We start from the raw sequence: 72,089 nt of genomic DNA, 5'->3' as shown, positions 1-72,089 counted from the left end.
TTGGACTTTATTATAAGCATTTAAACATTTTTTTTGTGGTGAATATAATTAATTTTTAAGTGGAAACTGAGTAAAATAACATTCTTTACCTAGGTTGTGACTCAAATATTATAAGAACATCTCTTTATAATTTGGGGGTATATCAGTTTTTTGTTTAACACATGCTCAAGTTTGTACATGCTGACTGAAGAAAAGTAGTGTGCATTCTCTGATACATGTCATCTTAATTACCACTAAGCTATCATTTGTGTTAAATTATTATTTTATATCTATTTGATCTGTTGATTTTTGAGGAGTGCATGCTAAAGACTCCCAAGATGATCCCTGATATCACCAAATGGCTGGGCTGGCGATATGAACTGGGTTTCAGGGAGCTGGCTGTATCAATAATTAGGAAACCATGAAACATACAAACATAAGTTTCTAAGGCAGGATGGCTCAGCCCGGTGACCCAAAGATCAGCTCCAGAGCTGGAAGGAGCAAGACAGCAAACACACCCCAAACCTTTTATTTATTGGGAAAATATATTCGAGAAGGTTCCACCCAAATAAGCAAGGGATTAAGTTTAAGGGGGTTGCTCATCCCCATTAGATAAAGCTCAGGTGGGGCTTGAAGCAGGCTCCGTTGCTGAATGAGGGTAAAGGATGCTTGCCTTGCACAGCTTTTGCAGGTGTGCCAGGCCCATACCCCTACTGCTCAAGGTGGAGGGGAGCAAGCTCAGCTCAGGGGTGATAGGTGGCTCCCCACACATTGATATGTGGATTTCTTGTTTAGTCATAACAGTGTGAATTTTGTACTTTTTGGAAGCCATGATTATGATTCTAATAATATTTTGGATGAATTATATCCTTTTGAAAGTATGAAATGTACCTTTTTGTTTCACAAAATGCCGTATGCTCTAGAGATTACCTGGTGACCAAATTCTGGCCTAATATCTGGTGACTTGCCCAAGGCCTCAGAACTACACCTGATTTTACTTTCAACTCCATTCCTTGAACTCCAACTCCTGAGTTCTCTCCATTAGACAACCCTCTTCATACACAGGAGGAAGCTGAGTGACTTTGCCAGAAAGCAGTTTTTGTTTCCTCTAAGCAGACATGGCAATTTTCACTTATTCATTCTGATGTGTTGATATTTAAGATATCTTAGAAATATCAATTAACTCTGACAACACACAGTGGTTTCCTGACAAGATGGAATGGAAACCAAGGAAAACAAAGCAGGAGAATAAATATAGACTAAGAAGATAACAGAAGTGAGTATTATCTGTACACCTTTCTTTCAGAATCCTTTGCAAGCAAAGCCAGCACAATACTGAAGAAGCTAAAAGGGAAAAAAATGTCTATAATGAGACTTATGATACTGTATCCTCTCTTTAATATTCACACACGATCTCTTTTAATTAGTAATTTGCATAGGATAAGATTTAGATAATACGTTAGGCAAGAAAAAAATGAATTATTTAATGCTGTGCTTTTATTTCAAATCTGTCTCTTTCCCCCAGTCTTCCTCAGAGCGTACAGCAGAATTACCTGGAAAGCCTGTCAAAATCAAGATCACTGGATCCCATTCCCAGAGTTTCAGATCACTGGATTTAGGAGGGGATTTCTAAGAAGTTGCTAGCAAATCCTGATGTTGCTGACCCAGAAGCAACACATTGAAAGCCATCTTTCTAAACTAACAGCTTTATTTGGGTAAAAGACCAGCGTCAGCTTCCTTTCCTGGTGTCCCTTGTGGAGGGTGCCTCGTGTTAGGTCCTAGCCAATGGGCCCAGTTCATGCAACATCTGGGTTGCCACCTTAAAGGCAAAGGGAGACACCCTCCCTTTCCCTTTCTACCTTCCTGCAGGTTGGAATGCAGCCATGGGGGTCAGCCATTTGATCACTGAAGAATGGAAAATACTCTGGACATAACAGAGTCCTGAAACATTGTCAAGAATTGGACCAGTCCTGATCACATCCCAAACTACTTCATGGAAGAAGCAAACTGTCTTTTATAAACCACTGCCTTTTGTGGCCTCTTATGACTACTTAAGACTCATCCTAACAAACTCGTGAACATTTTGCAGTTCCAGTTTACTTTCAACAAATCAGCTGGAGTGACTCCTTTAAACTGTAAATTAGATCTCTTCACTTCTCCACTCAAAACCCTAATGGATTCTCATTCCAAAGCACAAGCCAAAGTCATTGTCCTTGAATAGGCCATTGCATAATCATCAGTTTCTCCTTGCCTCTTATTCCTCTTACCCTTGCTTTCTCTACCCAAGCTCCATGGCACACCCTGTCAGTCCTGCTTCTGCACAGGACTCCCTCCCTCCCTCCCTCCCTCCCTCCTTCCCTCAAGTAGATCTCACATCCTCAGTGAGGCCTTCCCCAACTGCTCTCATTCAAACGTAACAATACTCTTTCTCTCCCCTGGTCCGCCCATGTCCTGCTCCATTTCTCTCTGTAGCACCCATCACCATCTGACACTGTGCATATTTTATTTATATGATTTAACATCCGTCTGTCTTTTGCTAGAACTTAGCTCCAGAAAGATGAAAATTTTTGCCTGTTTTGGTCATTGCTATGAACCCAAACCTGGAACATATAGTAAGTACCCAAGAAATAGCTACTAATTAATGAGTTAATGCATTCTTGAATTTGTGTTTGAATGAAAGAACACAACAAAGTCACGGGAGGCAGCACTGCATGATGAGAAGCAGAAAAGTGTGCTGGCTACTAACACGGACTTGGGAACAGACCTGTGTTTGGATCCAGCTCTGTCATTACTAGTGATCGGCATCATATATCAATTAACTTGTATAATATATGGGAAGGCAAGTCTACAGAGAATAAATATGTTTAAGATGAAAGAGAACAAACTAGGAATTATTCTTCACCACAGCTTAAATAAAATGTTTGCACCTTGCCTTCCTCTTAACACCTCTCCTTGAATCTTTTACTTGTGATCCACTGATCCCAAGGGCTTTCATCATTCCTGAATTATCACAAAGTTGTTTCTCAACATGTTTCAAGGACAGTCTCTATCAGGATCATCTGGTGTGCCTAGGAAAATGCCGATTCCTGTTCTCACAGATTTACTAACTGGGACTCCAAAGGGGCAGGACCTAAAAATCTACATGCAATAAATTCCCTTTGTTATTATGATGCAAATCAATGTTTGAGAATGACTAGCTACTAAGTTTGCATTAGTCATTCTTTGAACAATAATGGATGAACAGGCTCACCATGGTACTGTGAGAGACACTCAGGTCTCATCCAACTTCCTCACTGAGATGTGAACATACAGGCTTGCATTTGCCTAAGTCAGTACACCACTCTGGAGAAACAGATGCTAAGGATTACAAGCTTCTTCATATTTGTATAAATTAGAATATTTAGATAATCACAAAATTAAGATGAAACCATTTAAGGATAAATAGCTAGAATCCAATAAACAAATAACCTCCAACTATAAAGCCATAATTGTGTTTTCCCCCACTTCAGCTGTCTTTAAGACTCTTCCCTCTATTCTAGCTGGTTACTGTCCCCCTCTGATAGGGAGAGTTCGATGGGAGTCTCCATCACTACCAAGTGGTACTGTGTCTGTTCTGCTGTTAGAGACCTGGGATCCTCTCTGCTTCCATTCTTCCCTTGGTTATCCTCCATCCCCTTGGTCAGTTCATATGACCTTTCCCTCTGAATATCCACTTTCTAACTGGATATTACAGATGCCTGTAATCCCAAGATCTCAGGAAGCTGTGGCAGAAGGATTGTGAGTTCAAAGCCAGCCTCAGCAAAAGCAAGGCATTAAGCAACTCGGTGGGACCCTGTCTCTAAATAAAATACAAAATAGGGCTGGGGATATAGCTCAGTGGTAATGTGCCCCTGAGCTCAATCCCCAGTACCAAAAAATAAAAAAGACCCATTTTCACTTTCAAATGCCTTCTACAAATTTGGAAAAATAAGATGGTCGGAGGCAAGAACACCAGAAACAATGGCAAAGGGAACAGAAATGTAGGAGTGCCCAGCAAAACCCCATTCCACTGCTTTAAAGTGAAAAAATGTTGGATCATGTTTTAGGATCAACATTTGTTGAAGAGCCAGTATGTATTTCTGAGAGTAGACAAGTATTTCCTCCTCATTCTCCTTGATATTCTGTCTGCTTTTGGAAATTTCCTAGCCAGCACCAAGCAAGGGGATGAAAGATCTGAGAACAATTTCATATAATTTCAAAACTTAAAAAGGTTTTTCTTTTTAAAAACCATGGCTTTCTTTTTTGTTGGCTCTTTAGAGATACCTCTATGCAATGGTTCTGATGTTGTATTCTAACCTGAGGCTAGAAGGAATTTGTTTTCAATGCTGCTTTCTTCCAAAGGCACTTAATCAAGAGTTTGAACTGTGCAGAGATCATGGAAAACCAGAACAATAAAAGTAAAAGATGCATTGCTTTAGGAGGCAAGGCTAGGAAATTGCATTCATAATAGGGGCAAATGATCCCAGGATATGAAAACAAGCTGAAGATCTATACCAGGTTGATGCAGAAAGTGGTGCAGAAATGATTAAACATGAATCAAAGACAAATAGATGCTATAAGCTGCACTGAGTCACATGCTGGCCTGACTCATTAATTTATTTCTCACACAGAGGAACAGATATTTAAGCCACTTATCTTTTCTCCCAGTTCTCTTCCAACCTTTGCATGAACTAATTTTGCTTGTGTCATTACTGAGGTTCACTCTGTCCACTTTCCTGGCCCTATAGAATCCACTACCTTGGCCATTCATGACCTCAGAGATAGGGTCATGCTGAAAGCCACCACTCCTATTCCTTTCATACCTGCCCTATCTGTCCTATACAGCAGAGCATGGAAGACAAATGTGTGATATTTGCAATAATGTGTGAAGGAATTTAAAATTGATATCTGGGAGGGGAATTCCTTCATTCCTTTCAGTGACATGGTTATTTATTTAGTCTTTTCTTTAATTCCATGGGTGAGTCATGTATTGTTTTTAAATTAAGAATGACCCTCAGATATAGTCTTAGCCTCTGAAAAGCCTATTCTATGAAAACAGGAAGTCTAGGAGTGCTACTGGGTGAAAGCATATGAATAGGGTATTCCATGGGATGAAGCCCCAAACCTTAACTTGGAGAGTCTCCTCTTTTCTTATTATTCCTACAAGGCTAGGTTTACCGTTCGCTGAGCACTTACTGCTTAGGAAACCCACAGCGGAGGGGTGTATCTCCATTTTGTAGGAGACTGATGAAAAGCTTTCAGGCAGGCCGCAAAGAGATTTGGAGAAAGAATGTTTTACTGAAGCATGTTGCTAGAGGATTTCATGAGTCTGTGAAAGAGCTTTTTCATCTTTCACCCAACTGTGTTTCTTTAACAACACTATAAAACAAACAGGGCAAAAGAGGCACCTGAGAGAGAGAAATATCTGCCAGAGGCCATAAGACTGAAGTGGTTTGTGTCACTTTACTAAGTTACCCAGAGAGAGAGATGAGAAGATTGGGCTATTTTTTTTTAATTTACTTTATATTGTTATTCTTTTAGTTTTAAACTTATGAAGCCTAAACTCAGTAAACTCAGTTCTCAGGTCTTCCAAAGTCCAAACCGGACTACTCTAACTAGAGGTGAAGATCATAATTTCCTAAAGGTACTTTTAAGATGGAGGAGTGTGTGAGTGTATAGTGTCCCTCACTATAACAAAATACCTGAGACAGACAAAATAAAAGGAGGATAGGTTTATTTTGGCTCACAGTTTCAGGTTTTAGTTCAAGGCCTTTTGACCTCTTTGTCTTTGAGTTTGGGTTGGCACAACACATCATGGCAAGAGCAGATGGTAGACAAAGCCTATTCATCTCACAGCAGCAGGGAAGCAAAGAGAGGGTCCCAATATTCCCCTTCAAGCGTTTGCTCCTAATGACCTAACTTCCTTTCATCAAATCCCACCTCTGAAAGGATTCATTACCTTCCAGTAATGCCAGGGACTTGGTATTAAGACTTCAATACATGGGTCTTTCGGGATATCCAAAATTCAAATTATGGCAAAGAGCTTTGGCCCTACTTCACACCTTCTGAACCTAAACTCCTAAAGGGAAACCAGGATATGGGTACATTTATAGAGCACTTCAAATACTCTGTGGGCACCACGGTTAAGAACTATTAAACTATACTATATTATCAATAAATACGAAAAAAATAGTCTAAGTGATTACACAAGGTTATTTTTCTGTCATTGTCTAAGACTAAGATCTTTATTATAACAGCAGTGTGCTAGTCATCTTTTTTCTGTTACTGTCACAAAATAACTGAGAAAAACAACTTAAAGAAAGAAAGATTTATTCTGGCTCTTGATTTCAGAGGTTTGACTCCATTATTTCTGGACTTGTAATGAGGTAGTATTTCATAGTAGAAGTGTGTGACAGAGCAAACCTACTCATAGCAGCCAGAAAGGAGAACAGAGGGGAGGCTCCAGGATCAAAATATATCCTTCAAAGACATGCCCCCAGTGACATGCTGCCTCTAACTGGGCCCTACCTCCTAATAGCCCTGTCTGTTATGAATTCATCAATAGTTTGACCCAGTGATAAAGTTAGAATGCTTATGATCACTTCCCCAAACTCCAAAACCTGAATATTGCATCACAGGGGACCAAGCCCTCAACACTGGAGCCTTTGCGGGGTACAGTCCATATTGAAACCATCTAAAGTGAGTCCCTTCCCTAGGGTATGGCATATTTAAGCTTTAAGTATATGGAATAACACATATGGATACATTCTATTTTAGGACTAGACCTCAGAAAGCCTGAATCCTGGTCCTATTAGAGGTAAATACTTGCAGAAATTTGAACTTAGGTTCATCTACTTTTGGAGGAAACAAGACTGAGTTAGTGTGGTACCTAAGCCTGGCGGACTGGTGGGCTTATACTAGAACACGGTAGTTTTCAATAGACTTTTTGTTGTTTCAATCCACCACAATTGAACCACAGTAATATTTCCACCTACCTGATGTCCTTGTGTAATATTGCTAATGCTTGTTTGATATCCTTGTCACCACTTGAGCTTTCAGTCTTTTTCAAACTTCAGCCTTCTGGTACACATATGGAGATTTACCATTATAACTTTTATTGTGATTTTTCTGACGCTTAAAATATTTAGCACTTTTTCATATGTTTATTAGCTGCTTACATATCTTCTTTTGTGGAATTTCTATTCAGGCATTTTTTGCCCATTGTTTTATTAGGTTATATTTCATTATAGGAGTTCTTCATATTTTTCATTCATTGGTGCTGTCTTTTGATGAACACATTTTTTAATTTTAATCTAATCTGCTATATAAATATTTTCCTGTAGGTTGATGTCTTTTGTATCATGTTAAAATTTCCTCACATAATAGTAGTTCCTAACTCCTACTTGTCACAGGAATTAAATTAATTTTGATGCTAAGTAAAGTGCATGGTTCTTAATAAGTACTCCATTTGGCATTTGTTAGGCCATTACCTTTGCTAGTGCATAATCTCACGAGTTCTGTCACCTCCTAGATTCCGTCATGGTGTCTCACTTAATCCCATCTGACTAGATGATTACATGGCTGCCTTCAACATGGAAACTTGTCACCTTAGTTCCAGTGGCTTTTCCTGACTCATTTGGAGCAAACCAATCAGAGAAACAAATATAGTTCCCAAAGTATCAACGTGTCTATTAAGGACAGTGACCACATCGAATTAGTTTTCCCTCCCTTTATACTGGCTGTCAATGACATTACCCATTAAGCTTAAAGTCTTGATTTCAATTTTCGGGTAATTAAAAGACACAATCCCAGCTGCCCTTTAGATTATCATACTCCTAGCTTATTAGTGCTGTCCACATTTTATGAAGAACAGAAAGGGTGAATAATTTTCTATGTCACTGATTTTCTCTGAGGGCATTGTATCCATTTCAGCTCTAACTTAAATTAAGATCATGGGTTTTAAGTATGTGCTCAGTGGTAGACTCCATACATAAAAGACCTGGGTTGGATTGCCAGCCCTGAAAAAAAAAAAAAAAGCCAATCAAATATTCTTTTATGTAACTCATATTCAACATGCATTCAAATGATATCTTTCAGGAGGAAACTGCATCTGATTTTCCTCTCACTTAGTATTTCATCATGAGTTCACAATATTGATTGAATGAATATTAAATATATTATATATAACACAAATTACATATGTGATAGAATATGAAATATATATTTTTAACAGCTTCTAACTGGTTAAGTAAGCAAATACCTTACTTTCATAATTCAAATCCTGTATAGATCCTGGCCCACTGTTGGGGGAAGAGGTGTTTAGGACCTTGAATTATACGTAGCAAGCTTCGAGTACTTTTGGTTCTACCGTAATTCCAGCATTCATTTATCCATCTGATCAACCAAAAAAAAAAAAATGCCAGTCACATAATATGGGTAAGGCATTGAATTAAATTACATGAGCACATAAGAAAATAAAGATGCAAGATGCATTCAGCACTTAGAGGCATAGTGATCCAGTTGAATGATATCTGCAAACCTGTAGTCATCAAACTTGGGTTTTATAGAAATTACCTGGAAAATGTTTAAAGTACCCAGGCTCCACTTGAAAAACTTTCAATTTGATAGATCTGGGTTTCAGATTGTAATTCTGCCTTTTAAACAAGCTTTCTGTTATTTTCGAGATAAAGTAACAGGGTCTACAGTTTAACACTTCCCTCTAGCATAGAAGCAAACCTTGGAGGCAGGATTGAAACTGCTCCAAACAAGGACACTCAAATCAAGTTAAGCTCCAGAGTGTGAAAGAAGATACCTGGTTCATCTTTAGATGACAATTGGTCTTTTAATCTCACTCTTATCTTGAAAAATTGGGCTAAAGAACAACCGAAGATTTGGAACTCTGATAATTCTTTAAGATTATTGTGTGAACAGTCACAATAGCAAAACATTTAAATGATAGATAAAATATAATCCATTTAGTAAATGTTAATGTATAACTAAGCTTGCCAGATTGTTCGTGAAATTTCATAATTTCCAGAAAAAGAGATAAAAGTTAATAAATGAGTGGTCTGATATTGCTTCATCTTTGGAAGGTAGAAGGAATCATATAGATACTTTCTTCTGTATAGGAAAATGACTAGAGTCTTCTTCCTATCCAGGTATTAGTGGCAGAATGAGGGCAGGTCTCATGAAAAACTGATATACAGGCCTGTGGGTCTTATGCATTGGAATCTCATGTTGTATTATTTTTGTAATTCTGGCATCCTCAATTTAAAAAATTAACAAACATTCTGGAGTGACTGGCAAAAGAAAGCAAAACTACTCAGGGAGAACATTTGCATAATTCAAAGCATAAGGTTTTCTGAAGTAAAAAAACAAGTCCCAATGAATATGAGAGCACAATCAAAATTCAAAAAATACATGAGCAACAATCATTTATGAATTTTAAAAAATCAGAAAATGAAATAAGTATGAAAATAAGTTCCCTGGAACATGAAAATAATAGAATAGAAATCATAAAAAGAGCTTTTGAAAAGTACATTTAAAATGGTTAAAAAATTAAGAGAATGAAAACACCTAGGACTTTGAAATGAAAGAATTTAGCTGAAATGTAAGACACAATGACAATTTATGCAGCATATTGACAATAGCTACAGAGAAATTAATAAACCAAAAGATGATTCTAAGGAAATTATTCTCCTTGAATGTCAGAGAAGTTAAGACTGGAAAGATGAATAAGAATTTAGGAGAAGTCCCAAAAAAACAAAGGCCAAATTTATTTTTTCTGATATGCAGATGCTAATTTCACAAGCGGGTGCGGGTCAGAAAGAATAGAAGTACTATGGATTAGATGAAGGAGAATGAAGAGAAGGGAGGGGGAATGGGAATAGGAAAGATAGTAGAATGAATCAGACACTACTATTCTATGTGCATATATAATTATATGACCAGTGTACTTGTACATTATGTACAACCAGAAGAATGAGAAATTATACTCCATAAATGTATAATGTCAAAATACATTCTACTATCATGAATAACCAATTAGAACAAATAAAGTTCTTCTTAAAAAAATGAAGTTAGGAGAGAGGACAATAGGAAAAAAAGCCAGTATTTATGTAACATTTGCTCTATAAGAAGATAATAAAAATACTCAAAGATAAATATAGTTTCCAAATTTGCTGAAATTCACAAATCTTAAAGTTAATGAAGAATAAAATGCCCAAGCCAAAGAAAAAATGGGGGGTAGGGAGTGTTCAGGGAATTGAACCCAGGAGCACTTAATCACTGAGCCACATCCCCAGTCCTTTTAAATTTTTTATTTTGAGACAGGGCCTTGCTAAATTGCTTAGGGCCTCGCTAAGTTACTGAAACTGGTCTCAAACTTGCAATCCTGCTTTAGCCTTCCGAGTTGCTGGGATTGTAGGTGTGCACCACTGAGCCCAGCTGAAGAAATTTTTTAAAAATCTGAATCAAGTGATTCCCTAGGGAAACTTTAGAACACGAAAAGGAAGTTTAAAGACAATCATAGATAAGAGACAAATCACTCACACAGAAGCAATTATAAATGGAGCAGATTTTCAATAGCAGTAAAAGAAGTCAGAAGACAGTAATAATATCCCCCCAGTATTAAGAGAGAACAAATACTCAATTCATCTAAACCATTATTCAAAATAGGACAGAAGCACGAACAATTTCCAAACAAATACACTGACAGGATTACTACTAAAGAATGTATGTCAAAACAAAAAACAAAAACAAAAAACAAAAACAAAAAAAAAAAAAAGAAAGAAAGAAAGAAAGTTAAACAGAGAATAAGGAAGGAGAATACAACAGAATGCTGAAAGCTAATGACAGCAAAATAGTTTAAATATGAACCAATGTAATGAAAATCATCTCAATAAAGGAAAATAAACCCTATTAATAGTTTAATAGGTTATAAATAAAATAGGATCAAATACTGACAATAATTCAGAATATAGGGGGCTGGTGATCAGAGTTAAAATAAATCCTTATATTATCTGGGACAAGAATGAAGTTTTTGATTAATTTTGGCCATTGTGAAGTCAAATACATTAAATTAAACACAGGAAAAAAAAGTTGATTTTTTAACATCCAAAATAATAAAGGGCCAAAATAATAATAATAATAGAGGGCAAACAACGAAAAAGCAAAACCTTATTCTATTTAATATGAGAAAGAATATTTTTTTTAAAAAATGGTGAATAAAAAAGGCAAAGAATATAGTAAAATAAATCTAAATATATGAATAAGCCCTACCCAGGTAAATAGATTAAAAATAGAAATTAGAAGAAAAAGTCTTTTAGATTTTTAAAAATAAAGCTGGTCTTACTGTGAGAAATGCAACTAGAACAAATAACCCAGACATCTTGAAAATAAATGAATAGAAAATGATATAACCAAAAGGGCAAGATGGCCATTACAAAATCTGAAAAACAATTTTCCAATTGTTTTTTATTTTCTAAGAAATCAAAATAACCTTGGGTCTGCAAACTCTTAACACAGCATCAAATTTTCCATAAGGAAAAACAAATAAATTTCAAAAAGAAATTGACAAACCTCTGACCATAATGAAGAGTTTTTTTTTTTTTTTTCTTTTTTTGTAGGGGAGGGTACTGGGGATCGAACTCAGGGGTACTCCACCACTGAGCCACATCCCCAGCTCTATTTTGTATTTTATTTAGAGACAGAGTCTCACTGAGTTGTTTAGTGCCTTATTGTTGCTGAGGCTGGCTTTGAACTTGTGATCCTCCTGCCTCAGCCCCCTGAGCTATTGGGATTATAGGTGTGTGCCACAATAAAGAATTTTGACCTATATCTTTCAGTAATTGACAATAAAAACTTAGTGGTAACATTTGAAACATTAGTCCGTGGTTAAGACAACTAGCTGTTCACCAATAATTTGTGTTTTTTTTTTTTCTTAGTGTGAAGTTGTCCTGTGACATGGTTGTCCAGGCCAGGACTTCATTTTCTAGCCACTTTTCATATAAAATATGACCCCATGACTTGTGGTTAGTGTTCGTTTGTTTTGATCCCAAAAGAATGGGACATAAATACAAAAATTAGTATTTTTGCTCATCAGGTTGAAAAGATTTTAAGCCTTATAACACAAAGTATTGGCAAGGATATGAAAATAAAATTGCAGTATATGGAGCTTCACCAAGACAGTTCCAGAGCAAGTAAGAGCTGAAGAGGCACTGGAATTCTGTGCCTCACTAAAGAAAACTAACTAAACATGAGCAAATTAGATCCTCAGAAGCCAAGAAGCAAAGTATCCTCATATGTAGCATTTGTGAAAAAATTTCAGGAGAAGCACATGAAGAACCCAAATATTTCTGTTAATTTCTGAGTTTTCTAAGAAATGCTCAGATGTAGAAGATCATGTCTACTAAAGAGAAAAAAAAAATCTGATGATATAGCCAAGGTAGGCAAGGACTGGTATTAAAGAGAAATGAAAACCTATATCCCTTCCAAAGGGGAAACAAAAACTCAAGATCCCTATGGATGCAAGAGGTTTTCCTGGGCCTTTATCTTGCTCTGTTCTGAAAATAGCCTCGAATTGAAGGAGAGCATGCTAGAAGATGGATACACTGGTGACACTGTAAAGAATCTGGGAGAAGTATGGTGTAACCCTGCTACAGATGAGAAGCAGCCTAAGGAAGGGAAGTCTGCTGAGCTGACAGAACAAGAAGAAAAGAGTATCACCACATTATAAGCAAAAGTAATCTTGATATGGCAATTAATAAATAAACAAAGTTGTCAAGAACAAAAAAAAAAGAAAAATGCAGAGAAAAAAGAGAAGAAATATGAAGAAGAGGAAAAGTAGGATGATGGTGATAGATAAGTAGGTTCCAGCAGTTTTTTTCTTGTGTATAAACATTTAACTCCCTTGTACACACCTCATTCCTATTAAAAGAAAATAATATTGAAATGTAAGGCTGTGAAAGATTTAAACTGTACTGTGCCTTTTTTTTTTTTTTTTTTTTTTTGTATAGTTAATGAAACATAAAACGTGTTTTTAAACAGTCCAGTCTTGGAAGTCGCCAACCTGGCATGGTAGAGTATGAGGGTTGAACACTGGCATGGATGTAAAGCAGATTCATATTGATGCCCAGTACAAATTAGTTACATATAAGTTTCATAGTTTTTTCATCTTCAGTTGTCTCTGATGTAGCTTATACAAAATAATTGTCTTATTAAATGAACACAGCTCTGTAATTGCAAAAAACAAAAAGAGAAAGCAAGACAAAAAACAAATTTAACCATTTTATTCATACTCTGAGTGCTTATAAGTACATGCAATTTTTAATTAAAAAAAATAGAAGGTATTATATTGTTTGTGTGAGTATTTGTTGCTGCAACTACTTTGAACTACAATTTGGTCATACATGGAAAAGTGTAAGTGTAGTTAATATTTAATGAACCCAAAAGTCTATGTGTAGGTATCTAGATAATTAGGATTAATGAATTTCAAGAATTGTACAAGAATATGCATTTCAGTGTTGTTATAGCAAGTGGAGAAATTTAACTGTTCCTCAGAAGGAAAGAGATCAATACACTATACTTTATTCATACAACAAATACCATGAACCAGTTATACTATTTTAACCAGATCTGCATGTATCATGATGAAGAAATCCCCAAAATGAAATGAGTGAGAAATAAAATTTCAAGAAGCATATTTCCTATGGGATACTACTTACGAAACTGTTTAAAAACATAAAGAGTATGATGCATTAAATTAACACATGCCCAAGTGGAAAGTGTACAAAGTCATACATAGCAATACTGTACATCAACTTCACTATAGTAGCTACCTCTAAAACACAGAAGAAAGAACAGAGAGAAGGGGTTAGGAAGTTTGTCTGGTTTCTTTATTTGGTTACAGAAATGAAGCAAATGTGGTAAAATATTAATATCTCTCAAGTCTGAATATTGGAAACCTAGTATCTATTACATTATTTTTGTGCTTTACCATACATTTGAAACAATAAAATAAAATATTATTTGAAATAATATTTCAAAATAAAATACTCCTGGCCTATAGATCTAAAGAGTTAAACAATAATCCCATATTTTTATGTAAGATGAGTCTTGATAACACTGTTCCTAGTGTTCCTAATCATAATACTCTAGGGTTGTTCATCAGAAAAACCATTTGCATGTTAAAAATCAATATGCAGTTATGGTATAATCATTTAATATGAATCTACTAAGTATTTTAAGTTCTGACTTGTTATTCTATTGCTTCAGCAAAACAACATACTCACATCCTTTATAATTCTTTAAATATAAAGAAATTTTTCTTTTAAAAATGTAAAAAGAGGCTACAGATGTAGCTCAGTGGTAGATCACTTGCTTAGCATGTACAAGACTCTGGGTTCCATCTCTAGCACCACAAAAACAAAACTCTACAAAACAAAAAGTTTAAAGGGCTTGGTAAAAGAGAAAAAGATGAAAAGCTTACCTAGAGTTGAAATTCCCATTTCTGAAGCAGGAGAATAACGTACTTATTACCACCATATAATGTTCTCCTTCATCAGTGAAACTGACAATATCCCCATGTGTTGTATAAATGAAAAACAGACTGGCAGAGACAATGAGATGCATGCTTAATGTTGTAGATTTTTTTTTAATCTATAATCAAGTTTATGATCTACTTGATAGAATATATAAAGCCATATATCTTTTTCTCTTTCTTTTTATTTTCTCTTTTCTGATCTTATTTCTCTTCTTTGTTTCTTGTTCTTTTTCTTCTCCACCCATTTTTTTTTTTGCCTGCTAGATATCATGTTTTACAATTGATATCCCATGTTATTTTCAGAGAAATAAAGGAGATGTACTTATTTTCATTTGTTAGATTGTAGAATGGAGGCTTTAATAAGTGAGAAATGAGCAAGTCCTGAAGACAAAACCAGGTTTAGAAAACAGACTTCTTGAAGACTAAAATGCATGTTTGGGGCTTTAATGTCTCCTAAAAAGTTGAACCATCTGAGGAACCATCTGAACTTGGTATCTTTGCCATGTTCTGTTTTTAAAAGGAGAAGCCTAGCTTGACTGAACCCTTTTAGTAGAAATCTTGTTAAAAGAACAATTATGAATGAGGAAATTAAAAACCCAGAGGATTCTGACACCATTTAGCAGAACTTTTTGAATATCAGGGCTCTATCTTTGAAGAATTATCAATCCAAAATAGTTCTAGTGAAAGAAGTAATTTGTTCTCTCAAGGTGCCATCCCCTTCAGAGATCCAAGGTGAAGAATTTTCTCCAGGCATGGCTGAATGTAGGGTATATAATGTGTCCTCCAGCTTTACCTTCTTTCAACTCTACCACTTCATGGTTTCCAGTAAAGCCTGCTTCATCCCTTGGAGTTTTAGGGGTGCTGCAGCAACTTCTGATTCATGATTTTTTTTTTCATTTCAAGATCAGAAGAAAGATTAAAAAAAAAAAAAACAACAACAACCCTCTTTGGGGTGGGGGCAGACTCTATGAAACGAGTACTGCTTAGATCAGACAACAATCCCTAAAATGATCCACATTCCCTGGAAAGCATTTTGATGATCTAAACTTTTGCCAAATTATCTGCCACCAGAGCCAAGACCGTAGGCCTAGATCGTCCAGCAAAGTTGAAGTGGATCCTGGAGAGACAGGCAACACTATTCAACAAACCTAATAAGTTACAGAATCCCAGTGTTATCTCCATTCTTCGTCTCTCATTTTGCAGTCTTCATCTCACATAACTAACCACCAAGGGTTGCAAGTAGTACCTCTTTAATAATCCCTTTTTTCCTCATACATATTACAATTTCTTTAGTTGTCTTAGAACATTCATTTAGTAGTTCATTTGTTCAATACATATTCATTATAATGTACCCATCACTGGACAAAACAGCAAGGATATATAAATAACTTAAACATGAATTGTGCCATTAATAAGCTCATCTTTCATGCAGGTTAAGGCATAGATTATTAAGATATCTGTGATAGAAATAAATACAGGATACAATGGGAACAGAAATTAAGGGAATAAAAAAGATCATTAAAGGAGGTGATACCTGAGCTGAGCTTGGCAGTGGGCATTATTATAAGCAGAAGGGACAACCCGGGAGAATGTACTGAGGTAACAGCATAGTCAGTGTCTCAATTTCAATAATAAACTGTAGTTAGACAGGATGTCACCACTGGGAAAAGTCACCACTGGGCGATGGGTACATGAGACCTTTTCTTCTGTAATTTCTTGTAAGCCTACAATTATTCCCTCCACCCCCCCAAAAAAATGTTTTTAAAACTAGCACATTATATAAAGTATTCTCAACTTGCTGGATGCTGCTGGAACATCTGCCGAGAGGCAGTATTTGGAAGAAGAGAGACCAGGAATGGTGAGCAGGCGCCATCTTAAAAAGTAGACTCACCGGTTTGGACCTTACCCCATGTTATTAGAAAACTTTGAAGGAGTTGAAGCTAGGAACTGGTTTGCTTCCTGCTCCGTGCCTCATGTTTTTCTTATACAACAGATTGGACACAAGTCCTGACTCTGCAGCAATTTTCCTAAGTCTCTAATGCTTTGCTTGTTTCACCACAATCTTTTACCCTTTGGAATTTGATAGTAAAATGTACAGTTTATCCTGAGTGACCTCAGAAAATTCTTCAAAGCCTAGTTTTCTTCTTCCTCACATCAGTCTTGAAGTAAACTTTATCAACCCTCTCCTATTGGTTAGACTTGATACTGAGATTAGAAGCCAATCGCAATGGCAGAGGAGAAGCAGCACTACCAAGGTATCTGAGGCACAAGAACCCAGCAACAAATAGCTATGAAAAACCAGTGTTTAGTTTGTTACACCAATTAATTATTAGTTCATCCATTTATTTAAACTATTATATATCAACCACATAGTAGATACTGGAAACAGAGAAATTAGTAGGATATAATTCCTGTCCTAACTACCCTCATTTGAGGGGTCAGGATATAAAATAGTCACAGTAGATAATAAGATTCCTGTGCATAGTTTACAAAAGCAAAGTGTTGGCACAAAGAGAGATAATCAATTCTGCTGGAGAAGGTTGGGTCACCAAGGAGTCAAGGAATCTAATCTAACTTATGAGGCATGGAAACTGGGTGATGAGTAGCAGTGACCTGAAGTATGTGAACTGTATTTGTCTTTATGTCCCAAATTGTCATCAATTTTGCATGTTACAAAAGCAATCTGGTACCTCTTCCAGATTGTAATGTGAAAAGACTTCAGCAATGCTTTCCTGTAACCTTGCCCATTTGAGAGGTTAGAGGTTCTGAGACGTAATGGAAAAAAGAAAATTCAGGAGGGGAAACATTTCCTAAGAAATGAAAGAATCTAAATGTGCAACAACTATTTTAGATGAAGAATAAAGAGAAGAAGGGAAAGGAGGATATTCGATTCTTCATTTACTCATTCAATGAATATTTATTGAGTCCTTACTTCTGGCAAAGCATTCCACTAGTAGCTTGATATTTTGAGAATTACAAAAATCAATCATTGGCATGAGTCTCTAAAATTACCATCTTGTCAGCAGGCTCTGATGCAGCCTCTTGCAAATGACTTCTCATTCAAAAATAATGAAAACACATGAAAAGAGGAATAATGATTTTAAAGAAGGTACAAAAACAGTTTTAACAGTCTTTGTTGTCTTGTTTGGTGGAGAGAGCAGGCTCCTCTCACTCCAAAAACCTGGGCTGTCATTACTCTATTGATCAGGTACGATATCCAATAATACAAAATTTGAATTTTTTTGAAATACAGAACAAATTTTGAATTATTGAATATTTAGGATGATTTCACCTTTTGTATTCAAATAGTGGAATTTTATGCAAGTATTAATAATGGAATATAAGGTACATGTGTCCTTTGACCGGCATCTTCCCAACTCCCCCACTTGTTAGCCATCATTATACTCTCTATTTCTATGAGTTTGGATAAGTGACATAAAACCAAGAAGAATTTAGGTCGAAAGTGGGATGTTATCAGAGTGACCTGGAAATCTCTGACTGATGAGTGAATCAGTAGGAAGAAGTCAGTTCAGCCAAGTCCTTTGTCCCATCAAGCTGTTGCTCAGGTCCCGACTCATAGCTTTTCCTTTTCTCTCACTGTACTATGTCAGACTATCTCAATTTCCAACTCCTGTCATGTATATAAAGGAATGAAAAGTTAAAAATTTTTCATTCCTAAATTTCCCTTGGAAGAGATTCCTGATACTGTTAGGAAGTAGCTAGCAATGACTATTAAAATGAAGGCAAAGTCACAAGTATTCTTTAAATTACTTTAGGGTCTTCTTTATTTTCAAAGTTAACAAAAAAGCTTAGTGTGGTAGTTAATTTGAAGAAAAGAAACAGAAACAAAAGGAGCTAATTGGGAAATATGTCAAGAGAAAAGGATTAATGGGACTAACTGTTGACAGGGTTTATTGATGTTGACATGAAGCTAGGAATTATGATTAAAGGTGTCTCCAGTTATCTGGGAAGGAAGATACCTTTAGTTGTATAGGAGCGCTAAGGTAACTTCTGATCATCAATTGATCCCAGTATCCACATTAACATGGGACTGACTTGTAGATGAAGCCCCCCTAAATAAAATGGCCACCATGACAGTTCTGGAGAGAACCAACTAGGCTCAAAAACTCCACCACCTAACATGAAGGAGGAGTTGTATACCTGATTGGCAAAGAGTATAGAAGGTGGTCCCGAGTTCTCCCGGTAAATGTCAAACAGTAATAAAATTGGGGACAGCATTATCTCCTTGTCATTCTCTTCTTGGAGATGGCCCACTCTCTCCCTTGAGAATGCTTTTTGCTTAAGCCTCACTTTCCTTTTACTTTATTTTCATCTCTAACTTCTAATAAAGTCCTCTTGCATGACTTTTGGTGTCTGACTTTAAATCTTCTTTGGTCGGAACACAAGAGGCTTGGAGTTTCAGCTCTGTGCTTTCCTTTTGACAATACGAATTAAGAGTCTACAATCAGATGCACTCAACAGGACTTTGATTGCAAAGTTATGCATGCAGGGAGACAGGTGAAGGACATTGGTGTGGATCATGCTCCTCCTGTAAGCTCTGAAGTGGGCAACAGGAACTTTCTGACCCAGAACTTTGGAATCCTGTTGGAGGCAGCAGCTTATGTAATAAATCACTCGATTGTGTGGTGTTGTTTGGGGAATTCCAGGAAGCTTAGCTTAGAGTCTGATTCTTCAGGCCATCCAATGAGTGTGAGCTATTAATGCCCCTTAATAATTCCATTTTAGTTTAAACATGCTAAAGTAGGTTCTATTGTCTGCAACTAAGAACCAGGGCAATATGCTCACCAAAGAAGGTCCCAGCATAGACGAAACAGGTGAAAAAAAGATATGTTCATTCAACTAATACCTATTGAGACCTTACCATGTTCTTAATGCTGTGTAATATCCTTTGTAATTTTTTACCCATTACTAATAATGGTAGAAATGTTAACCAATCTTAGAATGTGTACAAAGTTCAAATGAAAAAGAACACATCAAACATATATAAATGTGAAGTTCCAATACACTTATACAATAGTTAACGTCACTTATGATACTTAAAGACATACAAAAATGAAACCTTTCCTAAAAAGACTTGATTATCAAGTAGCTTCCATCATTGGAGTTGTTCAGAGATAGAATAATAATATAACACATTTCAACTGAGATGTGAAAAGAGATCCCAACATTGCAATGAAGCTTGATTAAATGATATTCTAAGAATCTAAATCTCCAACTAGGTAATCCATATTTCAGCCCCTGCATTATACCCTTAAAGCAAAATGACAACAATTTGCACATGGATTCTCTCCGAGATTCTGAATCTCCTTTATGTATACAGTTGAAGTTAGTTGGTGGTTCATTTTGGTAGACAGATATAGCTTGATGGGTTTCCATCCCTCCTTGTTCCTAATTTTCCTGCCCTGATATGGCCGTCTGTTTCCTTATATGGCAAGCATCTTCTCCCTGGTACCGCCTCCACCTCTCCCACACCAGGGGAGTGGGAGAGCAGTCTGCAGCCAATTTGATGTACCACAAGTGGTCCTCATTTGGACACTCTGTTCTAAATTTCCATCTCCTCCTCCAGGTGGCTGCACCCATCCTCAATGGTAATTACAATACCAGAATCTAGTTGAGAAAAACTTGACAGCTTTGCAAAAATGCATCTCAAATCAGACTCCTAATATTCTATGTCATTAGTCACAGTTCATTTCATTATGTTGTGATGATAGGAATTGTTTTGTGTGTCTTCCATTGGAAGAAAAATGAGTTCAGCAAAGATAGCTCCACGTTCAAGTTCCTATTAGATTTATAAAGTCAGTTTGTCCAATTCTAGATAGTTTCAGTTTGAACATTTTGATATCCAGGGATCACAAAAGGAGAACAACAGTAAGCCTGATGAAAAAAGTGTTCCTGGTGATCTATGTGTGTCTCTGACTAATGAAGCAATCACATGATATCCAAGGTCATTTGTAAAGGTCTTTTATTTCTGAAATTGCTGCCCACACGAAAGACTCAAAATATGGGTTGGTCCCTTTAGCTAGTAATGTGTCCCTGGAAAAAAAAAATGACTTAACAGTAGCATGAAAACAAACACTAATCTGTGTGGCCAAGACCTAGAAGAATCTAGCTTAGTCCTAATGAAAACCAGGCATGGGGCCAACTCCTTTTATATTTGGTTTTCATGAGAATCTGTCTGTGGGGGAGCTCTGAGTGTTTTTAGTACAATAACAAGCTTGTGTTCTCTGAGCCAATTAGTATGTAATTAGGTGTTGGCTAATGAGGAGGAGGATAAAAGGTGGAGCTGGCGGAGAGCAAGCGAGTGTGGGTGCCACTCTTGTGTATGCAGGTGGCGAAATGGCACATGTTGAGCACTAAATTGAATTTCTAAAACCCAATAATTTGTTACACACTATTAGTAAGTTCAGTGCTAGACCTTTAGCAGCTTTTCACATCTCTATTGAAATATGCTTCCATTTCTCTCTGCAAAATAAGGTGTTCAGCACATGTATGTTAACATTTTTCGCTGACCATTCTCTGCAAGTTAAAATTGGAGTTGGTTGTGATGCTTGTTAAGAAGCAAGTTACTTACCCACAGGAAGACAAAAGAAAATCATTTGTTTATTCTTCTTCTCAACATATATTTCATCAGTGCACTAAACAAAGACCCCTGCCCCTAGTAGAGTTCATATTCTAGTAGGGAGAGAGAGGTCATAAACAGCAAACACAAATAAAGAAGCTATATGCTATTTTAGAAAGTAAGGAAAAAAATTAAAGTGAGATAGAGGGTCAATAGCACTCCTTCCCTACCAAGTGTTGAGGGAAGTGTGCAAGTTTTGAAAAGGTGGATAAGGGAGACTTCACTAAGAAGGTAAGATCTGATGAAAGATTTAAAGGAGTTATGGAGGGGAAAAGTTGGGGAATGAGGTAGGAATTGAAACAAATCAGCAACATGTGCCCAAGAGGACTAAAGATTTAGTGAAACACCATTTGAAAAAGAAAATCTCATTCTTTTTTTTTGCACAATTACTGTTTTAAAGTCTACGTTGGTAGAGGTACTCTGGGTATTCTTGTGGCAGACAGAGGCTCCTGTTCTATGCTCTCAGATGAGCTAAAAAAAAGAAAAAGAAAAAGAAATAAAAAGTGGGCAGAGAGCAGGGGCAAGAATGGAGAAATATGGACCTTGTCAATAGGAAGAAATTTGTAGTCCAAATTGTGGGGATGGGATGAATAATCTCCTTTTAAACAGAAAATATGTGTCAACTTGGTGAGAACTTCAAAGGATGCTAAACACTGTGGTGTGGGTTTTTCAGTGAGTGGACCCTTTGCTGTTTCTCCTGTTAAGTCATTCTGTCATCTTTAAGTCTCTATAGCAAGGCGAATAATTTTCTTGGCTCTTCTGACTTTTTCTACCCTTTAGAGAGATACTATAAGTACAAGTACACAAAAGAGTATACAATCCTTAAAAATTGTTAAAGGCTACACTGTTGTTAACCTTGGGTATAAAAAATAATTCTAAATGATGATGGATGTGCTCATTCTTTCCCAGGCAAGCAAGATGGTAATTTGATTTTCTACTTAACCCGATGAGTTTTGTAATTGTAAAGAGCTCTAAAATTGAGGAAAGCCTCAAATGATGAGAAAGTTCTAATATTGTGGTCTGTTCTCACCAGGCTAATTCAGTGAGGCATTGGTAGGTCCCCATTTCCTACCAAGGGACCTCTTACACTTGCCTGTGCCAAATGATGCCAAGGCAGGAAGCAGAATGAATCAAATCCTTTTATTCATAGGTTTGCATATTATCACCTTTCTACCATATTCATACATCATCATGGAAACCACATTACCAGGAGATGTTTGTTTTTGCTGTGCTATGCCCCTGGCGAACTGATAATCTGAAACTAATATTCTTTTATTATTTATACAACATTTGGCAGAAGTGGGGTAGGCAACAGTAAAGAGTGTTTATTTTCCAGCTTTGTTTTTAATTTCTACTCAAGGGTGCTTCTTTACTGGAAAGGAAACCAATTTATACCTCTCTTGTTATGTAAGGAAATGAATGTGAAAACATGGCTTATTATTGACATCATAGATCCTAATTATTCTGGTCATGTTTGGTCCTTCTAATACCTAGCTCTCTGGAAGCAGCCTCACTGAGCTGCTTATTAAAACCTGTGAAACTCCTTTCCCATCTAATGTTGCTCTTTCACAAAGTTTTCACTAATTCATTGAAAATTCTTTCAATCATTACAGTTAACTGCAGGTACACATTTGATTTTTGAGCAGAGGGACCTAGTATTAACATTGTCCTTTCTATATGAGGGTGACCTTAGTGATTGACCAGCCTTGGGGCAAACATTTTGATTTTTTTCCTCCAGTAATGGATATAGATTTATTCTGGCATACTTATGTCCTTGCTGGGTGAAGCTGAGGCCATGAATCAGAATAAGGTGGTTTGGCCTCCATGGTGCATTGACCACATGACCACACAGTTGTTAGCACCATAGGCTAATCTGCTGCATTAATGGTTACAGATGTTGTGTTTCATATCCAGGTCAAAGCTGACCTTTATAAAGCAGGACAGACACTGTGCTAAGCACCTGATATAAACCATTTTCTGAACTCTGTAACTCAGTGAGATAGTTTTTATCTCTGTTTAGAGAGAGGATTAAGAGGATTAGATCATTTATCCAAGGTGGTGATGAGAATAAATATAAAACCCAATACTCAAATTCAGAATTATTATAGAATCTTCACTTTTAACCTCTGCAATAAACTGTCTTCTTTGTTAATCCATATACAAATTTTTGCTCATTCTCTATAATCTAGCCTTATAATATTCAGAAAGAAGCTAAGGCTTCTATATTAGGTCTAAAATTCAGGACATCCAAGGTCAAGTCTAGGGAGTCTACCCTCAAAACTGAGAGTAAGAAATTTCCTTCTAAAATCTAGCCATAGAGAATCTGTGCCTATTTGTGGTAAAGTGTCCTGATATTTAAAATATTTTCTATAAGAAAAGATTCATTAGGACATTATTTTACTGGATGGTCATGAGGACAGCATCACATCTACTGCTGCTACAGTGAGCTAACCAATTAGGTCAACCCCACAAGGGCAAGAATGAGACTCCTTTGTTGCCAAGTATTTTTTCTTTCTATGCTAATAAAACAAAAAGATTGAGACTGTAAATACCTAAAACTCCGACTTATTTTATTTAGCTGGGCCACAATTGATGGGAAGGAGCTAAACTCAGAGTAACCTTCATCCCTGATAATGCCGGTCATTTAAGCGGTGCCTTGAGTTTGGCACTTGGGCTATGGAATGTGAATGTGACTAAATTACAGTTGATTACTCTAGATGAGTCATTTGCAAGTTGGTGTATTGTTTCTACTTGGAGGGGCTACTCTGACTTATATAATGATTCGGTTTTCACAGTGAGGAGATGGGAACCAAATAACTTGTACTAAGGAAAACAAGGGTTGGGGAGTGCTCTCTGATCCCAGTAATTTTTTCTATTCTTTGATAGAAAAGAATGGGATGGGATAAGCTATTTTTAGTGAAGTGCTATAGGCTTTTATAATAACAATTTCACTGGGTCATGTTAGAAAATCACCTAAGAGAGGTGCCTAAGATGTCAAACTGGCAATGTATCAATCAGGCTCACGGCCATAAACAACAAGATTCCCACCTGGGATTTGGAAGAGAATTTTATAGTCCTTATGAACAGGTGTGAGTGGGACAAAAGGTAGCAACAGGTATGTCAAGGCATCGAGTGACTCCAAGCCCATTACCACTCCTAGGCATGAGGGGATGAAAAGGGAACAGACATCACAGAGCCAAAAAGGGTAGGAGCCCAGGAAGGAGGATAGCATGACAAGAGCAGCCATTGGAAGAATTCAAAAGTTGAAGAAGGGAAAGAAACACATTAGCTTCTATTTCCTCCCATTCCTAAGGTTTCTTTCCTGTAGCTTCCTCTGGCAGGTCCAGCTAGAAGCCAGAGGGCTTTATATCGTATGGGCCACATTTAGAATATTTGACTTGATTTGGCCTTTTTTATTTTAAGAGATACAGAGGCAAACTAGATCAGGTGGTTGAAAAGGGTCAAATCAATGGAACAAAAGCAAAGCAGAGAAGGGCAGGCAGATGGAGGTGAAGAGGATTAAGAGGATTAGATCATTTATCCAAGGATTAGGTCATTTATCCAAGGTGGCACAGAGTGTGAAACAGCGGTACATCCCTCAGTGCTGGTGAGCTGGGGTGTCGGCTTTGGTCCAGTTCAACATTTTTAACCACCTAGGTAAAGAAAGAGTGCCAGAATATTCCATCTGTGAATGGCAGAGAGTTGAAGCCTGTGATGGATCGACCAGTCCAGAGGCAACATTATCTTGATAGGCAGAAACCAACAAAATGGAATTGATCAGGAAAATTGGTTAAGTTCCCTAGTTAGGATAATTAAAATTGTCTAGAGAATGAGGAGAGGTGAGGAAAGTGATTGATGGCTGTCCGTGTCCTAAAAGCCATCAGTATCAATGAGGGTGGGTCCTGATGCTTCCACGCTGAATGTAGCCCGCGGCTGCACTTCCAGCTGCCTGTCTCAAAGATTTCTCACACCCCTTGTGCAAAGCCTCTTCCTGTTACCTGCCCATCTCCCTCTAACACTGTGGTCGCTCTTTGTTTAATGGTATACTGTCCACAAAGTATCCTGAGCTAGGAGATTTGTAATCATCTTTGAATTCTCCTTTACTTCCTGTTTAATGAATCATGAAATGATGATTTTTTCGCAAAACATGACTTAAAACACCCTGTTGCCCTTCCAAACTCCAGTATCCCTGCCTTTTTCAGGTCCCATTCTTTCCAGTCTCATACTTCTATAACAGCTTTTTCATTTTCTTGACTTCAGTCCATTCTCCCTACGTGTGCAGGAGTTACCTTCTGTTTTAGTTAGCTTTTTGTTGTTGTTGTTGTTGTTATTTGTTGTTGCCCTGACTGAAACAACAACTACAGAGGAGGAAAAGTTTATTTGGGGCTCAAAGTTTCAAAGGTCTCAGTCCATAGACAGCATGGCTCCATCCTTTGGGGCTTCAGTTGAGGCTGAACAACAGAAAGGTGTAGTGGCGGGAAGTAGCTCATGTGATGATCAGGAAGCAGAGAGAGTTCTCCACTTACCAGATACAAATATATATATACCCCAAAGCCATACCTCCAATTCCCACTTCCTCCAGCCATACCCTATACCACTTCAGTTACCACTCAGTTAATGCCTATCAGGGGATTAATTCACCAATTGGGTTAAGATCCTCACAACCCAATCATTTCTCCTCTGAACCTTCTTGCATTGTCTCACACTTGAGCTCTTGGGGGGAATACCTCACATCCAAACCATAAGCACTAATCCAGGAAAAGATCAAAATTCAATGTGAAGCTTCTACTGACTACATATCACTTCCACACCATTGTAGAGTTAAAAAATCACACATCAAATCATCAAAGTCACTCTGTAGAGTGAAACCATTATCTTTCACACCCTAGATAATATACTTTAATGCATTCTAATTTCACAAAGATTTAGTTGCTTTTTTTTTTTACACAGTAGATATTCTATCAAATGCCAGGGGAGTAAAAATGAATGAGAAGTGGTGGTGGAAGGATACACATAAACAGGAAGGGGTTATTGTAGAGTTAGAGCAAAGAGTTTTGGGTGCATTCTAGGAGAAAATCAGAAGAAGCTTGGGAGGTGTCTTGAAGGCTGAAGAGAAAAGTAGCTGGTTAAGGACAAAAGCACAGGGATTAACAAGTTAAAAAATTAAAGCATGGGGATTTAGGTTGTTTGCAGAATAACAGTTCTTTGTGGCTGCAGAGAAGTTCTACATGGAGATGAGTAGAGACAATGAGCCACAGCTGCATGACATCATGTATTGGGAAGGCAAACAACTGATATGCTATAGTGTACTGTGTTGCTCACCAGGATGTTTGGTAGGTTAGGTGTATTAAATGCATTTAGACTTAAGATATTTTCAATTTATCATGGATTTATCAAAAATCCCATTGTTAGATCAACATCTATACTATATATACATCTATATCGTATGGACCACATTTAGAATATTTGGCTTGATTTGGCCTTTTTATTTTAAGAGATACAGAGGCAAACTAAGTTATAATCAGAAGAAGATAAAAGACATAGAGAGACTATTTATATGGCTTTTCCATTGTTCTTTCTCTGAAATAGAAATAAGATAATTTAATCCATAGTCAATTCATACTCCAAATCATAGTCCTGTTTTATGAAGTTGAAATAGTAGAGTAAATGCATACACAGTGCTTACCTGCCTGATGCATAGTAAGTATCCAATTCACAAAGGATTTGAAAGTTGTTATTGGGATTTTTAGCAGTAGGATGTTATAACATGCTAAAATATTTTACCTTTTACTTAAAATGTTATCTGTACCAATTACAAGGTAGAAGTCCGGAATATGATAAATGTACTTATGTATTTTAACTCTTGCCTAAGAAAAGTACTTTTCACTCAGATGAGAAGCGGAACAATCCTAATGTTATTCATTTCCTCTATGTGGGGGTTGAATTTCTCCTAAACTATTCCAGATTTTATAATTTACCTCTTTGTGAATTAAAGTGCACTTAACTTAAAGCTATGGAAGCACACTCAGCATAGCTAATACAGAAGTGGGGGTGCACCAGGGCTTTGGCTAGAACCTGAGATCAGGAAGGACAGGCAGTTTTGACCTGAATCAGTAACTCTGATCTCCAGGACACCATGGTCATGTGTTCTTGTATTGTTGATAGTATCAGTTGGTTTTTCAAATTCTAGATGGCTTTGGTGACTTCTGAGGCAAATGATGGAAAATGATATCCATTTCCATCTAGATGGATTACTTCCCAGCCCAGTGTCTCAGGTAAGAGACTGAGCTCTCCAAATTCCAATGGCACATTTATGGGAATAAAAACTGATTGTTCTTGTCTGAATCAATTCTTTCCATGATTAATCTATTGTGGTCATTGACAGAGAACATAATGACATTCTGCAGGTACCCCCATCCCTATCTTGAAGATCATAATTCTCAGAGACAGGTTTCTGGAGTGGCCAGCAATCACAAATCTTCCTCCTCTACAATTGCCCATGATCTCTTTGTCAAGAAAGTAAAAGAAGTTTAAACCCATTCTCTAATTTTTTTTATATAAAGCCTTTTCCTTAGACCTAAAGTAAATACTTTCTGTTATTGTTTTATAACCTAAGTTCTTTATCTGTTCACACTGTACATAAAAATTTGCGTGGTCATGTTAACGTCACATAATCACCTTTCAAATAAGATCACCAATTTCAATGTAGCAAGAGATTCTGAGAAACTATTTATATTTCAAATTCCAGCTGCTTAAAGGTAATTGATAATAAAACTGCACCAATTTGACTATCCTAAGTACCTCTCTGGAGATCTCTGGAGATCTCTGGACTAGGGCAGTCATGTGAGAAGGTAGTAGAACAATGAGAAAATCACCTCTCCATATAGAAGAGAACATAAATCATATCAAGACAGAGACTTGCTCAGCTGCCAAGAAAAGGAAAAGATAAACAGAATTGGATTTTAAACAGGAAGGACAGTGATCCTCTTTCTGGTGATAATTGGAGCTGATGCTGTGAGGAAATAGAGATGCTGATAGCGAGAGATAGAAGAATAAAATGAAGAGCTTGACCCAAAGTGCAATAGGGGGCATAGTCAGAGATTGGGTAGGATTGCTACATAAGAGAAACTGGTTTCATGTAACTATAGACACTGTCCTAATATTCTGCCAATAACCACATGAATAGCATGTATCATGAGAAGAGAAAAATCAGGATTTTCAACTTGGACAAAAGACCTAAGCAGATCTCTCACCAAAGAAAATATCAGATACAAATAAGTATGTAAAAAAGACTATTATATATATATATATATATATATATATATATATATATATATATATATATATCTGAAATTTAAAAGAATGGAATACACTACATACCTATTAGAATAGTCAAAATCCAAAAAATTGATAACATTGAATGTTATGAAGAATGTGGAACAACTGAAACACTGGTTTATTACTGATAAGAATGTACAGCCACTTTGGTTATTTGGAAATTTCTTATAAAGCTAAACATAGTCTTACTGTACTATCCAACAATTATGCTCTTAGATATTTACCCAAATATTTTGAAATCCTGCACACAAATATTTTATAACTATTTTATTCACAACTGACAAAAAATGGAAACATAAAGTTGTTTTTCGATAGATAAATGGACAAACTGTTGTCCATACACAAGTAGACTCTTATTCGATGATAAAAGGAAATGAGCTATCAAGCTATGGAAAGATATAGAACTTTAAAATGCATATTGGTAAGAAAGAAGCCAAGTTTAAAAGACCATATACTATATAATTCCATTTATGTGACATTTTGCAAGACCATAGGAACAATAAGAAGATTAGTGGTTGCCATGGGTTTGGGCATACGGAGAGTTAGGATGAATGGATGAAGGACAGGAAATTTTTAGAGCAATGAAATGACAGTACTCTGTATAAAAATTATAAAGGTGGTTGCCTGTCACTATGCATTTGTAAAATTCCCTAGAGATGCAAAACACAAAGTGTAAACTATCATGCAAACTGTAGTTTATAGTTAAAGATAATGTGTCAAAAGTAATTCATTTTAACAAAAGTTAAACTAACACAAGATGTTAATAATAGGAGACACTACACAAGAGTAGGGGTGGGGTGGGAGATAGTGATGAACATGTGAAACTGTTTCTTAATTATTCCATAAATCTACAACTATGCTTAGAATAAAATTATTAATTGAATTTTAAAAGGAGAGGTGTGGGTGCATAATTTATACCCATATTGCAACAGATTGTTTCAAAAATGGGATGCAAAAATATGGGAATAGAGATTATCCCTGGAAAAGTGAGGACTGGAAACCCAGGATGAGAAGGACAGGAATGTATTTTTTACTATAAAGTCTTTTTTACTATTTGAACTTTTAAATAAAATATAGGCATCACTTTTTAAGGTAGCCTATTGGTTTCCCTTTCCATTGACCACAGATGTTTGCGGGACTGGGGGTTTGAAATGCAGCAAATTGGTCAGAGGTGAATACTTCACAGCTGTACAACATGGGAAGGAGTGGTGACCCATCCAGCCACTTGTCAGCTTTTGACCCTCACTCTTACTTCTTAGAGACTAATGGGTACAGTGCCATCCAGTCATAGAATCAGACTGTGAGAGTCTTGGTGGCAGGGTGATGTTGTCCCTTTCTTTTCCAGAACTCTTACAGGGTAGCTCTGTGGTCAGCACACTCTCAGCATGCTGCCTTGCAGTGAACCACACTGGTGCTTGAGAGAAACTTGTTGACTGCTTTTGGAAATGACTGCAACTCTGTTATCAATTCCAAACCTGCTGAGCTTTTAAGATGCAGAACAAAAGAGTGAATGAATCAGAAATGACAAGCGCCTGTAAAGCTTCCAGGCTCAAGAGAAGTCTAAGAAGCTGAGTTGATTGAACCTGAAGAAAAAGGATGACTCAATGCTTATTTTAGAATTGCAGAGTTAATAGGTGTTCTGTATTTGGATCCATTTGGTAAGGGTGAAAGGGGCAGAACAAGATGAAAAATGGACACCATTGGTTTTATAAAACGCTTGTTCCATATAAGAACATAATGTTTCTTGATAGACCATGCTCCTTAGGTCTCAGTACCACGAATATTGTCTTTTCTATACATCTTATTCACCAAAATTCTGAATGTTAGGGCTCAGGCTTTGACTAGTAACATGTTGATCCCAAAGAATTCTCTTCTGCTTATATTCTTCTAAAGCCTGTGTGTTTCCGGTTTCCATGACTTTTAGGTTTGTATGTTTACTGTCATTAACATCCTGGCAAGACTATTTTCTCAGCTAAAAGTGTTGTCTCCTCCCTTCATGAAAAGCAGTAGAAAACTTCAGGCCCCCAAATAAACTTTTGTTTCTCTTCTAATTAAATGGAATGATCTATAAACATCTTAAAAACACGTAAGTAGAGGTTAGGGATGTAGCTCAGTAGTAGAGTATATGCTTAGCATGTGTGAGGCCCTAGGTTCAACCCCAGTGCTCCCCGCCAAAATCCCCAGAAATAATATTTATGAATTGCTATAAATCAGGTATTATTTACAGTTCCTTCCTCTTTCTACTCCTCCTCTCCTTCTTCTTCTATTATAGCATGGCATTTTAAGGCATCTCATAGATTTATGTCTGTATGAGTAATAAGTATATTGCAAATAATATTATTTAATATTAATATAATGAAGTGCTTTCCTTCACATATAGATGTATCTGATTTCTTAGAAGTATTTCATGAAGTCATGAGATCTTCTCTGCAGTCACAAATAACATTATAGATCACAAGTTTTCTTACAGCTCTCTTGAAAGTGTGAAAGCGCCCCTTCTTGCCACTTCTTTTGTACTTTAAATATTCTCCCTTTCTTACCAACATTCATTCAAAGGATTATGCCCCAGATTTTCTCCTGGTTACTCTTTTTCTCAATGTGAATTTTATTTCGTTTATTTTGTTCATGGATATTTGCCATCTCGACTAAGTGGTGTGGACCCACAAACATATGACACAGCTACAGACATGGTCACCTACACACATGTTTACAGTCCCTTGAAAGGGACTAGCAGGTACTGACCCCACTGCCTTGCAGACATTTATAGACAACAAAACTCACAGGTGCACTGTTTCCTTTGTCCCTTCCTCCTTTCACATAAGCCTCCCTATTCCCATTTTCATTTGCTGGTAACCTAGTTTAAATGACCCATTTTTTTTTTATTGTAAATGAGAACTTTGTTGTCTAGCAGTTAGTAGTCCACTTGGAACAAACTTATCTTTATGAATGTTTTTCAATATGTTGGTGTTTTGCACAGGACCTAATTCTCCCTTCTGAGGTTTGCACACTGTAACCTATAAAGATACACAGAGAGCTCCCATTGCCACTTTCTTCAGAAGTCCCTGCAGAGTGAAGCATGAGACCCGCTGTTTTAGCCAGATTTTTCACTAATGCTAACAAAAGACTTGAAAAGAACAACTAGAGGAGGAAAAGTTTATTTGGGGGACTTACATTTTCAGAGATTTTAATCCATAAGATTCTGACTCCGTTCCTTGGGGCCTGAGATGAGGCAGAACATCATGGCATCAGTGTATGGCAAAGGAAAGCAGCCAAGGACATGGCACCAGGAAGCAAAGAAAGAGAACTCGCCTCACTATGACAAAAGATAAACCCCAAAGGCACACCCCAGGGACCCACCTCCTTCAACCACACCTGCCTACAGTTACCAACCAGTTAATCCCTTTCAGAAGAATAATACATTGATTAAGTTCAGGTTCTCATAACCCAATCATTTCCCCTCTAAGTCTTCTTGCATTGTCTCACACATGAGCTTTATGGGAATACCTTATATCTAAAGCATAACATCCACTAATCAAGAAAATTTCATTTGCTGAGATTGAAACCTAACTTTTTTTATCTGGTTCTACCTGTGTTATCTCACTCCAAATGGCCACAATCAGAGGCCAATAGTTGTACTCCTCAGTAGCTGAATACTCTTACATAGTTTTGCATTAGCCTTGTAGTATACATTTTATGAAAATTTAGTTCCTATAATGAACTCACTCCTGGTTTATCTGCTTGGCAAATCCTAAGACAGGAAGAAACTTTAATAGAGATGAGATTTCATCTTGTGTTCAAAATTCCTAAAAGGCTATTCCTTCTACACAGCTTTCTTAAGTTTTGCTACTCATATCCACAATGAAAGAAAAAGTGAATTAACCTGTAACTATATGACTTATACTTTTGACAAAAGAATTTCTTAGTTATGTCATAGTTCATGGAAATCTGAAAAACATCCCAGAATATAAAAACTATTCTCTGCAGCCTTAGAAACAGCCCATGTCAATGGGTTTTTAAATGCAATCCTTACAAAAAGTTCAATTTCAGCTAGTGTTATTAATAGAGGATCTTGTTGCCAAAATACATTTTAAATATAAATAGGAAATTGTTACTACTCACTCAGCAGTGGTATTCATATACAAACCCTGTAAAGAAAATGCATTATGCATGGAAAACTAAAACTTTTTTGGAAATTTTCTCAACATTTTCTTTCCCATACATTAAGTATTTAAATGGGATAAAAAGGAAATGAGATTGCCAGGTGTGGTGGCACATACCTGTAATTCCAGCGGCTTGGGAGGCTGAGGCTGGCAGATCACTACTTCAAAGCCAGCCTCAGCAATAGCAAGGTGCTAGGCAACTAACTCAGTGAGACTCTGTCTCTAAATAAAATCATATATATACACACACACACATACACACACACACACATACATATATATATGAATCTCAGAAATGATCTCTAGATAAAGATTAGGTTTTTATGATAAATTTTATAATATTTATCAAAATTTTAAATGCATAAGTATTTTGAGTGAAGAAATTAACTTCTAAAATAAAATATAACTATGTTCACAATGAGGAAAGGATAATAGAACATATTAAAAATTTTCATTGTAATATTTCTGCAATCAACTCTATCCCTTGTCCTAGACAATATAATGATACATGTTTGTTAATATTATATTTGATAAAAGGTTAAATAAGGCACAGTTCAGAGTGAAGAATACCCCATGGAATTAAGAGACTCCAAAGGGTTGGTCAGGTCTAAGGGCCAGGACCCTAAATTTGTAAAAGTTTTGGAGTCAGACAGAATCTGTTATAAATCTTGTTTTGTATCAGTTAGCTCCCTAACTTTAGGAAACAATTTTAATCCTCAATTGTTCTTGTTTTTAAGATTAATATGACACTGTTTACCAGTAAAATTATATATTAAATTATATTAGTGATTACATCAAATTAGGTAACATGTATTAAGAGTTTATCACAGAGATAATAATTTGTTATTATTATTGTTTCTTAAAGGCTCTGATGCATGATTTTGAAGGAAGTAATCTGAGGTATGAAGACTTTTTCAGAACTTAGGTAGACCTTAAATGCTCAGAATCCGTAAATCCCTGGCCTGTTGCCAACACACCCCTACCACTACCATCGGATCTATGGCAGACATCACTAAACGAGCACGATGCTCTTTCCCACTGAGCCCTGGCAAGCTTCTCAGTGCTTTTCAACACTGCATTATAGAAATCCACTGCCAATCAATCAAAATAGACCTGCTTGCTGAAGTGAGAACCTAGGTATCAGGAAATTGGACTGAAATCAGAGAAACTAGAAAAATTAATTAAAAATATGAGATAGATCATAAAGTAAAATAGAAGTAAACACATTTTTATAAGAAATATGGCCATGAGTTTGGACCAAAAAATTATTGTTAAGGGTACCAATCTGGCCTGACTGTGAAATTGAAGTAAAGATAAAAGTTTGAGGTTGTAAAAGTGACTATACAAATGTAAAATTCAATATTACACAGACTCATCTTATTTGGTTATTGTTATGGGATGAATTGTGCTCCCTAAAAAGAAATGGTACCCTCAGTACCTCAAAATATAACCTTAGTAGAAATGGAGCCTTTGTGTAGGTAATTTAGTTAAGATGCAGTCATAGTGGATCAGGATGATCTTCCGATCCAGCAAGACAACTTTCTTATAAGAAGATAGTCATGTGAAGACAGAAAAATACAGGGAAGACACCATATAAGGATGGAGACAGTTTAGAGTTATGCTATCTCAAGCTCAGGAATACCTGGGCCCATCAAAAGCTGGAGTTCAAGGAGGATCTCCCACAAAGGCCCCAGAAAGGGAGCTGCTTAGCTCACCCCTTGATTTAAGACTTCTAGTATCTGAACTGTGAAAGAATAAATTTCTGTTGTTTCAAGCCACTTAATTGACAATACGTAGAAAACTGATAAAGTCACTATGCAGTCGAGATTATTATACACAGAACCATAATGAACGGTGTTCATGTCTGTAATAGACATCAGGAAAAATACCTTCAAATAATTCATCTACATGGCCCTCAACTTGGGAATTCAGGCCAGTAGGGAAAGCTACCTCCTAGCAAGTGGACTCACTTCACCTCCCAGTGCCTACCATGAGGGTACACAGGTATCTCCAGAAGATAAAGGTAGGAGTTCCATGACCCTTCCAGAATAGGCAAATAAAAACACCTAAACGTGGTATCTTGCTTCAGGATCAGTGAAAATATCTCCCATAATGCATCAGGAGAGCTCTATGGGGGCTGGACCTACTCCTGTGGCTCCTGTGGACTGGCTAATTCATGCCATCTGCTGTGGGCATGATGATAGTCCTCGAAAATGTCTAAATCCTGATCCCCCAAATTGGTGAATAGGGCAAATGGGAATTTGCAAATGTGAAAGAATTAAGGAACACAAAAAGGACAATTGTTTTGGATGAGGCAGGTCAACCCAATCAAATTGCATGGGTCCTTAAGGCAGAAAACCTTTCCCACCTGGGGTCAGAGGGAGACTCGAAGACTGAAGGAGGGTCAGAGAAATGGGAAATTGCTGGATTTGAAGGTGGAGGTAGGGACCATGAAATTTAAAAAAAAAAAAAAATGTGGGCAGAGTCTAAAGGATGTGGAAGTCAAGGAAAAATATCTCTAGAAGGAATACAGCTTTGCAGACACCTTGGTTTTAGCCCAAGATATCTTAGCATTGAACTGCAGAGCAGTAAGATAATACATTTATATTGTTTATGCTGCTTAATCTGTGGTGGTTTGGGGGATCCTATAGGCACATTCTCTCTTCTCGTATATATTATGCCAGAACCTGTTGTCTTTGTACGTACACCCTACTCTCAGTCCTTTAAATCTCTTATCTGTCCCTCTCACCTTCATATTTTGACCGCTCCCAGGATCTTGGGAGGCATGTCTCCCTTCACATCAAACATCTCTTTCCATTGCTGAAAACCTTCGCCCTCTGGGCGGTCTTCTTCTCCCACCCATTTCCATTACTGGGAAAGGGCATGTTCTGAATCATGGAGAGAAAAACATCTCTTCAAAAGAATTTTGTAATATTTATAAATTCTAAATTTAGGGGCCCTGGAAACAAAGCCCAATTGTTTTTCTCTCACAAAAGTGCTGATTATACATTTGATTTATTAATTTTAACCAACTCTTCTATAAACTGCAGCCAAATAAAACTTTAGTAATTTGAAGAAACCATTAAAATACTCAACAAGGACAGGAAAAGATCCATTCATTTAAAAAAGAAAAAAAGAAATGATCCCTAAGTTGCCATCAGCACCAAAATCCCTTTATTTTGTATTTGAAAGAGTTACATTAAAATATTTCTGTGAATGCTGCTACTGCTACTCAAGTGGAAAAGAAAAAGTAACTTAAATGATTTAAAGCTTTCGAACAACTGCTAGGTACTTAGAACAGCTAAAAGAAGAGCACTTTTGAGTGGATACGAATGAGAATTCTCAGCTCCTAAGTGAGGCAGGATGAATTGTGAAGTGCCAGCTGAGTGGATTCATTCCCTTTCCTGTTGGTTCTTCTCCTATCTGGAGGCTAAACTTAATGGTTTCCTTTGTAGTGGAGAGGGCTGGCCCTGACATCAAAGATCCCGGCTCCAAATTGCTAAATCCAGAGAAGCACTGTTCTTGATATGAAACCAAAGGAGTAGAGATGGTTATCACTTCATCCCCACCTCCTGCAGGAAAAGTGTTTAATTGGGGGCGGCATGTGTATGGAGGCCAGGAAGGGGGCAGAGAAAATTCCAAGGATAAAACAGATTAATCACCAAGAATAAGAAACTGGATAGAGTTTGTGTCCTTTGACCTCTTAGTGCAGAATAATAAGGGCTGGGGATGGGTAAAGGGTAAGACAAGAGGGAATAAAACTCAGGTCCTTCATAAAGTGTAGAGGGCACTGAATTGGAGAAAGCCACATGACACAGTCAGTCATGAAAAAGGGGACTCTCATCCCCTTGGTGAGGTGAATGGCTGCTCCCCAAAAGACATAGCCACATTTAAATCCCAGAAGCTGTGAACCAGACTTTATTTGGAAAAAGGGTCTTTGCAGTTGTAACTAAGTATCTCAAGATAAGATTATTTTGGATTATTTGGATGAATCCTAAATCCAATAACAAATACTTTTTTAAGAAATAGAAAGGAAGATGCTGACACGGGGAGAAGAAAAAACTATGAGGAAGAAGGCAGAGAATGGAGTTTTGCAGCCACAAGCCAAGGAAGCCCAGAAACACCAGGAACTGGGACGGGCAAGGCAGAAAATCTCTCCCAGAGCCTTAAAACAGTTCCTGCCGCCATGTTGGTCTTCAACTGCTCACCTTCCGAAATGGGCAAAGAATACATTTCTGTAGTTTTAAGCTGCCAAGTAGGTGCCAATTTGCTCAGGTATCCCTAGGAAATGAAGATACATCCTCTGTATAACAATTCAGGAAGAACCCAAGAGAAGCCTGGTGAAGATTCATAAGCTTTATGTGCTTGCAAAGTGAAGAGGTAAAGAGAGGTAAAACTTTATGTGCTGCCAAGGTGGGTAGAAGCAGCCAGATCACCTATAAGGATGGAGGAAGAAAAGAAACTGGAGTTGTACTGAAACCAAACCTATCATCCATGCAAAGTGGTGGCAGTCTAAGAAGTGAATTCCACCCCCTCCACTCACGGATAACTCCATCATCAGGCTGTGTGAGTTCCCCAGTGAATTCCTTAGTACAAGCAAGAGCTGAAGAACTCACCTAAGCCTAAGTAATGACTCTAGATTTGACCAAGAAATCACCAACTTTAGAACTGAATTTACATATAACCAACTAGATAAAGTTAAAGCCAAGAGATAATCTTGATACCTTAAAGTAGACTGAATAGATAAAATTCCAAATTTGGGCACTTGAATTGTATAGACTCTTAAATAAGATTGTCTTGCCTACTTAACTACAGATAAATTATTCAAAATATTTATTAGCATATAATAAGTATAACACTTTAATTTTGTGAAAAGTTGAAAGGGTTTATCTATGAACAGGATGAAGTGCCATATAGGGCCAGCATTGGGTTTTAAAGGGAAAAGTGCATAATATTAGAGAATACAAATTATTTTTTAAATTCCCAAATCTTTTCCAGAGACCAGTTATCTCAGGTGTTCACTGAGCTTGTTTGGGATGTAGGCCTAGAAAAGTGATTAATTCCATCCACACCCCGAGGCAGTGGAGGGTGGTTTATCAAAGTCAATCACAATCCTTTGATTCTCTTTGCTGTGAACCATGTATTAGAGACAGGTGGCCTAGTCTTGGCTAATGAGCATAGGAGGAAGTCCACTAGAAAAGCTTTGGGAAAAGATCCACACTAATAAATGCATCCAAAATGTTTCTCATTTTCATTTTCTCCATGTTGCATGACTTCATGTGACATTGAGGGCTGGGTTATTCATCTTATGACCAAAAGAGACAAGAAGGACAAGCAGATGATGGCTGGGAAGAAAGACAGGAAGATCCTGGGTCCTTTCATTTGCATTTGAGTCTCTGAGTTGCTAACTCTGGACTATCCTATTTCCAGAGTTCGAGCTTTGAGAGATCAATGATCCTCGCTTTTGTCCCCTGGGGCTAAGAAAATGCTAGCTAAAAATAAAGTATTAAATTCTTTAAAAAATTTTTAACTGAAGACAGAGTAAAAGAATTCTCTGAAACTAATGTCATGTTCAATATGGCAAATCAGTGAATACCAGGAACTAAAATGCAAGCCACAGAATGAAATAAATTTCAGTGAAGATTTATTTAGTAATGCAGACAAAGCAGCTATGTAAATAAAAATTAACGAAGAGCCAGACATAAAATGCAATAGATTGCAATGAATTTCTACACATATATATATATATCTTTATGGAGGTACATATTTCTATAGTAAACTGACAGAATGTTCAAGGCATTTTTTTTTTGTTCTAAGTAGTTACACATTTCAGTAGGACTCATTTTGACACATACGTAAATGGAGTATAGCTGCTTGTTCTTCTGGTGGTAAATGATGTAGGATCACTCTGATCATGTGGTCATATATGTACATAGGATATTAATGTCTGATTTATTCTACTATCCTTCCTACCCACATACCCTCTCCACTCCTTTCATTCCCTTCTGCCTAATCCAAAATACCTCTATTCTTCCCTAGCCTCCCCACCGCCTTATTGTGAATTAGCATCCAAAAAAAAAAAAAAAAAATCATTCAGCCTTTGGTTTGGGGGGGATTGGCTTATTTTGCTTAGCATCATATTCTCCAGCTCCATAATTTATGGGAAAATGCCATAATTTCATTCTTCTTTAAGGTTTCTCTTTATATGATATTCCTTCATATATTTATATATGGTGGAATATATATATATATATATATATATATATATATATATACACACATGTATATATATAATGTAATATATATATATATATATATATATATATATATATATATATATATATATATATATCACACTTTCTTTATCCATTTATCTGTTGAAGGGCACCTAGGTTGGTTCCATAGTTCAGCTATTGTGAGTTGAACTGCTATAAACATTGAAGTGGCTGTGTCACTGAGGTATACTGATTTTAAGTCCTTTGGGTACAAACTGAGAAGTGGAATAGTTGAGTCAAATGATGGTTCCATTTCAAGATTTCTGAGAAATCTCCACACTGCTTTCCAAAGTGGTTGCACCACTTTGCAGTCCCACCAGCAATGCATGAGTGTACTCTCCCCCCGAACATTCTCATCAACATTTATTGTTGCTTGTATTATTAATAATTGCCATTATGACTGGGGTGAGATGAAATCTTAGAGTAGTTTTGAATTGCATTTCTCTAATTGCTACAGATGTTGAACATTTTTTCATATATTTGTTCATCAATTGTATTTCTTCTTGTATGAAGTGCCTATTTATTGATTGGGTTATTTGGATTTTTTTTTTTGGTGTTAAGTGCTGTTTTTTTTTTTTTTTTGAGTTTTTTAATATATCCTGGAGATTAATGCTGTATCTGAGGTTCATGTGGTAAAAGTTTTCTTTCATACTGGCTTCCCTCATCATGTTATTGATAGTTTTCTATGCTGATAAGAAGCTTCTCAGTTTGAATCCATCCCATTTATTGATTCTTGATTTTATTTCTTGTGCATTAGGAATCTTGTTAAGGAAGTCAATTCCTAAGCTGATATGGTGAAGATTTGGGCCTGATTTTTCTTCTAATAGGCATAGGATCTCTGTTCTAGTGCCTAAATCAGATGATCATCTGATTTTTTTTAAGTCTATTGATGTGATGAATTACGTTTATTGATTTCCGTAGGTTGAACCAGCCTTCCATCCCTGACATGAACTCCACTTCAAGATGGTGCACTATCTTTTAAATATGTTTTTCTATGTGATTTGCCAGAATTTTTTGAGAACTTTTGCATCTAGGTTCATCGGGGATATTGGTCTGAAGTTCTCTTTCCTTGATTTGTCTTTGTCTGGTTTTGGGATCAGATTGATACTAGCCTCATAGAATGAGTTGGGAAGCAGTCCCTCTTTTTCTATTTCATGGAATAATTTGAGGAGTATTAGTATTAATTCTTCTTTGAAGGTCTTGTAGAACTTGGCTGAGAATACATCTGGTCCTGGGCTTTTCTTGATTGGTAGGCTTTTGATGGCATCTTCTATTTCATTGATTGAAATTAATCTGTTTAAATTGTGTACATCCTCCTGATTCAGTTTAGGTAGGTTATATATTTCTAGAAATTTGTTGATGTCTTCAAGTTTTTCTATATTATTGTAGCATAAACTTTCAAAGTAATTTCTAATTATCTTCTGTATTTCAGTCATGTTTGTTATATTTCCTTTTTCATCATGAATTTTAGTGATTTGAGTTTTCTCTTTCTCATTGTTATCATGGCTAAGCGCTTATTGATTTATTTATTTTTTTCACAGAACCAACTTTTTGTTTTGTCAACTTTTTGATTTTTTTGTTTCAACTTCATTGATTTTAGCTTTGATTTTAATTATTTCTGTCTTCTAATGTTTTTGCTGTTGGTTTGTTCTTTTTTCTTGAGCTCTGAGATGTAATGTTAGGTCATTTATACATTAACTTTCTATTATTTTAACAAATGAACTCAATGCAACGAACTTTCCTCTGAGCACTACCTTCAGAGTGTATCAGAGATTTGAATATGTTCTATTGCTGTTCTCATTTATTCTAAGTATTTTATTATTTCATCTCTGATTTCATCATTCAATAGTGTATTATTTAGTCTCCAAGTGTTGAAGTAGCTTCTATTTTTAAAATTTTATTGTTAATTCTAATTTCATTCCATTATGATCTGACAGAATGCAGGATAGTATCTCTATTTTTTTTTTTTTTTGTATTTTCTAAAGTTGTTTTGTAGCATAAGAGATGTTCTATTTCAGAGAAGTTTCCTTGTGCTACTGAGAAGAAGGTGTATTCACTTGTTGATGGATGAAATGTTCTATATATGTCTTTTAAGTCTAAATTATTGGTTGTATTATTTAGTTCTATAGTTTCTTTGCTCAGTTTTTGTTTGGAAGATCTATCCAGTACTGAAAGAGGTATGTTAAAGTCACCCAGTATTATTGTTTTGTGGTCCATTGATTCTTGAAATTGAGAATGGTTTATTTGATGTAGATAGATGCTCTGTTGTTTGAAGCGTAAATATTTATGATTATTATGTTTTGTTGATGTATAATTCCCTTAAGCAGTATAAAATATCCTTCTTTGTCCCTTCTGATTAATTTTTGCTTGAAGTCCACTTTATCTGATGTGAGGATGAAAACACTTGCCTGTCTACAAAACCCATGTGATGATATGTTTTTTTTCCCATCCTCTTACCTTCAGTTTGTGGATGTCTTTGTCTATGAGGTGGGTCTCTTGGAAAGAGCATATTATCCTTTGACTTTTCCTTCAGTGTGTTTCCTCCCTTTGCTGGTTTTCACGTTTTAAAAATTCATCCTCATGGAATATTTTGCTGAGAATGTTCTGTAGTGCAGGTTTTCTAGGTGTGAATTCTTTTAACTTTTCTTTATCATGGAATGGTTTTCTTCCATCTAAAGTCTGAAACTTATTATACTGGATATAAAATTATTGGTTGGCATCCATTTTCTTGGTATATGTTACTCCAGGGATCTGGATTGAAAAATCAGCTGAGATTCAAATTGGCTACTCCCATAGGTAATCTGATATTTTTCTCTCATGGCCTTTAAAAGTCTATCCTTATTCTGTATGCTAGGCATTTTTATTATAATGTGCTTTGGTGTGGGTCTGTTGTAATTCTGTACATTTGGGGTTCTGTAAGCCTCTTTTGTTTGATTCTCCATTTCATTCTTCAGGTTTGGGAAATTTTCTGATATATTATCATTGAAAATATTGTACATTCCTATGGTTTGGTTCATACCTTCCTCTATCTCAATAAACTTAAGTTTGCTCTTTTCATGTTATCCCACAATTCTTGGAAGATATGTTCATTATTTCTTAACATCTTCTTCATGTGGTCTACTTTATTTTCAAGCATATATATTTTATTTTCATTACCTGAGGTTCTGTCTTCCAAGTGGTCTAGTGTGTTGGTGATACTTTCTATTGAATTTTTAATTTGGCTTATTGATTCCTTCATTTTGAGAATTTCTGCTTAAAATTTATCCCCTGACATTTCTTCTTCTGCATTGCCAATAGATTCTATTATTGGGGCATCTTGGTTTGTTTGGGGCCCTTTGTTCCCATATTTTTTAAATGTTGTTCCTGTGTTTTCCCATCTAGCAATGTGGATATAAGGCAGTACAGTTTCTACCCTGTAGACTTATATTGTCTCTGAAGGTCCCCAGTACCACACCTTTAAGGGGGAGACAAATATTAATATCATCCAGTACAAACAACATACAGCCTTAAACCAAATAACTCCTGTTAAGACATCTACAGTTCTGTCACAATAAACAGAAATGATGTGTTCATTTATTGTCTACAATATAAACAGTAAATTTTCAAAAGAGTTTTACAATTTCTAATGGTGGACAAAGAGAATAGAAGTGGTGTAGGATGTGATGTTTATGAGGAAGGAGAAGACAGAAGTGAAAGATTATAGGAAGAGTGAAAGAGGAATCAATAGAAGATGGATATTAGCAGGAGAAAAGAGAGAAAAAGAATCCAGAGAAACAGATAAGTGAGAGAAATATATATATATATATATATATATATATATATATATATAGGAATTTTAAAAAATAGTAAAATAATACACAACAAAACTGTAACATGGTATCCAAACATCCCAGTCCTTAGTAAACTGATGCATGAAAAATACTTGGTTTCAAAAATGGTAGGTGGGGGGAGAGAGGAGGGGGGAAGGAAAGGAAAAAAAGAAATCTCAATGGAAAATTGAACAATTGTTTCCATTGGTGTTCCAAAGTTTCTCAGCTTCTCTTCTTGACCAATAGGTGGGGTTGTCTGGAGTTTTCTGGCAACTCTACCCTCAGGTTACTAGGGTGGGAAGATTAGTCCTAGAGGTGGAACTATTGAAGGCAGAGTATAGCAAAATGCAAGTCCACAATGGAAGAGTACACCCCAGGAATCTTCTTTGGGTTCTATTTGTGTGATATGGAAGCCCGATCTTAGCCCCTTACATTGCCTGTGGACCCCACAATTCCTGCTCCCTGATTTAGTTTCCAAACTTGATCTCTCCTGCCCCTGCCTTTTTGAATTTCTGGTCAGGCACTTCTCTCCCAGGTGATCCTGAGGGCTGAGCACTGGGACCTGTGCACCTGTCACAGAGGGCTGTTCTATATTTGACAGATCAGGACCAGGCCCTGAGCTCTGCAGGCTGGCCACATAGCTACAAGTGCTAGGCATGGTTGGTGGCTAGAGAGGGTTTGGGAGACTGAGAATTGGGGAGCTGAAGAGTCCTATAGAGTGCCACACTGATGCCAGACCTAGCAGAACCAGTGGATTGATGGATGCTGAGCTGGGGAGGAAGTTGGGGATCAGGTTGGTGCCAGGACCCAGTAAATACTGGCCCAAGTGGGCCCTGGGAACCAGTGGATGCCAGACCTGCTGGCTGGATGAGCTAAGAGCAAGATGTCCTCACAATCTCTTCCAACCTTTCGACCCCAAGTAGCCAGCCCCACCTGTCCCTGTGAGCTTCAGGACTTGTGGATTTGGGGAGAGCCTGACTCTCTCCCACCTCTCTAGCCTGTGTTCCCCTGGGCAAAATATTCACAGTTGCTGACTTTCCACAGGATTGCTAGGCTCATACAGGCCCACTCAGACCTAGCTGCAAACTCATGAATCTTGGTTTTAGTTTCCATAGGCTCTGCCATGCTGCAGGCCCAAGATCTTAATGTTGTTTTAATTTGCAATTAGAGAGACTATCAGTGATGTGCTGACATAAAGGAAAGACCATGTGAAGAAGTAGCAAGATGGTGGCTATTAGCACACCTAGAAAGAAGACCTCAGGCGTAACCAAATATGCAGGCACCTTGATAATGGAATTCCAAGGCCTGGCCGGTATCCCAAGGTGGAGGTGGCTGTGTTTGGAGATAGGTCAGTGGTGGTGTGCAGCAAGGTGGTGGCCAAATCCATTCTTATGTATACACTTAAGACAAATATTTCTTGAAATATTGATACACAATAAGCAAAGGGGAAAAATAGAATGAACTTTAGTAGAAATTATCCACATCAAAAAATAGAAAAATACTTATTGTTTTGAAAAAAGCAAATGGTATTGAGGAACTTTTGAGCCATGATACTACTGTAGGATGCTCACATTAAGATACTAATGTAGACTCTCTGAAACTACTGGATTCCATTGTTAATAAAGGAAATGACCCAAGATGAAAAACTTCCTGAAGTTCAATGATGGTTTGAATTTCCATGTTTAATCATTGGGAATTACATCATCTTTTTTTTTTTTTTTTGTATTACCTTTCACCTTTGGCATATAAGGAGCTCAGGAATGTTTGCTGATGTTTAGAGGGAGGAAGACAGAACTAAAAGAATTCTCTAAAACTAGTTTCATGTGAAACATGGCAAATCAATGGAGAAGGAAGATCTAATGATGGAGAAAGAATGCAAATGCTATAAGTCACCCTGTGCCAGAAGCTTTTTCCCACTATACCTGTCAGCTCAACTGTTTAGCATGACTACTGTACCACATGAACACAAGGACAAAATAAATCCAGTTACACTCTCCAGACTTCATGTTTGACCAAAAGAGCTTCATACTTATTCACATATTTAGAATATGATTACTATCATATAAAGATGATTCAGAATGTCTTAAATACAACACACCCCCAATACCCCAAATAGTAGTCCCAGCTCACCAAGAGGGCTACAACTTCTCAGGGCAAGAGTCATATGTTTTACGTTTTCTTTTTTCCTTTCCAATAGTCTAGTGCCAAATACATAGAACATACTGAATAAATACTTTACCATTGGTTTGTGTGGGGGTTAAGAAGATAATCTCAGAAATTTGCCAGACAAAATTTCAAATGTTCTAGGCACTTATTTTCAAGTAAACTTGGATAAATCATCTATATTTTTTTTTTAGGCATCACTTTCTTTATTACGGGTCACAAAGAATAATATATGAAAAGCTTCTGGTGGGAATAAGCACCACCCCAACCACCAAAGAGAGAATTTTTATTATTTCAGTATTGGGAGCAAGAGGAATGGAAGTATAGGTAAATAGTCAGGAATGAGACCACAGTACTAAAATGAAAGAGGAAAAAAAATCTCTGTGGATCAAGTAAAAAATGTATGCTCATAGCAAAGGGTATAAAGGATATTGAGCTAGTCATAAAGAAGAATTTTAAAAAGGGTGTTATAATATTAGAATAGATAAACATTATGAAATTCCTTGAGATAAGTTAAAGATAATTCAGGGAGGAGATTAGGACAAGCAAAAGAAAAAAAATTACTTGTGCAGATTTTTATGTCTACAGTGAAACAATTTAAAAAAACATAAGCATAAGAAAATTGAGATACATCAAATGAGATGTTGTGGTTAGAAAGAATAACACAGCTGAGGAAAAAATAAGTCAGAGTTAAAATAATTTACAGAGTCAGTGAGATGAAGAAAATGTGACTCTCTTATATATATAAGGCAGAGTAATGGTTTAAGGGTAGAGCTCAATACAGTATACATTAGTGTACATATCATGCCTAAATTGCTGTCATTTTAACAAGTTTCAGCAGTAGGCCTGGTAAACCTGTCATCCAGAGGTTTGATTTCTAGTCTTTTCAAGGCAGTGTGAACATGTTTGTAAACCCACCCTAGCATGCTGACTCACTAAATTTCATATCACATGCCTTTTGCCTCTGTCAGGCCACACCCTCTCTTAAACTCAATCCAAGGTCTATCTCCTTGGGGAAATCTTCTTGCCTTTCAGGAAAATTAAGACAATATCCACCATATCATGTATCTGATCCATACAGAAGACAGCCACATCTATTGACAATTCGACATTTGAAAATAAAAAGTCAATAATTTAAGAATAAATCATAAACATCACTCTGGTTATAGTAAAGAATTTTGCATAAGAGCTACTTTTGGATCTCATTTGTTGATAAATAAGATGCAACTTTATCACTGTTGCTCAACTTTGATTATAAAATATTCCATAATAGGGGCTAATGATCTTTTAGCCAACTGAAAGACTTACTTTATGGAGAGACTGAAGAATTCTCTTCATAAAAGCTTTTGTTCATCAGCAGCCTACAAAACTTTGATGAACTGGAGTCACTGCTGGTAATATCAACTCTTCTCTTTCTTTGTTCAAATATTTCAGGAAATACCTAGACAGCACTTTCTACTTAAAAACTCTGGCAAGGTAAAGCTTGTTCTAGGGTCTAAAAGGAAACTAGCCATTTCCCTTTTCTAATTGGACAATAGAAACCTATTCACATACTCACCAGCATTATGATGCAATAGCAATGTTTCTTGTATTTAGTTTTTCTGATGCATGGAAGAAGGAAATAAAGGCTTTCATGATACTAAAATATTTGGAGCTAAAAAGGCAGTTTCAAGTGGAAAGTAGCTGGAAGAATGATTCCTTCCAGAGAAAAAAATGGCAAGAAAAGCTGTGGGAATTCACAGTAAATTTTGAAGACCAGAAATTTTAGAAAAAGGATCTCATAGCAAATTAAGAATATAGGTATGTCACCTGTAGTCCCAGGGGCTTGGGAGGCTGAGGCAGTATGATCAAAGCAAGCCTTAGCAAAAGCGAGGCACTAAGCAACTCAGTGAGGCCTTATCACAAAATAGGACTGGGGATGTTGTCCAGTGGTCAAGTGCCCCTGATTTCAATCCCCAGTACCCACCTGCCCCCCAGCCCCCCCGCAAAAGAATACATGTGTGTCAGAGAAAAGAACTCTAATCATGTTCTTACAAAATTCAATTACAATAATATAAGTCACAACACACGAGGATTAGGAAAAGCAGGCACTTTTGCCCCTATTTGAGCCTTCCTTTTATTTTCCCCATTCTAGTACTATTATTAATATTTAGATTGGTATTAACCAAATGTCTGATTATCAAAAATTTGATAAAAATAGACTGTTCCTACAAGTTGATTAAAAAAATAAAAAGACAGCTCAATTAAAAAATGGGCAAAAGACATGAATTGATATTTCAGACACAGCACACCCACAGAACTACATGAAAAGCTGCTGAACCTCACTAGATATTAGGGAAACACAAATTAAAAATACATGGATGGAGCTGGAGAATATCATGCTAAACAAAATAAGCCAAACCCCCCAAAAACCAAAGGCTGAATATTTTCTCTGATAAATGGAGTCTAATCCATGATGGGGAGAGGTGGGAAGAATGAAAGAACTTTGGATTTGTGCAGAGGGGTGTGAGGCGAAGGGAGAGGTGTGGGGATGGGAAGGACAGTGGAATGAGATGGACATTATTACCTTATATATATGTATGATTACACTACCAGTGTGACTCTGCACCATGTTCAGCCAGAGGAAAATGTTGTGCTCCATTTGGGTACAATGTGTCAAAATGCATTTTTTCTACTGTCAGGTATAACTAATTAGAACAAAATTTTTTTAAAGAAAATACAATGTGATAGTGCTACATAGTCACCTGATTGGCTAAATTAAAAATCTACCAAGCAATGGTGAGGCTATGAAGAAACTAGAACTCTTACTTATTCGGGGAGTGCAAATTGATACAACCACATTGGAAAATCTATTGGCAATACTGTGTCTGGCTATGATTTTAAATACTTCAGAGTCGACAAAGCTAGTTAATTTATATTCTAGATGCAGTTATCATTCAAAGGAGTCTAACCAGCAGCTTACAGTCTAATAGTAGCTAGTTAGCATTTGTCAGATACTTCTCTCCAAGGGCAGCAATCACTTCAAAAAGTGAAAATGCTGTCTAGAGGGCTTTTAACTGTCAAAAAGAGTAGCAAAAATAATTTTGCATTGATATAATGAATGGTGTTCAAGAAACGTGGTTACCTAGATATGTCTTACAGCTATATCCACATTTTCAGGTGTAGAGTAAAGTAATCTCATGAACCAACATCTTCAAGTTTTGTCTTAGAGCTAGAACCCAGGTCCCAATTCTCTTCCTTATGGAGACTGAGTGTGTGATTCAGCAGAAAGGTTGGTTGTTCCTATCAATACGTGACATTTTCATTCAGGGTACAGCTGGAGTACACCAAATGGCAGAGAAAAGAGACTCAGTAGCCAGCAGAACAGGTCATATGACTGCTCACTTACTGATAAGAGGTCTATGTTTGGTGGACCTCCATCTGATACCTGCTTTCATTGTAGTATGCCATCCACCATGTAGCAAGTTTGTGGGAACAAGAATTCTAGATGATATTCACTAAAAACAACTTGGCAGTTGTAAAGGAAACTATGTCAAAACTCCTGAAGGCTGGGCACAGTAGCATACGCCTGTAATCCCAGTGGCTCTGGAGGCTGAGGCAGGAGGATCACAAGTTCAAAGATAGCCTTAGCAACATCGAGGCACTAAGCAACTCAGTGAGACTGTCTCAAAAGAGCTGAGGATGTGGCTCAGTGGATGAGTGCTCCTGAATTCAATCCCTTGTACCCCCATCCAAAAAAAAAAAAAAAAAGGGCAAAGGGCTGGGGTGAGGCTCAGTAGTTAAGTGCCCCTGAGTTCAATTCCTGGTACAATAAAAAAAAAAAAGAAAAGAAAAAGAAAGAATACTTCTGAAAGCTGGATTTGTCAGCATTATCAGTAAATCACTTAAGGCACTTATATTTACAAAATATCAAACCCTTAATTGAATCATAGACCTACCCCATCACAAACATGAAAAATCATCTGATAAGAGCATAATCAGGAGTTAGGTTTCCTTCTATAAATATTTATTAATTGCTATTATATTTTAGGCACAGTGCTCAGAGCTTCAGGAGAATATAAGTTAAGTCCGTCAGTCCCTGAATGTCCAATAAAAGAGACGGATGCCTCATTTACAATTATTGTAAGTGTTATAAAGGATTAGTTAGGCATACAGAGAAGGAGTCTTAATCTGAGTCGTAGTAAAGGTACAAATTTGCTTTGATCAAGAGCAGAGGAGACCTAGTATCATTTATTAGCAGGGAGAGTACTATCTGTACTCTGTACATCAGGATCACAGGCAAATCAGGAATGCAGGAAGACAAGAGTATTCAGTCTTGAGAATGTAGGAGACGGTGGATCAGGCAGCACAGGCTACATTCAAACCTCCCAAGGTAGAATCTCAGTTCCTCACCTCTTTAGCCACTTGTCCCAATAATATGAACTAGTCTCTGCAAACTGCAACTTCCCTATCCACACAAAGGAGATATGAGCAGTATATTACCCCTCACAGATGTTGTGAGGACTAAATGAGTTAAAGTAAATATAAACCATATAGAATACAACATGGCAGTCATCAAGCATTCAAAACCACACTAGCCATTCTTTTTTATAGCTTTGTATTCATTTGCTAGGGCTTCCATAACCAAGTACCACAAATGGCAACTCTGAAAACAGCAACTTATTTCCTCACAGTTGCAGATGTCAGAAATCAATGTGTCAGCATGGTTGGATTATTCTCAGGCCTTCCTCACTCTGGAACCTGTGGACAGCCATCCTTTCCCTGCGTTTTCACAAAGTCACCCCTCTGTTCTTGTCTGTGTCCTTGTCGTAAGGGAGCTATGCCATTAAAATAGATCAAACACATTTGTGTCCTTCCACAATGTCAGAATTTATTGAATAACAACAAATTGACAGGCTACACCACTTTCAGAGGTGGCAATTCACCAAAATATTTGTGGGTCATCTGATAGTCATGAACTGGACAAATTCAAGTTCTTTAATTATCATCTTAATTTCTAATATCTACAACACTTAAGTCACACATCATGTTTCACACCATGACACATAGAGAGAGGGGACTGAAAGACTATGAAAGGATTAAGGCAGGCACAGGGTTATAGGATGCTGAACCAAGAGCACAGGCAGGACAGCTATGAATGCAGAGTCAGAGTTACTGTAGGTGGTCAGATAAGGATTTTATTTTTTATGGTACAAGGCATTGAACTCAGGGGTACTCAACAAATGAGCCACATTCCCAGCCCTATTTTGTATTTTATTTAGAGACAGGGTCTCACTGTGTTGCTAAGCACCTCACTATTGCTGAGGCTGGCTTTGAACTGGTGATCCTCCAGCCTCAGCCACCCGAGCCACTGGGATTACAGGCATGTGCCACCATGCCCATGCCCGGGCAGATAAGGATTTTAACAAACCATTTTTTGCTGAATCATCAAGGCAGAGGGTCTCATAGGTTGACAGTTTCAGTTTCAGAGTGTTAGCTTAGAGTGCTTCATGCCCCTTCATCATGGGTGGGAGAAACCACACTGTGCTGAAGCCCAATGGCACAGGAAATTGGAGATGTGTTGCTGTGTTGACTTTCCTGGCACACTGGATGAGTGACCAGGTGATGGGGTCAGGGTGCCAACTGTGTCCAGTCTCAAAGGGTTTCTCTTTTTATGGGTCTTAGGTGAGGGAGTTGTGTCTGGTGACCTTGATAAGCTGCCATGTCTGGTATTCCTGTTATGATTTGGGATGTCCACATGCCCAGTAACTCCTTGATTTAGTTTGGTAACTTGGCACATACAAGTTATTTATCAATTTGTTTTTATGGTTGTGCTAGGCAGATGGTGATTGTTTACTTGTACAAACAAGGTATGGAGACATTCTGCCTTGGCACTTGTACTCAAAAAGGAGTCACTCATGGCCAACCACTGCTTTGCAGAAGGGAGTAACTCAGGTTTAGGCACAACCTGAAAACACTGCTCTGTGTCCATTATGAAATGACTCTGGCAGAATGCCACATGCTCTCCACTGTACTAATTTCCTCTTCTCATACTAATTCATTTTAGATTAGGGGTTACCCTCATGACCACATTTTGCCTTAATCACCTCTTTAAAGACCCCCCTCTCCTTATACTGTCACCTTCTGAGGTCCTGGAGGTTAAGACTTTATCATATAAATTTTGACATCACATGATTTGGTCCATAACAAGCATAGCAGGGCACATAACTTGGCACTCTGAAAAGTTTATTTTGTTGGTTTGGTTTGGTTTTATTTTGTTTTTAATAATCCACCAAGAATCAGATCCTGATGACTATTCCAATTAACTGCTCCTCCAGCATGTGTGGCTACTTTCCCTCAAGGCTCAATTCAAGAGGAGGTGAGTGAATAGGAGTGATGAGGTTGCAAAGAGTTTAGGAAATGGATCAACAAGGAGACCCTGAAGAGGGTAAAAAGAGAGAGCTTCCAAAGGAAAGTGATATCTTCCCTCCTCAGCCTTAGTTTGCGCTTCCTCTTGACTCTATAAATCCTACTCTTAGATTACATGGGCAAGAGGAATAGGAGGTAGGCAAAGCAATCTGGCCACAATCATTTTATTATCATTTTAAAACATATTATATTGCTATTGATGAGATCTGTGTTTGAAAACGCTCACTAGTCACTTTGAGTTTGGATTTTATTTTATGAATGATAGAAGTGGGACAGATGTTTCTTGCTAGAGAATTGATATGATCAAGTTTTTGAGAATTTGTAATTTTGGAGATAAAAAGGAAATAAGCTGAGCACAATGGAGCATGCCTCTAGTCCCAGCTGCTAAGGAGGACAAAGTGGGAGGATCATTTGAGATCATGAGTTAGAGACCAGCCTATGCAGAGAGACCTTGTTCCCCACCCCCCAGCTCCACCCACTCACGGAGGGTGGGGGGTGGGGTGGGGGGGACAAAGAGGCAATACCTGGAGGAGAGAAAGACCAATGTCAGAGAAGCCAAATCCAGCCTGTGACACACACCTACAAGAAAGCAAAGGCTGTAAAGAAAAAAGAACAGCTGGATTAAAGAGATGATTTCGAGTGGGTCCGGGAAAAGTAGCAATTGCTGATTATGGATGAGAAGCTAGGGATGACATCATTGACCAAGATGGAGAACACAGGAAGAGAAGCACATCTGAGAAGAGAGCCTGTCCAATAGGTAAAGTGTCATTCTTAGACAAAGTTGAGTGTCAGCAGCCTGGGACACAACACGGTGCTGACAGCTGGAGCTCAGCTGAAACAGGTCTGGAGCTCAAGGTAGAAATATATATTTGGAAATTTATTACCTTTTCATTATTAGTCTTGGAACTGATAATCCCAACCAGGAGAAAGAAATTGAGAAGAAAGGACAGCTACAGTATGGATATCTAGAGTGACGCAAAGGCGGTGAGCAAGATGTTTCCAAGTCAAAGGCTATGTTATGGTTTAGATATGAGGTGTCCTCCAGAAGCTCATACGTGAGACAATGCAAGAAAGTTCAGAGGTGAAATGGTTGTAGCAGGAAGCGTGTAGCTGGAGGAGGGGTCACTGGGGGTGCACCATTGGGGTTTATATTTTGTCCCTGGTAAACAGAGCTCTCTGCTTCCTTATTGTCATGTCCTGACTGTTTTCCTCTGCCACAGCCTGCCACCATGGTGTTCTGCCTCACCTCAGGGCCACAGCAATGGAGTCGGCTGTCTGGGGATGGAGACCTCTGAAACCGTGGACCCTGTATAAATTTTTCTTCTTCTAATTGTTCTTGTCAGGTCTTTGGGTTGCAGCAATAAAAAAGCTGACTATAACAAAAGTGTGAAAGTTGATGGGGAAGATTCAAAGGAGAAGGAAGCCCCACTCATGTGCATAAGCAGAAGCAAGTTCATGACTACTCATTTTCCACCCTAAGATGTGCACAAGTTCTGATGCAGTTTGCATAGTGGCTAAGCCATGTGGGCTCTGATTCAACATCCAGGTATACTACTTCCTAGGTAAATGGCCTTGGACGAATTGCATAGCTTCCTCTCACTTCAGGTTCCTCGTTTATGAAATGAAAGTAACAGTAGAACCTGTAACATGGGCCTGTTCATGGGAAATAAGAAACTGTGTGTACAACTCAGTGTTAGATGTCATTAATAAGGAACAAAGGTGCCATATTCAACAATGGCTTCAATCTGAAGTGTACCTTACAATGAGACCCAAGAGAGAGTCTACTGAGTTAGTATAGAAGCAAATAATGACATCTTATTCCTTTTGATTTTAAATCTTTTCTGGACAAAAATCTGCCCCAGGAGCTTTTCTCACCATCATCTATCACACTGCTGTCATTCAATTAAGTCAGTGTAGGAAAATAATGAAATAAAAAGCTTGAGGAAGGATATTCAAATACACAAATCCTTACCTGCATATCTTCTAATAATTAGGAGCAAAGGGACCCTTCCAGGTATCTGGTAAAACTTAAATGGCTTCATCTCTAAAGAAATACTAAAATTAAACCAAGTTGGATCTATATTATCATGAAATCTTCTCACCATTCATCAATTATTGATGCCCATGGCATGCTCTGGATAGAATATTTATTTTTGTATAGGCAATCCATTCATACATAATAAGCAGGTAATGAGATAGGAAATTGGGAGTAAAGGGAGAGATACTGAGTCTCAAAGGAAGTGCCCATAGACCATCAAAATACAGGAAGCACCCATGAAGCACTGAAATGTAGAACACACCCATGAACAATTGCAACTCCTGAGCAGTATGTCCTTGGCTCACACCCTTGACTCATGCCCCTGTAACATGAGGACAATGAACAAGTACAGAGAACACTGGCTGGAAATTATGTAACTGCACCTCCAGTTCAGACTCTAGCAACCAACCCTCTATAAATATTAGCACCCCATGCCAACCGGTTGCTGTCTGTTGCTCTGGAGATAGTTTGCATTCTCCCTTGAATGTGTTTTCCTTGCTTTACTTTGAAGGTGTCTCTTTCTTGAGATGACCCCCATTCTCCCTTGTATTTGCGTCTATTTTTCCTGAATAGACCTTTGTCTATGCCTTTGACTGGAACATGCTGAAATTCTTTTCTGTCTTGTGTTTCCAAGAACCCAGCTGGTCCTGAGTAAAGATCTCCTTTCTCTCAGACCCTTCCTCAGAGATAACTCTTCTCCTGTGACACTAAGAATCTCAATCCACATGGGAACACTTGTTTCAGCACAGTATCTCAGGGATACATTGCAGTTCTCCTTCATGGACTACATAAGGCTTGGTTTTCTGATTTATGTGTCCGCATTTCTTCACAGACATTTCATAGACAAAAAAGAGCTCGTGTTTTTTATTTGCTTCCATACCTAGGAGAGGAGAGCACTGACATCTGGAAAGGATTGAAATCTGGGCACAGCAGGATTAGAGTGGAGCCCAGGTTGGCGTTGACCTTCATTCTTCCCTCCTGAGCATTTGGACCCAGGGTGTTATTGCAGGTGAGAGAATCCAGTTTCCTATGGCAGCTTATTTCCTCACAGTCTCTGCAGTGGGAGCTCACTGTTCCAGCCCTCTGCCAGCATCGCCTTCCTTTCATGTTTTCTTGGTCTCCTCTTTACATTTCCTCCCTCCAATAATAAAGTTTTATGCCAATTCATTTCAATATTAAAGTCGCATTTCAATAGAGCCCAGGTCTTAAATTTCAGCTGAATTCCCCAGGACATGCAACCTTCTACAGAGAGTGGGCTGAAACAGACTAGGCTGAAGACAATCAGCCAAACTGAAGTGTGCTGACCTCTGTCATGGGTCTGAGTCAGTTCCATGTGGGGATAATGATGTTCCCTGATCAGGGCAGGATGAAACAGCATATAAGAAAGAGTGAAATTATGAGCCTGTGGTAAATACCAAGAGGGGGATGAGTCATAACATTCTTTCAGAAGCTATTGTGTTAACTCAGCAGGGGTCATGGAGAAAGAGTTTTTCTGGTAAACAGCTGTTCCTGTTTACCTCCAGCTCTTCATTTTTCAATCATTTTGAACATCTTTTGGAGAGGATTAAAATTCATGGGCTGAATCTAAAGGGATCAAACTGCTAATAACATATGCATTGAACCCAGAGGTCATCACTTGCTCTAGATTGAGGACATCACTTGAACTTGAATGTAGAGCTATTACAAACCCTCTGTGGTCTATAGTCTAATGGTGATCTTTAATTCATGAGCTGGTCTGATTAAAAAGTCACAGTTTCTCAATTAAAAGTCTTAAGTCATTAATTTAACAGATCATATTTTTGTTTTATCCTCTAGTTGTTTAAAGATCTGGTTTAAAAAAAAAAAAAAAACATATTACCAAAGCTAATAGTTTGCACTTTGTATACAACATATGAAAAAAGGCAATCAAAGTCTATCAAATGTCTGGGGACTTTGTCTACTCTTGTTATTTATTTACAACAAAATATGTTTAAAAATCCGTAGAGTTAGAAGGCATGTATTTACAATCCTCTCTTCCTATCCTACAAACAGCTGAATCTCTAACACTAGATCTGGAAGGTACTTTGATTTAACAAGCAACTACCATTTGCTAGGAGAGGCCAACAACGACAGATATACAAACAGAGAGGTTCTAGAAAACGGTCATTAGTTTGTGGCAGAGGTGAAGAGATGGGAAAGGTTCATAGGGGAACAAGGAGTAGATGAAAGGTTAACCAACTCTTTCCTGCTGCACAAGAATCCATGGTTACCCTCTAACCATGTTCATGGAAGCCAGAGAAGATGATGTATATTCACTATATTGTTCGTCAACCTCACTGTGGTACAATGATCCCAGATCAGTAAAACCCACTTAGGCTAGGAGAACAACTAGGCTGGGAGAACAACCAGGGAACTGCAACCACCAGATGAGGGAGCTATAGCTTTGAGCTTCTCTGAATGTAGTGACCCATGGAAGCTCTGTACAATTTTCTTCAGCTATCTAAGTAGCCCTGTAGGGCAAGTGGTTTCCTATGTGTCAGAACAGCACCTGCACTTGCCCAGATGTGGGTCTCTTTTTTTCCCTGAGCTGTCCCTTGGAGAGATGATAGTTCCTGAGGGCTGTATTGCAGCATCAACTGTTGCTTGAACTTTTTCGCTGAGACACACTTGGTTCAACTCTGCTGGTAAGCTGAGGTTCTTGTGTGGCACCTTCTCCAACAGGGGTCTGGACCAGCCTTTCGAGTCTGCTTGTTTAGTAAAACCTCATAAGATGGTTTGATGGGCACAGAAGAAAGGTGCCAAGTCAATGGCAAACCAGACTAGACCGGAAAAGGGCGTTACATAAACAGAAACAATCTTTGGGAAAGTGGAAGAGGTAAGCAGGGGCCAGATCAAACTACTGTCACTTTAAGAAAGAGAAGAACATGATTTGCATTTTTAAGAGATTCCCATGGATAGTTAGGTGGAGGATGAACAGGAAGGGACCTGGCTAGAGACAAGGAGATAAGGAGATCACAGAAAAAGCTATTGCAGGAGTCCAGGTAGCAGATGGTGAGGACTTGAAAGAGGGTAGGCAAGATTGGAAAAGAAGGAACTGATTTGAAAGCTACTTTCAAAAGAAAGGATTTAGTGACTGATTAGGTGGAAAATGAAGAATGAGTCTCAGGTGGGGCTTGGGTGACATCTTTAGTAAGGATAATGAGCCTCTTATCCTGAATTTTGGCAAAGACTTCCTTCACAATAAAATATTAAATAATATTCTTAGCATCTTATCCTGACATTTTACCATTTCCTATTTAATAAAAGCTATTTTTAGTTCGTTCCATTATATAAATAACAGTATGTTGAATGGGCCAACTCACTTATGTGAACCAGAAAAATTTTTTTCTCCCACACACACAAAAAAAAAATGTCCTTCAAACCCACTCTAGCTAATCTCCCTTCTAATTTCTTTTCCCTGCCTCTAACAATATCTCGGGAAGAACCCAATTTTTAGCAACAATCTTGTTTTCAGATGTTTACATATCAAGTCAGATCTAAATCAGAACCTCCAGCAGTGATGCACACCTGTAATCCCAATGGCTTGGGAGGCTGAGGCAGGAGAAAGGCAAGTTCAGAGCCAGCCTCAGCAACTTAGTCAGGCCCTAACTTAAAATTTTAAAAATAATAATGGCAAAAGGGCTGGGGATGTTGTTCAGTGACTAACTGTTCCTTGATTCAATCCCTTGTACAAAAAAAAAAAAGAAAAGAAAAAAAGAAAGAAAGAAAGAAAGAAAGAAAAGAAAAGAAAAGAAAAAAGAAAGGACCTCAACTCCCAACCAATGTAGTGTTCTCTTCTGCAGAGATGGTGACTCCTCATCATTTCCTGTTCTTTTTCCCATGTTCTGTCTATTGGCTGCCTCGGGCCATTCCAGATGGGGAAGAGGGAGAATGAGAGAAAAGACTCCACTTGATTAGGGTGGTTATTCTTTGTCTTGGTAGTAGATGGGGTCATTCCATAAATTCTTCCCAGACCTCCTAGAGACCCTGGAGTCAGCCATGTTGCCTGCCTGAAGGAACTGCCTATCCCTCTGGCTTTCTGGCCATTCCTCAGCAATTTCTTGAAAGGCACACTTCACTTTGACCTGGCTGTCCATCATCCCATACAGCATGGACCCCAGGATGGCTTGAGCCCAAGTACTTGTTGACTCTGGGTATTGCCCTTCCCACTATTCAACTGCAGACATCCCAACTCTGCCTCACAGTCCTCTTCACCTAGGCCTTCTCAGATAGAGATCCAGAGACCCACCACTACTCCAGTGGACATAGGGCTAGTTCTTCCAAGAATTCCAAGGTAACACCAATCTCTTTCACTTACACTCTCAATTATTTTCATACTCACCTTTTTCATATGGGACGAATGAAGCAGCACAGATGCAATTTATGCTTTACTAAATCCAGATGTGACTGGATCTAACATGTTCCTGTCTAACTTATTGACATTTCATGCCTATTATCCTCAACTTTGGGGCCTCTCAGCTAAACCCTAAGAAAACAGGAAAGGTGCCATTTTTCATCCAGTTACATGAGTTAATTATATATCAAGGCAAGTGAGCTAACTTTTCCATTTGCTGCCAGAAGAACAAGGGGTAATTAATGGTACAATAAGCTTTGCATGACCAAGCAGATGGAAATGAGAATCTACCTGAGGTAGGGCAGTTCACTGTGTTTATGATTTTGTTTTTTTTGTATTTACCTGGCTACAAGTGTATTATTTACACGTTTACTGCTAGTGCGTTAAATGCCACTTTGACAGCCTGTCAGGAAGGTCTGCCAGAATTTCCTGCTGATGAATGCTTTTAGACTCAAATTTTGTTTTCTTTTAGGACCAACAAATAGCTGGCAAAAACATCAACAAAAAGAACTATACAGTTCATGTAGAGTAGAGCAATTACCCTTAATAATGTGGAATTTTATTTTTGCTTTTTGTTTTAGAAAGTCATCAATTAACTTTAGCTGACAATCAATAAATAGAACAATAGCCTCTCTTCAAAAAATGCTTAATTATACTTCTGAGGTGTATATTTGCTATTATAGAATTTCTTGCAATGTTTACTCCGTTTGGACACCTGTTCAAAAGATTAAACAAAGATGTGGGTGTTGAAAGAATTGGGGCGGGGCCAGAAGGTTAGGAATAGTTATTTTACTTTTAGGCAAGCAATTGGTTCTACATTTGTTAAAGCCTGTTGGATTGAGTCATGTAACAGCTTTTATGCAATAGATTTGTTCTTGTAAAGTTGTGTATAAATCAATTTTTATATAAATTGATTCATACTTTGAATGCATTGAAAGCTTGCTTTTTAAAGAAACCCTACTCTAAATCCTCTTGTCATATAAAGAATTCATTTTGTGAAATAGATAACTCAGAAAGGAAGAGAAAAAGCAAGAGGAAAAGAGAGAAAACAGGTTTATTTAAAGACCTGCCTATGTAACCAGTCGTAGGACACCATCTGAAAAAAGAAAAAAAAAGTATAGATGTTTGACTTATTTTTAAAGCAGCCTAGCATTGGGGTCACAGAAACTCTAATAGTCAAGAGCTTTGTGACAAAATTGTCCTTTCCAAATCCTGTAAAACAGTCTTTACACTACAGTCCATGTCCAGAGGGTTCTTGTTCTCCCATCTACTTTCATCTGAGCATCTCACAGTGGTGGGTGGAAAGCGAATCAATGGGATCACATATTTTTTCCCCCAGCAGCAAGCAGGAAAATGCTCTGAAAGTGAAGCATGTTACTGGAAATGCAGGACAAACTTATTTAAGTCATCAGAATAGTCCTGTCCAGAATAGTAACTGTATTATGCATTTAACAGGTGAGGAAACTGAGGCACCAAAGGATTAAGAGAATTTCCAAAGATGCTTCATTAATATTGGCTGATTGAAAGTTTAGGCATTAACATTTTGATTCCGGAGCTCAGATTCTTTAACAATCACACCATATAAGCTTCATAGACACATGCCAATGGGTGGGTGGATGGATGGATGGATGGATGGATGGGTCAGGGGATAAATAGATATCTATGGATGAGTATATAAAATGTTTAAGCACTGTAGCAGAAAAAAATTTTGAATTATTTGTAACTAACACTTTTAGTGTTAAGTGAAATAGAAGTAGGCAATGAATTCTGCACATAGTTCATTGGCTTTCTTCATACAGGAGACTACACATTTATACTACATAAACGTTTATAAAGGATATTAACAGCAATCCTGGATAATAATCATAGCCTTGCTTTGTAGCATGCAAGAGTTTTTTCCACTGGGAAATTTTATATTAAATTTCAGCATTCTACTTGCTCTTATTAAACAGAACATTTGGTAATACTAGTTCATATTTTTATAGGGGAATAATCAGGTTGGGATTAGCTATGCTTTTCAGTTCACTTCAGTTGCTGCAGTGTAGTCTATCTTCCCTGTGGCTTTTCTCTCCCATTTGTTTTACCTCTTGGTTTCTCTAGTAAAGGAATGTTTGAATATTAGGCAGAGAAGTAAAACAAAAGTCATTGCCAGAGAGTTCCATTACTGTACATGAGAAATCTCATCTATTGTGTGCAAAAAAAAAAAAAAAAAGTATGTAGGTCTGCCGCAGTCTGGCTGGGCACAATTCAGGAGCCACTTGTCAAAAGAAACGAACTTTATTTTTAGAACCACACACGCCAAACAAAACAGCTCCTCAGGAAAACCTTCAGAGCCCAACTGCCACCACCTGCTTCCCCCAAGCCTCTCAACCTCCCCCACTCCTCCTGCTCTTGAGGCCGATTGGCTGGGTCACATGGGCGGAGCCAAAAAAAATTCCCCCAATGAGCAGCTCCATGGTCTGAAAGGGCGGGGAAACAGCCCAATGAGCATCACCGTAGAGGAGCCAATCAGTTGGCAGCTAGAAGTTGCTGGGGCCGCTGTGAGCCAATCATCAGCTGGCAGCTGGAAGTTTGCTGGCAGCTGGAAGTTTGCTGGGGCCCCTTCGGCTGTGACTCTCAACATAGGTCTACTAATCAGAAAGAATTTCCAAAAATAAAATTCTACAAACCACCTGTACTTACTACTTTTAGCATAATTATTCATTTAATTAATATTAGAATTTTCCACTGCAAGGTAGCATTTGATGTCTTGGTCCTACTAGATTTGCTTTAAGAATCCACTGCTCTATGGATGAATTCATGAAGAGGTAAATAAGTGATTTAAAAAAAAAAAAAATCTTGTCTCTAAGAACCCTTTGTACTCAGGAAGGATGGCTAGGAAAATTGGGTCATTTCTATGTGTTTTCCAAGTATGAGCAAAAAAGTAGCAAAAGGGATGTATGTATACACATAGACCTGAAACCAATAGAGAAATGAAGTTCCAGGAAAAAGAAATTTATTTACATACATTATTAAATTCTAAACTAAATGAATATTATTACTTGAAAGTTAATAGGGTCCTAATAAATATATATTTTACAAATCCTATCATATAATAGAAATTTGGACTGACTTAAGCCTTTCATTTTATTTTACTTCTATTCCCTCTAAAATCCTGTTCTGATTATCTCCAAACGAGAGGGAAGGCAATATTTGTAGGAATCATAGTACTTTGACGGAAGTCTATGAAAATAAGTATGTGCTGTTCTATTTCTTTTCACAACCTTCCAAACACCATTAATGAGGAATCAAAAATGCTTCCCTGCAATCAGAACAGTAATATAAATACCCACTCACCCTCCTGTGCAGCCAGCACAAACAATGAAAGCAAGTTTCCTGACTAAACAAATACACTCCCTACTTCCTGCTCTATTGGAAGGAAGATGCCAAATGTAGGAGGCAGCCACCAATTCAGTCCACTGGAACAGCCTCTTTCAATGTGCCGCTAGTCACATTTCAAAGAACATTTTGTAATCATCCTTGACAACTGCCATCCAGAAGGGAAACACTGAAACATTTAAAAACAGAAGCATTTCGAAGCAAAATGAAGCAGCATAACACTTCTGAGAGGTTTATGATCTTGGAATGTCTACCACCATGTGAACAGAGGAGGGAAAACTCGGACCAAATATTTTATAAACTCCTTCACAAAAACCAGGGCTTGTTTCTGTGAGCATGGGCAGCACCATATGCTTAATATGTCCTCCAGACAGCGATTAAATGCTTGATAATTTCTTCTTCTACATCCAAGATGAATGCTTTCATCTGTAATATTCTTTTCTGTGAATGCCTTGGCTGAATTGGTATCCAATTGTTATTAAACTTCACTTTATATTGGCTCAAGCTGTTCTCCCCCCACACACATGAAATTCCCCCATTTTCTTCTTTACTTAGTTACATATAACCAAGTCCAGAAGCATCCATGGATTTTACCAGCCACCAATGGTCCAGTCTATGCCCTGAGTATTCTTACTACTAACACTAATATCCAACACATTTGTCCATGTGTGACCTTGCTCAGCATTTCAACTATAAATGTTTATATAAGTTTCTTTGCTCAGCCTGATTTCAGTTTTGGAGTTGAGAAATGATATATTATGACTCTTGATATTCTTCACAATACTCAATAATATATTTCTAAGCTTCAAGTGCATTGAAGAGTGATCAGTAAAGGATGCTCATAGAATTTCTTGCAACAACATTATGAAGCCGCATCCTCATCAAATGAGCTACACAGCTCAAAGTTTAACACCTTGGGCTTTTTTTTTTTTCTAAAGATATTTTATTTATGAGGCAAAAATATTATATGGGTACATAGTACATAAATCTAAATGTGTATTTATAAGCTAAAAATGTAAAAACTGGACAAAATACTAACAGTTATGTTTATAAGAATTTCTTGCATTGAGGTATTATCTTTTGCATAAGCATTTGAAATATAAATATTCTATAATACACTGTATTATAGAAATGTCTTACTGAACCCATGAAATCCAGACAGATTTCTAATACTGGAAGATTATATACAAACTAACTGAGAAAGAGCGAGTAACATGATTAAGTTTTAATGCCGCACCCAAAGCTTTCTCCACCAAATTACTTCTACCCCCATTTTTTATTGGTGCATTATAGTTGTACATACTGATGGGATTTATTGTTACATATTCGTACATGCACACAACACACAATATAACAATATAATTTGGACAGTATCACTCCCTAGCATCTACCCTTTCTCTCCCCACCTCCCTCATCTTCTTTGATTCCTTTCCTCTACTGACCTCCCTTAGATTTTCATGAGATCCGTCTCCATCTTTCTTTTCCTTTTTCTCTTTAACTTCCACATATGAGAAAAAAAATAGGACTCTTAACCTTTTGAGTTTGACTTATTTTGCTTAACACAATGGTCTCTAGTTCAATCCATTTTCCTGCAAATGACATGATTTTATTTTTCTTTATAGCTGAATAAAACTCCATTCTGTATATATACTATAATTTCTTTATTCATTCATCTGTTGATGGACACTTAGGCCTGTCCCCTAGTTTGGTTATTGTAAATTGTGCTGCTATAAACATGGGTATGCATATACTAATGTACTATGGTGACTTGAATTCTTCATGATAAATACCAAGAAGTGGTATATCTGAGTCATATGGTGGTTTCATGCCTAGTCTTTTGAGGAACCTTTAAACTGATTTCCATAGTGGTTACACTTATTTACAATCTCACCAACAATTAAATGTGTTCTTTTCTCCACATCCTCTTCAGATTTATTATTAGTTGTATTCTTGATAACTTCCATTCTGACTGGTGTGAGACAAAATCTCAGTGTAGTTTTTATTTCTCTAATTGCTAATGATGTTGAACATTTTTCTATATATTTGTTGGCCATTTATATTTCTTCTATTGAGAAATGCCTGTTTAATTTATTTGTCCATTTATTAATTAGGTTATTTGATTGTTTGGTGTAAAGATTTTGGAATTCTTCCTATATTCTAGCTGTCAATGTTCTGCCAGACCAAATTTTTAAATACTTCATTTTCATAACCTTAAGAAAGAGGAAAAGGCCTTGCATTATTTGGGAAATTGAGGAATGGATAACCAACCAACTGCTTGGCTGAGAGTCGAGAAAGGGAAAGATGGTTATTAGTCAAAGCCAACAGTCAGGAAGAAGATTAATTGCAAATCAGGAAAGAATAAGGAGAAACTGGGTCTTCTTAGGATCTTTGTGCAGGCTTACACCATATTTACCCACTAGACCAAAACTGAACGTACTGGAAAGGGAGGGGAGTCTATGAAATGTAGCTCCAACTTAGCCCTTTTTCTCCTTAAGACACTAAGGAAGGAAGCCTAGGAAGTTTCAATCATTTCTATGTATTTTTCAAAGTATGAGCAAAAACTAAGTAGCAAAAACAAATGCAGCAACGCACACCTGTAATCTCAGCTACTTGGGAGCTTGAGGCAGGAGGATTGCAAGTTTGAAAGCAGCTCCCTAAATTTAGGGAGCTCCTGTCTCTAAAAATAAAAAGAAAAATGGTTGAGGATGTAGCTCAATGGGAGAACACCCTTTGATTCAATTTCTAATACCACACTTACACACACACACACACACACACACACACCAAAAAAAAAAAAAAGTAGCAAAAAAAGTGTCTATACATACATAGAACAGGAAGGGACCAATAGAAAATAGAAAGTGCAAGGGGAAGGAAACATAATTTCATATGCTCCTAAATTCTAAATTAAATGGAAATTTTCACCTGAAAGTAACTATGTCCCTAATATGTATGAATTTAAAATCATATCATATGATAGAACCTTAGCTGGCTTAAGCATTTCATTTGCAAGCCATCATTCCGGAATCTTCCCTTTAAGTGTCTCTCTCACTGCTTCTTAAGCAAAAATGGACATGAATATGAATATAAATATGGGTATGTATATAGGTATGTATAGATAAGATTAATTGGATTTACATTCGGATTTACTTAGGTAAGTTACAAAATGATTCAATCCAGTTTGGTTACTCAGCAAATTTCAGATTCTTTTAGTAAATATTAGCAAACTTTAAATAGGTGAAAAGTATACATTTCCTTTCTCACAGCATAACTAATAGATACCATCTCACAATTAAAACAAATCTAAGAGCAAATTACACACTAAATTTACTAACAAGATGGTTAACAAAATTTCTTAACAAAATGGTTCCTAAATGGTCATGCAACTGTTTCACAGCTTGGAGAAAATTCAGTCTCTGCCTAGATACACTGATTACCACCTTGTATGAGAAGCCCAATCATGTGCTGATGTTCTGATGGCATATCAAACCAGCCCTAGAGAAGAATCCTACATCTGATTCCTCCAAGAAGCAGGGAAACACAGGACCAATGGGACTGTAGATATTGATTATGCTACAAACGACAATAAGTTGCTTGGCTTGTGGTTTATTCAAGGTGGTTGGGCTTCTTACGATATTTTAATCATGCACCTATTTAGATAACTGTCATTTCATCAATTATAACGATAAACACTGTGGGAAGTATTTCAGAAAATATATTTTAAATGTTAAGTTATCAATTTGAAAAAGTTGACTCTTAGTTAAATGGACTTCTAATGCTAATTACCGTAACCTGGCTGCATGTGAGAGTTCATTTACTCACACAGAAACAAGTGAAACTGTTTGTACAAAACTATCATAAAGTAAATCAGTACCCAAGCATTGTAATTATAGATAAATAATAAACACTCTAAATATAGGCATATATAGTCACATAAACCCCCTAGCTAGCTATACTACTTTACATTTAGAAAGACAGAAAGAATAGTCAGTTCTCAAAAAAAAATCTTTTACTATTATTATTCAAGCAACATCTGACACACAGAGGATATAATGTAATGCTTATATGGGATTAAGGCTAGTTTAGCAATCCAGCTGAAGTTTGCCTCAATCAATGGACCATTTGTTCTTCCTAAATTAGAGTTCTGCTCATAGCATATCAGCTGAAAGCCTGTGAGGGCTCCCTTTTCCACCTCTATCTTACAATACCTTATAAAATTGCCAATTCCCTGGAAATAACCCAGGAAATAGACTTTTTAATTTTATAAACCCTAGATTGAGCAAAATAAGAAAATATATCCTGCCTCTTAAATCACACACAAAAAATAAAACAGGAGATATGTGTGGCCTAAACCATGATCCCCTCTGTGGCTTTCATCCTCCGCTCCCCACCACCCCCAGCTGTACCTAATGTATGCATTGCTGGTTCTGTCCTGGGAGATGAGATGTCTCTGGAGAAGAGTCCCAAGAATTTTCAAAGGAAAGGGGAAACTCAGCTTGGACCAGTGGGTTTATTTTTCATGTATTTATGTTCTGTTTCCTCAATAATGTGATGATTTAAAAGCATGAATTTCTTTTATCCTCCCCACTTCAGTTTCTTAGTGTTATACTTAAGATGCCAGCATTATCAAAACAGCTTGCACCAATTAGAAACTCAGTATGTTAGATATTTTAGAAAGATGTTTTATCTTTAAGATAAAATTAATTTAGATAAGATTGATGTACTTGAGATATTTTGTGAATTCAATGAAAGAGAAGGAAGAAAGAATAAAAATGGGCAAAAAACTTAGCGAGTCACCAATCACTAATGGGGTTAGTGAAGAGGACGATTTCCTGAGGCCAAATGCAAAAACTAAAATAACATGAATTTTAAAACCAATTATCTGTATAGTATGGGAACATTTACAGCAGTCTGTACTAGGGTGCCAATTGGAGCTTTGCAGAACTCCAGTAATCACATCTAAAACAAATACAGTCTGTGAATTTATCTAGTTAGCACTGAATATATTAATTAATATGATTTTGTTAAGGCTTATTTTTGTAAAGAATACATTCTGATTCAATGAAATTTAGCTCATATTAACTTTGCTTTCTCATCCATTTTCATTAGATGTCTTGATAATTGCAAAAGTTTATTGAATACATGAGTCACCCTTTCTTCCAAGACTCATTTCTTCAGGCAAATAATTTTCAATATTTGAGTCTTCAATTCCATGTATATTACAAATAATAAATTATTGAAATTCCTGACGTGGTACCATGTATCATGAGCACCGTGATCTCTGTGACTCAGATTAAATTGAACATATACACTCTCTCTCTTTACAAGGATATCTGGAACTCTGAAAGTGTGATGAATTCACTAGAGGATTCACAATGTAAGGGCTGATCACAAAACAAGTTTCTCTAATTGTTTGCTTTTACTGAAATTACTTGGACATTTTATCAAACCGGCTTGTTACAGAATTATAATGACTATGAATTTTAACAGGATGAATCTTGAAAATTTTTCATTTTACAAGATCAATTATTTTATAGTTCATAAAAATCAGTACTGTTTGAGCATGATGCAGATGCTTGCTCTAAGCTGAAATCATGGGGATGCATAGCTTTTCATTTATAGTTATGAAATATCATTTAGTGTATGAACTACATCAGATTCTTTTTGCTCACAACCTGTATGGTATATTACCATATCATCTTTGCCAACCATTAGTTAAGGGATGTAAAAGCCCAATAAAGGTTTTTGCTGACATAATTTGAGCATTACTACACACAGATTCTTTAATACAGAGTTCAGTGCAAGTCCTCATGATGAAGACTACCTCTGCCATCCAAGAGCTGTGAGTCCTTGGGTAATTCATTCAACCTCCTTGAGCTTCCATTTCCTCTTCTGCCCAACCTAACCCTGAAGACTGCTTCAGAAACAAACAAGTTAGTATCTGTAAGAATTCTATGACTTGTCAAGCAAACCAAAGCTAGTTGTTAGTTTTCTACTGGTGCTTCAAAATATTACTGTGAATCTATTATCTTAGGATTCCAAAGATCCGAAGTTTAACACATTTTCCTTTCTATAGGGAAGAAACTCTTTTCCCTGCCTTTTCCAGCTTCTAGAGGCTGCTTGATTCACAGGCTTCCCTCCATCTGCAAAGTCCACAAGAGTGACTGTCTCTTCTCGAGCATCATCATCATCATCATCATCATCATATTTCTCTCTCTCTCTCTCTCTCTCTCTCTCTCTCTCTCTCTCTCTCCACCTGGAAAAAACAATTTCTCTTTTTAAGGGCTCACATGATAAGTTTGAGCTGTAATGACAGATTCGTGGGACCCCAATAGACCTCCAGGAGCAGAATCCGATGCAATCACACAAGAGTCTTTATTGTAAGCTCGAGCCTGGACTCACAACTGTTCCCAGGGAACGCAGCAGTCCCAGCGAGTGAGTCCCAGTCCTTTGTTTAGTGAGATTTTATAGGTTTGGGGGAAGTACTTTATACGTCACAACATCACACAGTAAATCATTCCATACAGGAAAATCAAACAACAACTCTTAATATTAATTAGCACATTCACTTGTGGGAACAAGTAGGGTAAGGGTGATTGATAAGTACAAGAGGGGGATTCCTTTGAACTGATTGGTTTAGGCCATGAGGGGAGTACATGCTAAACTACATGGTTTCCCACCATATGGTGGTTATCAACCACCATAAATTACTGGGGGTCATCTGGCAACCCCAGTATTCTCCCTGTCTCATGCTGATTGGTGGTTGCTAGGGGATTGCTATGGATCTTCACCTAGCCTAACTGAGTCAGGGACACCTGGCACCACAGATCTCTCCTGTTATTTGCAGACAAACAACTCATCAGGGTGGGTATGTGCTTAGGTAGGAGTGCTCTGTGGGTTTTTCCCAGGACAAGGGTCTCATCCCCTTTCTTAGGATAGGCCTTGAGATAAAAGCTGGTTTCTCAAAAATAGGAGTCACATCAGTTTCTCAGGACCCATCCAGGTAACCCAGGATAATCTCCCCATCTTGAATTCCTTAATATTACTTAACATTAATCACATCTACGAGTCTCTTATAAGGCAACATATTTACTGGTCCTAAGGATAAGAATGTGGATATCCTTGGGGAGTGCTCTTACTCAATTTGCCACGCTAGGCATTACTTGTACTAAACCAAGACTCGTTGAAGCCTTCCCAATAATTTTTTTGTACTCAACTGAAATTTTCTCCTACAAATATTTATGTCCCCAGTTGATGTACACTATACTTATTTACTCACAGATGGCCTTATGGTTGCACTAAACCTGCATCACACATTGGTTTATTCTCTCCCAGTGAGAAATCAAATCCTAATACACAAAGTTTACTCTATAGATACTTAACAAATGTCAGATACTCAAGTAGATTCATGAATGACAGAGAAAGTTTCAAGAGACAGAAAGCCTATTAACTTACACGCAGTGTTTTAGGTATGTCCCAAGTATAGGAGCAGAAGAGCAAGTGGATAAGTGGACACCAAGTGGTAAGGTGGTATTTGGCCCCTGACTGCCCAGGTTCAAATCCCAGTTTTCTCTCTTAGCTGTATGATCATGATCTAGCTGCTTAATTTCTTTATGCCTCAGTTTTCTTTATTACCAGGTAGTGATAATGCAGTTAACAATTTGTGGGGTTTTATGAGTATACAAGAAATACAAGTAAGGCTACTACAGTCTTGGTAAGAGTGCCTGGTATACAGTTGGCACTCAATAAGCTGTAAGTGGGCAAAACAGGCCTCTCCCAGCCCATAAAAGCAGACATATGTATTTCTGAAGCTTCATCTAACATTTAAGTTTTTCCCACAGTGTTTCAATACTAGCCTTTCATCAAAACAAAACAAAAACTTAGGATTAGAAAAGTATTTAGCAAACTTTTTCAACTCAGAATGACCCAGGGATTCACAATTTCTACTTGTGAATAATCTGTTCCCTTTTCTATTCCTTCCAGTCTGACTTTGGGGCAAAACCTTGCTATTATCAGCTGCAATCAACAATAGGTACAGGGGAGGAAAGAGAAAGATGAACCCAAATCAGTCTATATCTATGCCTATTAAACTATTTAGTTGGAAGTTTAAACCTATTAGCCATCAAAAGTTTACAATTATCTATGGATCTAATACTTCTATACTTTTGTTGTCCTTAAAGTATAAAGGCCAGTTGAAATTTCAGATTTTTTATCCCTTTCCCCCCTGATTCATTAGGAGGAAAAAAACCTAGACATCTACAACATAGGCACATCCCAGAGACTTTCTGAAACTTTTAATTGCATGAGTTTGAGAGAAACTGTTCCATGTCTATCCCTACAACAGAAGAAAACTTCAGGCTCTGGGGACTTCAAGTAGAAGTCATTCCCTTGAAAGAGAAATCTTTATAATGCTTTTCAGATCCATTTATGTCTGAGAGCTCTACAGACAAGCACACAGGAGGTTCTTGAGACAGCCACGATTATTTTAGTGATCTCAGTCCTTTCTGAGCAGGCGATTCTTTATCTGTACTAAACTAAAATTTTCATGGGAGCACTTGCAAAGCAGAAGCTCCCTTTGGTAATATCTGCTCTTCTGCTCTTCCTACACCTCCTGATGCAGAATCAGCCCAGCCCTGTCAGCTTCTCCATTATAAATTCCAGTTTTCAGCAGTTTATAAATCATCTATAAATATTCACTTGTGGTAGGAAGAGATTTGACAGAATTTTCACAGTGATCATTTAAGAAATTATGGAACAGAAATTGCATCTTGCAGTTGACATGTTCGAGGAGAGATAAAAGAAAATGATCATGGGGTTGGAGCAAATGAAACTATTGGAGATTTACAAGTTTTAAACAGCATGAGTTGTTCATGGATCATGTCAGAATCAAAGCAAAACATTCAAAAATATTTGTGGTGAGAAACTTGTAAAAATAAATAATTGGGAGAGTATAAGTTTTCTGTATATGTGATGGAATCCAGTCTCTTCCATCTGGGGAGGGTACACTTGTTTATCTTGAAGTTAGAAATTCATCCATAAATTAAAGCAGGTGGATTGGCTGTCACCCAGGTTCCTCAGTATATTTTTGGCAAGATTTGTGATTGGCATACACACAAAGAAGTCAAAGAATACACTGGAAGAAGGAAAAATAAATATATAAAACACCAAACTTGTAGGAATGGAAAAATAAAGATCTCCGAGAGTAAAATGTATGATTCCATGTTCACCAAATATTCATTCTATTTTTGTAACATCCTGAAACTGTGATTAATTTATTGATTTTTGAAGAAAAAAATAGATTAAAACAATCCTTTCAATGAACCTCTTATGAAGAAGAAACAAGAGAAGAAAGAGGACCAAAAAAAAAGAGGAGGGAGGTACTAACACATAAAGCCAGGAAGCCACGGGTGATTACAGATTTGGGTAGGAAGAACTGCTTTTCAGGCAGCAAATATGTTTTCCTTAATTAAATGAACAGAAGGGAAAAGAGAAGAAAGGCAAGCTATGTTCAAAGAAACACAGATAAAGCAGTGTACTTCAAAAGCAAGATTCTTTAAATGGGAAAACATAAAAGATGTTAGAAGACATGTATTTCTGAAGGGATTGAGACCTAAACTGTATAAAATAGCATTAAAACAAAGTTAAGACTTTTGAAAGTAAAGATACAATAATAACACAATATCTTAACACCTTGCAATTTTAAATAACAAGATATTGAGGACCACTTGTTTAAGCTGGATAGATACGCAGATAAGTAAGTAGGTAGATAGACAAATGGATAGATACATAGAAAGAAGATAGATGATTGATAGATGGCTTCAAGAGGCTTACAAGCAAGTGAAGAAGACAGATAAAATTTCAATGCAGAATGCTAGAAATTACAGCACCTATCATCGCTGTTTGCAGTTACCATTACTGACACAACTCTCTCATTTTTGTTTGTTTGTTTGTTTTTGTTTTTGTTTTTTACTTCTAAGAGTTTATTAAAAGATAAAAAGTTAAACCCTGGGCCCATGCAAACACTGATAGATTCAAGTCCAGTAGGTGTGGCCATGTCCAGGTGGTGCAAGTCAGGAAGGCCATTTTGAAAGACATTGATGTAAAGTGTCCTTGAGCCAAGAGCAGAGGTGATGCCTGAAGGATTCTGAGTGGTGTGAGAAGGGGCCAAGTGGCGAAATAAAAGGGCCAGTGTTTTAGCAATAAGTAACATGGGGCTCTAAATGACTCTTATATTGCTTTGATCTCCTAGACTTTGAGAGCCAATATATTCAATTTTCATTGCAATTCTTCTCTTGTTTTTGCCTCTGGAAACTCTGCTCTTATTCAATGCCTTGCAGAGGGTGTAATGGAGGAGACCTAGATGCTAGAGTGAATCCTCTTGCCATTTTCAAGAAGACAAGTGGAAGCCCAAATTGGAAGTCTGAGCATACCTTCTCATAGAAATACCACATGCTTAGTAGTTAAATTTTAAATGACTTTAGATTTTGTTCTTCATCTAATTGGTTTAACAGATTTTGTTAGCCGGTGTGAAACTGCACCAATTCTTTATCATTTTATTTTTGTGACAAAAGATGTTCTCAGGTGTGAGTGCACCCTGCCGAGGTTGCACTTGCTTTTGGTGTCACTCTTAGATGAGAGTGATGCTGCTTGGCATTGGAAGTGCTTCGCTGTTATGAAGGTGACAAGTTTGTGTGTGTGCAAGGTGTGGGTTCCCTGAAGACAATATATAAACAGGTCTGCAGCATTTGAAATTATTGTTTTAAACTTTAAAAAATAAACTTTCATTGTCTAGAAAAGAAGACTGAATCAACATTTTGTATTTTAAAATTTAAAAGTGGAAGTTTTGCCAGGCAATGGTGGTGCACACTTGTAATCCCATCAACTCAGGAGGCTAAGACTGGGAATCACAGGTTCAAGGCTAGCCTCAGTAACTTGGTGAGGCCTTAAGCAACTTAGTAAGACCCTGTCTCAA

Source organism: Callospermophilus lateralis, chromosome 16 (assembly GCF_048772815.1).
Source record: "Callospermophilus lateralis isolate mCalLat2 chromosome 16, mCalLat2.hap1, whole genome shotgun sequence".
NCBI classification, from domain to species: Eukaryota; Metazoa; Chordata; class Mammalia; order Rodentia; family Sciuridae; genus Callospermophilus; species Callospermophilus lateralis.
The sequence above is the reverse complement of the archived record's forward strand: the minus strand, read 5'-3'. Positions refer to the sequence as shown.